This window comes from Passer montanus, unplaced genomic scaffold (genome assembly GCF_014805655.1).
Source record: "Passer montanus isolate IOZ18808 unplaced genomic scaffold, ASM1480565v1 scaffold136, whole genome shotgun sequence".
In the NCBI taxonomy this organism is placed as follows: Eukaryota; Metazoa; Chordata; class Aves; order Passeriformes; family Passeridae; genus Passer; species Passer montanus.
The window spans coordinates 61558-122505 of NW_024360497.1; the positions used below are offsets into that span (position 1 = coordinate 61558).

At 48.1% G+C, this 60948-nt stretch overlaps 1 protein-coding gene across 1 annotated transcript; it reads left to right on the plus strand.

Moving 5' to 3' along the window:
• Positions 1–6761: 6761 nt before the first annotated feature.
• Positions 6762–60506, plus strand: LOC120497717 (rho GTPase-activating protein 39-like). Its single transcript, XM_039699512.1, has 10 exons — positions 6762–6897; positions 32888–33286; positions 42016–43318; positions 45798–46344; positions 47610–47699; positions 54609–54682; positions 56057–56256; positions 57175–57266; positions 57781–57950; positions 58344–60506. Exons 1-10 carry the CDS (start codon positions 6887–6889, stop codon positions 58536–58538), a joined length of 3081 nt encoding a protein of 1026 aa, XP_039555446.1. The 5' UTR covers positions 6762–6886; the 3' UTR covers positions 58539–60506.
• The last annotated feature ends 442 nt before the right edge of the window (positions 60507–60948 follow it).

Genomic DNA, 60948 nt, shown 5'->3' on the forward strand with positions numbered 1-60948 from the left:
ATTTCTGTTTTCAGTATGTATGAGTAAGCAGGTGATGTGCAGGCAGAAGTCAAGAAAATACCTGAGAGCTAAAGGGATTGAATTTACAAAAATGAAATCTCTTTTATTTTATTGGAAGGATACAGTAAGAAATAACAACAGGCAAAAATTTCATTTGAGGACACCTATTGTAAGAGCCGTAATGAGAGATGCGGGACTCCAGGCGGCTCTTCCAAAACGCTATAAACAACAAAATGGAACAATTTTTTTGTGTTAGTTAAAAAGAACAGGAATAATGGGATGAAGCTCAGAAAACTTAGGCAAAACACCCTGGTGGGATTTCAGATAGGTGTCTGAATGGTCACCCCAGGCCAGAAAGAATTACCCCCAGAAATGCCTCTGCACTGGTCAGAAATGGTGAAAGGGATCTCACAGATCCCCATCTTTCTTTACATCTTGAGACCTGACTGTGGGACCTGCCTTCCAGGTTACTCATAGAAATGGGAATTCAATTAGTTTGGCAAGGCTTGTGAGAAAAAAAAAAAAAACCAAAAAAACATCGGAATGTAGGATTAACTTGAGGAGTTACAGATTTTGCCTGTGGCTAAACAATAAACTCAGTTCTTGCCAAATACCTAGAATATTACATTCTGTAGCAAAAATGTAAACCACAGCAAAGCCAGATGGGCCAAGCAGCACGTGCAGCCCAGTGGGAGAGTGAGCAGGGAAGTACAGGGAGCTGGCACAGCTCTGTCTCTACTGCTTGTGCTGCTGTTTGGGTGCACTAGCAGTACTAGCTCAGTCTTGTGTCATAAGCCCTGGCCACAGGTCTCTCAGCAATCGTCCTCTGTTCTGGGCAGGTGTGCCCCAGTTCAAGGTGGTGAAACAGTTTCATGTTTTCCAGACTATAACATCTCCTGTGGGGCAGAGAGCACTACAGTCCAGCTTGACCAGTAAATCCTTAGCAGAAATATATTTGAAAGCAGCAGAGTTTCCCAGAAATAGAGAAGTATGGGAGGCTGTGATACAGTAGAAGTCCTTTGGGAACCTGTAACTGATTTGGTGTCAGGAACCCTTATTTTGGGGAGTTTTCATCCCACAGGAATTTTAAAGTAAGGCAGCAAACCTCTGCTGGGTACTTTTTCCTGACCTTCACTGCTAGCAACCTCAGAGTTTGGCTCACAGAAAGTTACCTAGGAGCATGGACCTCCCTTCCTGAGTCTTGTGTAGCCTTTGGACAAGGACTACCCTGGACAGCAGAATCGATCTGGTTCACAAGGGACATCCAACCTCCACCTTCCTCCCTTGTTCTTCTGGCCCATTCTGGAGTGTGGCTGCTCTCCTCATTCTCATCCCAGTGCTTGCCAGACCATCCATCAGGCCAATACATGTTCCTAACTTTCAAAACACCTCTCACTTTTGATCTATGCCAGTTTAATGAGCTGATGGGGTTCATCCAAGCTCAGATGAACACCAGAATCAGGATGCAGAGCAACAAGAGAAGCAGGACTTGTTGGGCCCTTGGCTCAGTTCAGCCATTTCATCTACTGCACCCTTCCTTCCCATGCAAGGGCATGTTGACATTGTATCTAAAGCCCTTCCTCTTTTGGCAGCTCTCCTCTCAAAGGACACTGCTCTCCTTTGCTGCAGGGGAGATGTTACCCCCGGTTTATAATACCATGGCTTTGTCAGCAGCCAGGAAGCCACAGCAGCAGGGAAGATGGCAAAAACCTCCCCTGCATGTTTTTACTCACAATCTGTTTCAGAAAGTACGAGAGCAAACAAAGAGCATTTGCTGCTCCATCTGTTTCCGTGTCCCATGCTGGCACTGTTGGCTTACAGCCAGCTGCTGCATTGCTAAGCAGTAACGCGACAGCACTGCTGCTTACTCTGCAGGAGCAGAGCTAAAGGAGCTAAAGATGGTAAGGCAGAAAAAATTAGGACAGGACGATTTTTTAAAAGCCCCATTGCAAAACACCTGGCTAGTTATATAAATTTGCATCATGCCTGCTATGAAAAAAAACAAAACCAAACCACCAAACGACTACAACCTGCTGATTGGTGCTTAAAAACCTGTATTTTTACACATGGTTAAATATCTCCAACTATCCTTTTCCAAAGGACTGTCCTGGGCTATTTAATATCATCATCTTCACAAAAGAGACAGGATTAATGAAGAACAGGGAAGTTTTTTTCTTTTCCTCATACTTGCTAAGACCATTTGCCAGAGAGAACTCTCACAGCACACAATCCAAAGAACTTCAGCCAGCAATGCCTGCAACCAGGTCAGCATGGCTCCATACAATAAGGTCTTGGAGACACTGGATACAAGATGTCTGTGCTGAAATACCTGAGAATTCACCACATATGGTAAATTTCAGCCCAGCTCAAACCTCCAGCTCCCTGATATGGAGTTACAGACGTGTTGGTTGGGAGGGACCTTTGGTCAGCATTAGCCCAAACTCTTGCTTGAAATGAGACCAACACCAATACTAGATCAGGTAAACCATGGCTTTGCATAGCCAAACCTTGAAAATCTCCAAGGACAGAGATCTCATCACCTATCTGAATGAACTGTGCTCCCCAATCAGCCCAGCACTTTGTTGCAGCAAAGAGCTCCCCATGGTGAGCCCACATGTAAACACTTGTAGGAGTATCTGGGCAGTAGTTTGACCTATTTAAGACAGGGCTTTCACAGGATGTTTTCTGGTATTTTTGGCTCCCTCATCACAACAACACACTAAGCTGCTCCTGCTCCTGTCCCCCCTTCCAGCCATGGAGGCCTGGGGTGCTGGAGGCAGGAGAGGATGACAGATGAGCAGGAGACAAGGTGACAGCACGACAGCGCCATACACACCATGCAAGAGGAGCAGAGAGTTTGGTGTCAGTAAACAGGGCCAGCCAGGGTTGAGTGACTGCTGACCCAGTGAGTGGGCCTGGCACAAGCTTCAGTGGAGTACAGCTGAGGACCTGAGCTCAAATGCAGCACAAGTGTAGCACAGGGAGTCCCCTATGAAGCATCTCCCAACTCATCCTCCTACCATTGCTGGTGCCCTGGAAGGTGGATCCAAGGCTGCAGCTGCACAGGGGCAGTGCTGGCTGTAAGCCTAGCCACACAGACCTTGCCAAGCATTTTAGGCATCTACTCCCAGTATCACCAGTCTCTCAACAAAGGTTTGTCAGACCTGACTGGAGCTGTTACTCCCTTCCTTGCTGTACATGGAGACAGTTGGTGTGGGTCTGGTGCTGGCTCCAAGGTGTACAATCCAGTTTGTTAATAGAGGCTGAGCAAGGGCAGTGCCTGCTGGCCCAAACCTCTAGGGCAATGTGCTGGCTGTGCTCACATCTATAGTATATCTGCCCGGGGATTGCCAGAACTCTCAGCCTGGGACATACAAGCAGGACAGAAGCACTGCAATCCTAAGCTTTCCATAGCTTTAGCATCACTGGTTCTTCCACACCCCCACATGAGGAAGACCTCTCATGCCAGGACCTCTACCTGCCATTTCCTGGCATGGAGTGTATGCCCAAATATGAGCACCAGATGAGCAGTTTTATGAAAGGGTATACAACTCCAAATACAGTTACTTCCACTTGGGAGCAGTATCTGAGGAACAATTCAAGCATGATGTCAGGGAGCTGCCTCATTTTGCAGTTCTGCACTGACAGTTATACAGTATATCCTTCAGCCAAGAACAGGCAGCAATGAGATGATTTGCTCTGGAAACACTGATCTCTTACCACATCTTACAGTCGTCTGGTGTTCACAGTCTTACAATTCATGAAGGTTATTTCTTCTTTTATTAGCAAGAGAGCCAGGGCCCTTGTTCTCAGAGACACTGCATTGTTTTTTCCATGCTCCCAAGTCACTTCACATTCACCTCCTGCTGCCACTTTTGGTGTATTGATAACAGGCCTCGTGACTGGTGGGCTTGATCTCTCAAGTATGTGTCACAGTGATCCACCTGTATCTCTGGAGGAGGACTGCCTTGTTATTGCACCAGGTGCCACTAGCAGAAGTTTTCCGCAGTCCATGACTGTCTCTGAAAGTCTCTGAAAAAGTTCCCACAAAAGAAGCTTCTCCTTGACCTGCTTCATTTTCCCCGTCTGCATTACTCTCCCCCTCCCTGAGTCACTAGTGCATCATTGGCACCTACATGCAAGGCTCAGCCTCAGAGCTGTCTGTTGTGCCATATAATTGAACCTCCTATCACCCAGCTTTCCTCCTCCAGCAGTGGGGACCTCTGCTCTGAAGAGTGTCCTTGATGTCAGCAGGTGTGTGACCCTCCTCTAGTGGGGAGGTTCTGCCTTCAAGGTGGCTTCCTTGCTCTGCATTTTGATGCCCTTCTGCTATGTGACTTTGTGCAGGTCAGCACAGAGCTGCCAGCTCATGATTTGGACTGACTTGAGATGTCATGTCAGTGTGTCCTTGAGAGCCTTCAGATTGCCCATTTTGGCCTGAAGAGAGACAGGATCTCTTAGTGCAGAATAAGATCCCAAGAGTTTGAGCTGTGGCAGCCAAGTGATGATGTTTAGGTTCTTCAGCAAGGCTGCCAGAAGTGTAGGTGGAAAACAGCCTACACATTATCATCAAACGCTGAAATACGCAAAATAAAATGAGAATGTTGCAAAAAAATGAATATTTTGTCTGGTCCCTCCTGCAGCCAACTTCCCACTTACTGTGTCAGGTTACTCATTTTGGGGAGCCCCAAAGCTGGGCCTTCTGAAACCTCCCATGTCCCGAGCATCTATTTTCAGCATGTCCAAAGGACCTTGCTAGCACAAAAATGATGATCAAATGGTTAAAATTCTTACACACTAAGTCTGTGTCTACAGGAACCCTTGAACAGAGAGTGTCAGGCTGCTATAAGCATTTTCCCAGTATTACTGGTTCCCTGAGGACAGGTATAGCCTGTACTGGCAAAGGTAAGCAATATCTGCATATCCACAAGGAGGGATGCCAATTTAATCATAGTAGACCTACACCAGCAAATTTTTGTTTTCAACACAGACCCAGTTCAACTCCTCCTTTTCTTCCCTGCTAGCCTGTGCCTCAGTCCCTGAGCTTTGCAGTCCCACAGAATTCAACTTCTCCTGCCTGCTTTCCCACAGCACCTCAGGCACCTCCAGCAGCTTCACAGCCCCTGTGGGGGCCCCACTCACCACTGGCCCCCAGCTGCAGGGACACACTCTTCTTTTCTCCCCACCCCCCCACATAAGCACAGTGCAGCTATGTGACCAGCCCACAAGTGCAGCAGCCATGATCTCACTGTCTCTCTATTTGCTATTTAAAAATGCAGTGGGAATTTCATGGGAATATCTTCAGATTAAGTTACCCTCAAGTTCTCAACAGTGCCTAAATGCCATTTGAAAGTGAGTGCAGTGTTGTCTGGGTGGGACCTTGATCACTTGCACGGGGTCATTAATAATGGACTGAATGGTGTAATTTTTTACTGTAGCAGACATTTGCTCCCTGGTGTGACATGAGCCCCAAACCACTCCATTAGTGGCAAAATCCACCAAGTATCTGTCGAGTCTTGTGCCCCTAGTTACAGGATCTGTCTGAGGAATCTGAGCAGCTCAACCCCCAAGATTTGCCTCCACATGGGACTGTTTCTATTTTGGAATAACAGGACAGTAAAAGATTCCTTGGGAGCAGTGCCACACTGCAGCAATTACTGATATACAGGAGCTGTTCTGTGCCACCATGCCAAATGACATACCCCAAAGCAGTGGCTGACAGAAGATTATCTAGCAACGCTGACCTTTACAGCACGGCTTGTTTATTCAGACTACTCATGCTGCCCGAGGAGCAGGGCTCTACTTGCTCTTGAGGCCTCTGAATCTATGCTGTTTGTATGCTGCTGGTGGATCTGTGCATCTGCTGGAGACACACCCGATGTTCCTGCACAGCTTTGACCAGTCTACTATGCGCTCAGGATAGAGAAGAAACAGAAAGTCTGCAAAATCTGCCCAGACAAAGCTGCTGGGGTGAAAAAAGAGATAACATCTGGGCAAACCCAGAGAATGGCAGCCTTACAGCTCAGGCTGACCCAAATGTCCGTATCCTCCCACCTGGAAGCAGAGACAGCTCAACATGCAGCATTGGCAAAGGAACTTCCCTCTCTCAATGCTACACACTGGTTCAAGTCCCCCCTGCCACTTGGGAGGATGTCTGGGAGTACCAGAGGGCAGAGCAGAACCGATAAAGCCTCATGTGCCCAGGGCAGCGGGAGGCAGCGTCGGAAGAACACGGTTCACCGGTGCAGCTACGTTCCAGCGGTGCGCACAGGCCGCACCTGGGGCCCACAGCTACAGCGCTGCCAAAAGATCTCCGAGGCGAGAGCAGGATGTGACCTGCCTGACCACGGTTTTCCTCACAACAGAGGTCACGACCACTGACTTTTGCCATTGACCTGTAGCTCAAATAAAGCTTCAGCGGCTGCAGAACTGATGTCCCGGCTCCGCCCCCACTCTCCTTGTTTCCACGCCTCGGGCCGGAGCTCCGCGACGCCAGGGCTCGGCGGACTCGGTCGGGTTCCATAGCGGCCGCACTTGCCGCCAGGGGCTGCCCTCAACCCGCGGTTCCGCCACCGGCGCGGCGCGGCGCGGCGCGGCGCGGACCCGACCCGACCCGACCCGACCCCCCGGCCCGGCCCGGCCCGGCCCGGCCCGGCCCGACTCGACTCGACTCGACTCGACTCGACCCGCTCCTCCCCGTTCCGTTCCGTTCCGTTCCGTTCCGTTCCTTTCCGCCCCGCCCCGCCCCGCCCCGCCCCGTCCCAGCACAGCAGCCCCCGGCAGAGGGACCCGGGGAGCGGCTGGGGGTCCCGGGTCGGGCCGCACCGCCCCCGGGCGGGGCTGGGATCGGGTTTCACATCCTGCCCCGCTCGCGGGCAGAGCGGCCATGGCGGAGAGGTGAGTGCGTCTGCCACGCACCTGTTGAGTGGCGGGAGAGGGGAGAGAGGCGTTGCTGCTCCCCGGGGCAGTGGGCCTGGGCCGGGAGCAGCTCCCGGCTCGGGTGGAAGTGAGGCTGGGTGCAGCTCCCGGCTCGGGTGGACGCGGGGCCGGGCAAATCGACGCGGCAGGTGAAATGCAGCCGAGTTGAGCCTTGCCGAGCCGAGCGGTCAGACTCGCGTGGAGCGGTGGTCCCGGGCCGCCTCCCGCCGCGCTGGGCTGTCCGTGGCGGGACCTCCCTCTCGCACTGTTCTAGCTCCCGCCGCGGCCTCCGCCTGGGGCCGGGGCTGGGCTGTTTGCGGCCTCTGAGCAAGGCGGGCGGCCATGAGCTCGGCTGCGCGGAGCCGGCCCGGCCCTGACTCGGAGTCCTCCCTGGCTCCGGCGCCTGCCCGGGGGCTGCGGCCGGACTCTGTCGGGTGCCCTCGCACCTCCGAAGAAGGGCGGCTCGTCGGGAGCACACCATGGTTTTGTGCCCGATCCGGCCGGGCTCGCTAGCGATGGGCAGGGTGCCCCCGTAGCTTTCTCTTTTTCGTTTAAAAAATAAGCGCTTTTACAGAATGACAGTGAAAATACTAACGGGTGTGGCTGTTGCACTGTGGCCAGGAGAGGGTTCTGTCCTCTCCTGGAAGTGGCTAGGGAGACAGATCACCTGTTGGCAGTGAAAATGGAGTGCCAGGTAGCCAGGCCAGTTTCCCAGGCTGCATCCGGCTTCCGACAAACGCAGGCGGATTTTACGGCTCCAGTGAATAATCCTATTGAAGGAGGACTCTTCCTGATACCTCTGCGCCTGGGATTATCGGCCAGAGTGGTTAAATTAAGTTTGGTTCTGCCAGGAGGAAAGTGCAAAGCCTGGTAGAGGCACTATCCTTGCTGTTGCTGATGCCAGTTGCTGTTGTGCTGTTTTGCTGGTGATTTTTTTTTTTTAATCCTAGGTTAAATACTTGACCGATTTAAAATTCCTGCAGTGTGACTCTCCAGGGCTACCAGATTTCAGCTGGCTTCTCACGTTCTCATTGGCTGGGGGGGAGTTGCACTGGCCTTTTGCTCAGTGCCTGATTGGTGATACAAGGTGCTTGGAATAATTTTTTATTTCTCTTACATTTGAGGTTGTTTTATTTCTTTTTCCTTCTGTATCTCCTGCAGCAGACCAGGGTTTGAGTTAGTCTGTAAGGAGCATTGTGAGAAGGGATAGCAAATCCCATTGAGGGTGGCCCTAGAATACCAGAATTCAGAGAGAGCAAAATGATGAGCACAGCAGCATTCTCTCATCTTGCCAGGAGCAGCACCTCGCAGCAGCTGCTTCTGCCTCTGTGCTTGTGACAGCCAGAGGTGCTTGGAGATCGAGGCTGTAGATTCCTCATTTTGGAGTAAACTCTAAAGCCTGACAAAATTGTGTAGGTTTGAGGCTATCATTCCACTAGCTGGTGCAGATGAGTACTCCAGCAGAAGCTGGAACTTCTTGTGCTGGATTTCACTGTGTTTTACCTGTGTTATCTCTCGCTGTCTCTGTAGTACTTTTGAATTTGGCTTTTGCTGAGTTGACAACTCTTCCTATCAGTTGGATGGAGCCTATTTGGAGGGATGCTGAGATCACAGCAGATTATAGGAATGCAGATTTAAAGCCACAATTTTGTTCATATAGTTCACATGCCTTCTGTATTCACAGGTTTGCATAGCTGAAACAGATCTCTTGGCCTTAGCTGGGTGAACATAAGCTACATGAACATGAGTGAGATCTCAGTCCATAGGTCTGGTGCATTTTGTAATTGAGAGAATTTTATGGTCATCCTTGTAGTGCAAAAGTCTGCATTCAGCCTGACCCTGACTGGATTTGCAGCAGAAATCCTCACGGGAGATGTGTAATGTACCACACAGAACAGGACTTACCAAGTGCTGCCCTGCTTTAGGGACACAAAAAAAGTGCCTCCCATTCAACTGACTTACTTGATTTCTAGAAAAATGTAATGTGTGGTAAAAAGATGAAAGGAGAGCCTGGAATTCCTGTAGTGAGCTGCCTATGGGGTAAGAACGTCTTGAGGATTTCCTAGTATTGGTGTCTGAGCTTTGATGCATTTTTAAAATCCATTTTGCTATTCTATTGGGGCTGCCTTCACAGAATTGGGGTAACTGCCTGATAACAAACGGGTAAAGTTCTGTAAACCAGGGACCAAGGGATTTTTTTCCCCTGAGAGCTGTGGAGGAAGAATTAGTAGCATTGTTGCAGGACTGTGGGATGAGCTTTAAGATACATAAAATCAACTTTAATGGAATTACTTCTGCAATTAAAGGTAATAAAGCATAAACAGCTGTAGGATTCTGACTTTTTGGCCCATGAGGGTGGCTTGTTTTTTTCCACTGGCAGTGCCATTTAGTAAGTATTCATTAACCCTTTTTTGGAAGTCATACATGTCATATCTGTATTTCCTGATGGGTAAATGCTTTAGTAATGATACTACTTGGGTTGCCATTTTATTTATGGAGAAGAAAGCTTTTAAGTGTGGGCTTGCTGTTTTAGCAGCATGTTTTTGGCCATTTGAATTAAACAGCCTCAGGATGGGTGCAAAGGGATATCTTCCAGCCTACCCAGAAATACCGAGGTTGCTGAAGTCATGTTAGTTGGGTGGAAGGACTGGGAATGGTATTAAGTGTGGTTGTTCAGCAGGCAACCTGCTGTTCTGGTTGGCTGTTTCAATTTGATTTATACAAAATATAAAGGATTTATGTTTTGTTGTGATTACAATGTGGACTCTTAATTTTGTTATTGAATCTTGAGTCATTTTAGTATAGTTTGTTGTTTTTAGTTAATTCAGATTAATTCAGGCTATGAGTTTGCATGAGTACCAGTTTCCATGTTTTTTAGCAACTTTAATTTAGGAGTGAATGAAAACTCCTGACACTTCATCACCCTGCCCTGAAGCTGCTGATGGGCTCTGTGTGTCTGAACTCAGCTGTGACTTTGCAGCAGAGGGGTCTTCTAATTTTGGCAGGGCATCCAAGCCTCTCGTTGTGCTGTGCAGAGCCCTCTACATCCTCTGAACTGGGTCCATGTGCCCTCTTCTGGTTTAGCCTCTTTTTAGCTGGCTTAAATAAGGTCTTGAATAAACATCCTCTCTTTAGCTAACTTTGACCGCAAGACAAGCCTGCGCCCCTCAGCAGGTCATTCCACTCTTGTCTGCTGAATGAGCTTTTTCTTGGGTGGGCTGGATGGTGGTAGTTCACTTGGCAGTAAATAAACTGGGATAGCAAAAGTCTCTCTTAGCTCTGCAAAATCAGTGGAAATAAGTGCAGGTGGGAGAAGTTACTAGCAAACCTGACCTCTGCCATATGCTTGCTCCTGTTGTCACCACTCCTCTAAACATGCTGCTGAGCTTGTAAGCTTGCCAGGGAAGTTCTCTTGGAATGAAATGTTTTAGGGTGACTCGCCTAAAGTGAAACCAGGAGTTTGTTTTCCTCCAGTAACTCTTCTGGCAGAAGCAGAAGAGGGGCTGTAGAGGACAAAATGGTTGTCCTGTCTACCATTGCTGCCAAAACTTTTTTAAGATGCTTCCATCAGCAGGCCCAGCATGGCCCAGAGCTAGCTCCTAAGGGGCAGTCAGACCTTCCAGCGTTTGCCTATGCAGATAAATCCTGTTCTTTGGGAAACGCCTTCAGACACATCAGAGTCTTTTGATGGAAACTAATCAGAAGTTCAAGGGAAAGGAGTGTTTCCTCTTTCTTGTAGTCTCCTTTTCCAATGTTTCTGTTCCTCCTGTACTCCCCAAATGGCTTTCTCAGTGGATGATGCAATTAGGAGGAGATGCTTGCAAGCTTTCAGCAAATAGATAGGTCAGAAATTTAGGCTCCATCAGTCCTCCTCAAATGGAGTGCAATTATTTGTGTCTTGTGACGTGTATACGCTTGTGTTTCTATAAAAAGTCCCCCAGGCAGATTCAAATAGTTCAGGAAGTGCCTCTTATCTGTAATAAAAAGAAATTCCAGAACAGGCAATGGGATTTGGTTTTAGCTGGATTCATAGGAGGTTCCTGAGTTCTGCTGTCATTATTACATATTTAATGTTAATTCCTGCCTTCGCCAAGGAAGGCTATTTCCGTGTAGGAAAGACAGCTTTAATGAACAAATAATTTCTTGTGCTTTTTAGTAGCTCAGTCGTGAGTATCCATTGAAACAAGCTGTCTGTTTGACGGGTTTTATGCTTTTCATGAGGGAGAGTAATCTGCTTTGGATAGTTTCTTAAAGTCAGTTCTTGGAGTGGCAGGAAAGTATTAACTAAAGCAGCAGCCATGAGGTCCGTCTGGCTTGTGCATCTGGAAGAGACACTGTAGGTCAAGAGAAAATTCTTTTGTGCTTGGTCTTTGTCTTATGGGATAATGGAAATACCATTATTTGGCATATATTCTCTCATCCTAATTACTGTTACATGAGTTTGAGGTTACTGCTGTACGGATTAAGTGTTTTATATTTCCAGTTGAGTGTAGCCCAGTAAATTCCAGTGCAGCTGGTGTCAACTATCTTCCAGCTACTCTCCCAAGCTTTTTTCTTTGTGCGTTGTCAGCTGCCATTTTTTGGTTATGCAACTCACACAGCCAAGAGATATTTGGAAAACTTAAAATGAGACTGCTATAGATCCAGATTTTTTGCTTGCAGCAAAACATGGGAGAGGGAAAGGACTCTGTGATTCCCAGGTGAGTGTTGGCATGGCAAAGGAGGCATGGCCTCCCCCTGTTACATGCTTCAGGCAAAAAGAAGGGGCTTGAGGTGAACAATATCAGCTTTAGAAAATTCTTCCTGAAAAAAACACACTGAAAGATTAAAGTGCTGGAGATGCTGAGTGTATTTTTTTTCAGGCTCTTTTGTCTCTTTGTTCTTTAGGTCTTGTATGAAATTCCAGCAAGGGCTCTATGCTGCAGAGTGCTAGAACTTCTGAAACAAAATGCTCTTAGTAAAATTATTTGCTGACATCTTTATCATCCACCAGAGGCAAATAGAAGTCTGGTTCTCTAAGGAGGGTGTATTTTCTTACCCATCTTGTACCCTCTTGTACCCCTCTTACTTTGCTTGTGCCCAGCTCCCTGAACCAAGCTCTTGCTGTGCTTTGTCTTCCTCAGTGGCAAGTGCTTCAACATGGGTAAAGATGAAGAGGGAGCACCCTGTGCTCCCCGGATTTGCTGTGTGTTCCTGTCTCAACTTGAAGCAGAGCAGTCCTGGGCCTCTCTAAACCAACCTTTTTCTTAGCTGTAGGGTTTATGATCTACCAAAACCAAACAAGCCAAGAAGGGTTCCCCCACACAAATGTGTCCTGGGTTCACTTGTGTGTGTAACTTTGCAGCTGTGGGACACTGCCATAAGGCACTTTGCTGTGACAGATGGGGCTGTTTCCTACCTGGGCAAATAAGGTTGCTGCTTTTTGCCTGGAAACCTGTTACTGAGGCAGAAAAGACTTAGTGTAGTGGGATTTTGTGTCATCGTGGACATCATGAACTTATGGCCCAGGGCCAGGTGCGCTGTAGCAGGGATAGCCTCTTTGTTCTGTAGCTCTGGTATTTTCTGTTTGCTTTTGCTTGTGTCATTCATCTGGGAAAAAATAAACAAAGAGGCTTACTGTCTCCATCACTAGCGATACCAAGAAAATCCCTGCATAATGCTGCCTGATGAGCTGAGACTGAACTCAGCAAATCCCTTTAACCACATGGAGTTCAGCTGTCTTGGGTTTTTCTGACTCTGAGGCAGTGCAATATGTTGTGTACAAGCAGCCAGGGCTCAGGTTAGAAGGATGAATTGGTGTAAAATATTTTCAGTCACAAAGGAAAGTCAGTGAAAAACTTACAGGAGATTTTCTAGCTGAATAATTAAATACAGGCCCAGGGAATGCAGTGCATGAGCTGTGCTGTGTGGTCTTGCTTGGAAAGATTCCTCTGCACTGGCTGGAGTGGCTGACTCACATACTGTTGGAATTCCACCCTGCCTGCTGGTCCTGGCCACATCACCTGCTTGTCACCCCCACTGCTCATCTCCTGGTGCAGTTGTACCCTGCCACATTGTCTTATCTGCTCTGGGCTTGTCCCCATATGCTGTTGGTGCCATGTGAGAAATATCAAGTGCAGGGTTGTTTCCAGATGTTGAGTAAACTGCGGGTGGTCCCATTGTAATCTAGGCCCTGGGTCTTCCATATAGGTGTTTAAATAGTAACCCAAGGTTCAGCTGTTACTTTAAACATGGTCAGTTTGCTGTAGAGTGATAAATGCCATATTTGGTCATCTTCTGGTCCTGTACCCATTTTTTCGTTCTGTATATTGTAGTTCTTTGATAGTCCTTTGATATCTGCAGCTATCCAGCTGTGCATCAACCACATTGTTTAGCTCTACTTGGCTCCCTAGATCCAGTAGTTATGCTTGGGATTTTTTTTTATTAGACCTTCCAAGTATTGCTCTAAGCTAGGTTGAGAGGAGAAGCTCCAACTGTTTTATGTATTCTTGATCATCACCAATCGACATGAAGTGAAGCAAAGAGAGATGGTGAAATGGCTGTGAGCTGAGGTGCAGACCCTGTAGTGGAGCTGGCATGAGTAGTGTTTAATGTAGGCCTAAGGACAGATGCTTAGTGTGTTGTAATGTGGAGGTATATCATCTTAGCAATTTATGCCTGTGAAATACAATTAATAGTCTGGGTGAGATATGGCTGAGTTGCATTTAATCAGCCTGGTAAAAAGAGTGTGAAGGAAGTAGCATTGGGGCTTAGAGGGCAACTTTGTGCTTGAATTGGTGCAGTCCCGAGTTAGAGTACAAATGGCCTATGAATTTTGGCTTGGAAACTCCGTAGGGAGCTTGCCCCTGAAGTAATCTACCCTAATTTTCATTAAATTACTTTAAAAATCTCTGAAAACAATGAAAAGCAAATATGCTCCTTTTTTAATACAGAGGGCTTAGAAGCTGCTGAGGAAATGCCTGGTGGTGGTATGACAATCCAGCCTAAATTTACTAAAGCTGTAGTTTGAAATTAGTCTAAAACACAGGTTTAAGAGTCTGGAGACTTCCCAAGTAGAAGTCTGTTTTGGGATGGCAATAAGCAGGAAAAATAAAAAAGACAGTGGTGATCTGGAGGTGAAGCTGTGCACTGCCACCTTACTTTTTTTTTTTTTTTTCTCCTGGTTCTGAGTCCTGTTGCCAGCGTGGTTGAGTTCATTCAAGCAAGAAGAAACCACCTGCTGTTAGTTAGCAGGCTGAGTTATCCCTGTGATGGATTTGAGGAGCTCTACTGGCCTCATGTGATGAGTGCTGGGGATGGGGAAAGAGTAGGAGGGGGTCATGGACGACACATCACTGAATCATCCACTCTGATTTTAGTGTGCCATTGTGCCATGATGTTATCATCATGTTCCCTCTCCATGGTCTGTTGAGCCAGCTTTTCATGTAATACTGTTGAAGTGACTTTGGCCTTGAATTCTAAATGCTGCTGCAAGAGGAAGGCTGGCAGAGATACTGTGGGCAGAACTTTAGTGGTAACACTTCTTTGGGTTGATCTTGTTCTTGAAACAGGAAAGGCTCTATGAGTTTGGCAGTGAGGGGCATGTCAGTGATTTCAGCCTTTCTGGCTCCCCATAACTTCCCTAGGAAGGTAGCCTCTCACTGTCCAATGACGCCTCCCTGTCAGCCATCCAGTGCTCTAATAGCTGAGCACTTTTACGCTTAAACTTTATTTGGTCTTGGAGGGATGAAATCACTCACTATTTTCTCTTTAGATAAGCAAAGCTGCTGCTGAGCTGTGAGACATGGAAACAAGCTTTTGGGTACCTGGTGTTCGGTGAAGTTGTACTTGCTGTGGGGATACAGGGAAGTTTCACCTTGGGCTGCTTTGTCCATCCCACTCTCTCTGCAGCAGGAAGCAAAGACTTTAGATGGGAAAGAGGGAACAGCATGTTGATCACCAAATGATTTAGTGAAACTACTCAGAGTTCAGCTGGAAATGCAAAAATTAATATGTTCCAGTAGTTGTGCTCTGGTCTGGATGGCTCAGGTGGTGAGCTGAGCTCCAGAAGTATTGATTTTGAGCTGCTGTGGAATCTCGCTGGGGAGGAGCAAAGTTTTCTATTTTAGGGTGTCTCCTGATACAAGGTACATCTTGTACTCTGGATGAGAAATAAAATAGCCTCTGCACCTGGCCCAGACAGCTCTGTTACCTTGGTCTTGCCAAGGTACATGGCACCAACTCCAGAGTGGAGTTGGGCTGCAGGGACCTGCACGTGGTGGGCCCTTGGTGCAGGCAGAGGAGGGCATGCAGTTAATTCCTGTTGCTTTGCTCAAGCCTCTGCTGCTTGCAACGGTAGTTATTTCTTCAAGAAAGAGCATGTGGGTGGTTGGAGAACAGACAAATTTGTCATGGAACTGCCAGCAGTGCAGCTTTCTTGACCTTCAAATTCCAGCTGGACCTGGCTTAAACCCAGAGGTTTTATGGACTGCAGAGATTTGAGGAACTTTAGATGAATTAACAGTATTCCCCAGAAATTACCATTTTGGGTCTGTTTCTTATGGTAGGAATCTGTACTGCTTTGCCTATAGATCTATAGCTGTAAACCTTCCTAAATGGTGTGGGTGTTTGCCCTGGGAAAGACAAATGTGAACTGTGGTATGAAGAGCTTTAACACTGAGATGTACCTGTGCTAGAGCTTGGACTGCTCTGTTGGCTCTCTGGGTAGTGTGGCCTGTCATTAGGACAAGCAATATGTGGGCCCATGGACAGAAAGAAATATTGGGGTGGCTGACTGTGGAAACTGGGTGCTGCTGCAAGGGGCATTCAGCCAGCTTCTCCTTGGGTGCAGCTCTGTTGTAGCAGAGCTCTCTGTGTTGCTCAAGATGCAGGATAGTATTGAGCTTCATATTTCAACTTCACACTTTGCTAAGCTATGAGAGAAGATGAGAAAAGGAATGAACAGCTGAGAGATGTAATCCTCACTTTTACTGTGCTTCGGGCAATAATTGATCCATGATGCTTTTACTTTTTAGATTAAAACCTGTTGCTGACTAAACTTGTTTTGCAGTTTGTTAGCCATGGGGCCCAGCTTTTTGTCTCTTGTACATCTCCTGCCAAGGTCCAGCTGGCCTCAACCTTGGCTACAGCTCTACGCTCAGTAGTGCTGAAAATAAACAAGGGAGAAGGTCTAAGCTGTGGCAGTTCCTTGGAAGGGAGATGCTGTTGCAGGGTGCTGCTCTCCTGGAATCTTTTCTGCCCTTTGATGTCATCCTGTATTCCTCCTGGGAAGGAGAAGCCTTGACCCCTCTACCTCTCACCTGGTGGGTCCCTCATGAGGTGCTTTGTTTATGTAATGTGTTTCCAGCTGGAAAAACGTCTAGTTTTGGGCATCTGGAAACTGAATATGCAATTACCTGTGAAAACTCAGTACATATGTGCTGAATAGTCATAGTAATGCGAAGCCTGGGTTTGTCATGGGATCTTTGTGACTGGTAGCATAAAAATAAAATAAATGAGACTTGTCTGCCTCGCCCCAGAGCTGGTGTTTACTCCTGAGTCTGCTAAAAAGGGGCTGTTTGCTGTCTTGTACAAAACCTGAGATCTGTTCCTTGGATAAAGAGGAGCTGATCGCGACAGAGGTGGCATAGAAAATATTTAGCGATTATATTACCAGCTCAGAAGGAATGGGTACCTCCACCAAGAACAGATCAGACTTTTTTGTTTGACCTTTTAAAGAGAGACACAAAAAAAGGGAAATGTGCAGGGGAAAGAAGGACAGTGGAATGAGAAGCAGGCTTACCAAAAAGGGGAAGTTGTATCCAAGCAAGAAGACCAAAAAAACTATCTATTTCAGCAGATTGCATGTAAAATCAAAATAAGGTGGGCCAGATTAAGACTTTTGAGGAGTGAATTTGCCAAATATTAAACTTTCAAATGCATTGAAGCCTTTTGGAAACTGGCAGCAGAAGAGATCAAAGTGTAAGAGGCACAGAAGATAAAGCAATCACAAAAAAATCTTAACCATTTTTGGCCATCTTGACTCCTGTGGAGGAGCTTTGCAAACTTCAAGCTTGCTACAGAAGAACTGTCGGAGAAGTTATCTTGCATTGAACATCAGTAGACATAGCTTTAGAGCAAAAGAGGAACTGATAAGAAACTAAGAAACAGATAGCATTTACTCAAGAGTGCCAAAGCATCTTAAACCTGAAATTGCTGACATGCTTTCATGTGTATCCTGCTGCTAAAGTGCCCTTGGTATCACATAAATTGGCGGTGGCAAATGCAATAGCATTTATAAAGGTTGAGAGTCTTGAGGAAATTGGAGAAGTGGCTCAATATTTGTCCATGTGCAATGCTAGGGAAGGGCTGTGAAGAGTATTCAGGGTTTCATGGGCTGTTGGGTCTGATCCTTGTGCCTAAGTCTCTGCAATGAAGAGCAAGTCTGCTGAAGACGTGACCAAGCACAGCTGCTTGAGCAGTGTTAGGAAGGCTGTTGTAAAGGCAAGCCCTGCCTCTGCCTCATGGATCTGCTGGAGGTTGAGGAGCATGCTGGGCTCAGGACCACTAGGCTTCATGTGTCTGTGTTTTCAGACAGCCTTTGGCAAGTTTCTCTGCCAAAGGCTTTGAAGAAAGAGTCGCCATGGGCATGGAGGAAGGGTCTTGTTATGGACAAAGAGCTGGTGAAAGCACAGACTACAAAGGGTAGGGCTTGCTTGTCATTTTCCAGTCTGGGGAAGTCAGCGGCAAGGCCCGAGAAACTGGTGCTGTGAGTGTTTTGCACCTTACGGATAGCCTCAGGTGAGTGCAGTGACATTCCCAGGTTTGCAGAGGATCCTCAGTTTCTTCAGTGGGTTGAATAGCTCACTGAGGGTGAGGGAATCCATAAGAACCTCAGAACTGAGGAAGTGGACTGATATGTGATAGATACATTTCAGTGTAGGAAAACATGGTGAACAGGGAAAAATTACCTGTACTAGACCTGTTTGATACTCATCCTGGAACTAGTAGTTATAGCTTGAGAAGGAGCTTGGAGTCATTGACAGTTCTCTGAAATCATCAGTTCTGTCTGTTATGTTTGTCAAAGAAACCAATCAGCTTTGGTCAGCATCAGCAAGGGAGTTAATACTGAAGCAGAGGGCATCAATTTGACCCTCTTTAACAGTTTGTTCGTGTCTTGGAGACTGCATGCTGTTCTGATTTCTGCATTGTGAGAAAAACAATGGTGTCAGAGAGACTGCAGTGAAGATAATTATAATTACTAAAGGACAGAGCAGCTGCCTTATGAGGAGAGAGTGTAAAATTGGTGATTCCTTGGTTTGGAAAAGTCTTGCATAGCAGGATTAAGGTATGCAAAGTCATGGAGGTTATAGAATCAGAGAATGGTTTGGGTTAGAAGGGGTCTTAAAGATTACCTACTTTCAACTCCCTGTCATGTACAGGGGAGATCTTTCACTAGGCCAGGTTGCTCAGAGCTCTATTCAGCCTGGCCTTGAACAACTCTGGGAATGGGCATCCATGATTATTCTGGGCAAACCCATTCCAGTGCCTTACCACCCTCTTAGCAAAGAAGTATCTAGTCTAAATCTACTCTCAGTTTGAATCCATTCCTCTTTGTCCTGTCACTGCATGTGCTTGTAAAAAGTCCCTGTCCATCTTTCTTGTAAGCCCCCTTAAGAACTGGAAGGCTGCAATTATGTCACCCCTAAGCCTCCTGTTTTCCAGGCTGAACAAACACAATTCTCTCAGCCTTTGCTCCTAAGAGAGGTGCTCCATCCCGCTGATCAGCCTGGTGGCCTCCTCTGGACTGGCTCCACCAGGTTCGTGTCTGTCTGGCACTGAGGACTCCAGAGCTGGATGCAGCACTGCAGGTGGGGCCTCGCCTGAGGGGACCAGAGGGGCAGAATCCCCTCCCTTGACCTGCTGCCCACACTTCTTTTGATGCAGCCCAGGACATGGTTGGTGTCTGGGTGCCAGCACACACGTCCAGGCATGTGCAGCCTCTCATCCACCAGCACCCCCAAATCCTTCTCATGAGGGCTGCTCTCAACCTGTTCCTGCCCCAGTCTGGATCAATACTGGGACTGATACCCAGCCCAGATGCGGCACCAGCATCTGGCCTTGTTAAACCTCAGAGATTCCCATGGGCCACTTCTCAGGTTTGTCCGGGTCCCTCTGGATGGCCCTGTCCTTCAGGTGTGTCATCTGCAAACCTGTTGAGTGTACACTTGTTCCCTTCATGTACTAACAAAGTTATTAAACAACACTGGTCCCAATAGGGACCCCTGAGGGACCTCACTTGTCACTAATGTCCATTGGGACTCTGAGCCATTGAGCACTACTGTTTGGATGTGACTGTCCAACCACTTTCTTATCCATCTAACAGTCCACTCATCAAATTAATCTCTCTCCAATTTATAGAGAAGTCCATATAAATGACATCTCTGTCCCCTCCCTTGTCTACTGAACTATGCCACTGTGCGAGGCCACTGGGTTGGTCAGGGAGGACTTGCCCTTGGTAATGCCATGCTGGCTGCCCTGAATCACCTTCCTGCCCTGAGGAGAGCTTCCGGGAGGGTCTGTTTCATCATCTTCCCAGGCACAGAGGTGAGGCTGACAGGCTGGTAGTTCCCAGGGTCCTCCTTTTTACCTTTTTAAAAGTTGAGGACAGTGTTTCCCCTTTATATGGATAAGTTGACTTTTTTCTACCAAGTCTCGTGGCCCTAGAACTATGGGCACTTGGTTAAACCTAAAGGAGATTGGTTTGTAGCAGATAAGAGGAAGGCCATTTATTTTACACAATCTGTGATGAACTTCTGGTTTCAGTGTTCTTGGGGGTCACGGATGGAAAAGGCATCATCAGGTTGAAAAAGTATTTGGGTAAACTTATAGACAGTCAGTCTGAAATAGTTACTAGGAAGAACAGCCAGCCATCTGCCTTTAATATCTGTAATACATGTGTGGGTTCTTGAGCAATGAGGGAGAAGATGGAGAAAGGACATGACCAGGCTTACATATTTTGCTTAACAAACCTCTTAAGAGTGTCTCACCTGTAGGCAGAATGGAAGGGGCACTTGGTTTTACCAAAGGTGCATGTCTTACATTTCAAAGTTTCCAGAAACCAGCATTAAGTGAGAACATAAATAGGTGTGACTTATTGGGGAAGAGCCAGTATTGCTAAAAACTGAGCTACATGACTCCACTGGCTCATGGAAGGTGTTTCCAAGTATATGGCAGGCATGATCAAGTGGAGTGGTCTAGTGGACCTCACTGAAATGTTTCAGCACAGGGTATCAAGGAAAGTCCATCATGGGTGAATGAATGGTTAAAAGATCGGGTTGCAAAGATGAGGGTGGTCAGACTTTACAGAGGAGGGAAGTCCTGTGGGAGCCAGGCTGGGATCTTTGCTGCTCACAGTGTTTGTACCTAATCTAGAAATGGGCATAAAAGTAGTTGCTGGGGAAGAGAAAATGAGGGAAGAAATCCTCAGCACTGAAATTCAGGAATGAGTTGAGGGTAAGAGATGGTTCTGGAAAGTATCAGCACTCTGTGTGTGCACTGTGTTTGGCAGTGCTGCAGTAAGGGAAGAGGAGGCTGGGAACTGCAAAGAGGAAGGCAAAGGACAGAATAGCACGCACACTTGTGATCTGCTGCCATGTTGGATGTTGAATGTCAGGTCATCCCATCTTGGAAGAGGCCTTGCTTTAAGTGCCTCATCAGTTATTTGCTCTTATTTTTTTTTATCGGTAGCAAATATGATTGGTGTTTGGCAAATTAAGACTGTCTAGATGGATATAAAATAAAAAGCAAAGTTGAATGTGGTCCAGTTTCTGCCCCAATCCATCAGCCATGCCACTGCAGAAGGACAGAGAGTGGTGCCTGCTTTAATGTCTTCCTGAATTTGTCTCTTTTTTGCTATCTTTCTTGCCACTGTTGAAAGTGAAAAGCTCAGTTTTGGATTGAACACAAGGTAATGAATGTGTGGGTTTTTGTGGGAGAAAACAAAAGAAAAAAACAACATTTTTGTTTTCTTGGCTTTGGGAACCAAATGAAGAAGTGTATTGTTCTCACCCCCCTGTTCACTGTTACCATGTATAGCAATTTCTGCCATGGCAACACATTTTTTCATGAACCAGCCAAGATCTTCCAGGGCTGCAACATAACTTCTGCTACTTGCTCATTGTGATGCTATTAATAGCTGTGTTTCCCCTTATCATAGCCAGGAAGCTGCTTCTTCCTCATGGACCAAGTGCAAGGAATAAGCTCATTTAAAATCAATTGTGGGGAGAAGTGACACTGCGGATTTCCTGGGGTTTTTTTTGGTTTTTTTTTTTGTCTGGAGATCCTGTCTAGTGCTGCCAGTTCTGCAGCTACCCACTGCAGTGTCTCTTTTGTGCCATTTATAAGAAAGTCATGTCTCAATTTTCTTTTTTATTCAGTTTCTTTTTTTCCTCTTTTTCATTTCTTTCCCTTCCTTTAAACCAGGACAAACAGATGATACATATTTACTCCTCCAGCTATGCAAAGTAGCTTAAGTGTTTATCTCAGACTGACTTGGTGTAGGGGAGAACCTGGTGCAAATCAGACCTGCATGATCTTCGCCAGGCTCTGGTCTACATGATTTCTTTGCTTATCTCCTGGTTATTCAAACAAGATAAACTGAGTACTTAAAGTTGCAGCTCAACTGTTCTTGGCACTAGTTGAATTTAGTGGTGTTTAAATCCCCAGAGTGCATTAGCATGTGCCTGCATGAATCTTCTTTGAATTGGAACTGTGTCAAAAATACCATCACCAGTGTGGTTTTTGGAACCTTTTAAAGAGCTGTGGAAAAGGTGAAACCTGGGCTTTTGCTTAAGAGGGTGGTTCCACTTGATCCTGAGAATCTGTGAAGAGCTGCAACAGGTTCCAGCCAGGGTCATGAGTTGGTCCCCAGCTCTGGTTCTGGGTGTACGCAAGTCACAGTTCTCCAGTTTCATCCCTCCAGAGGAAGGAGTTATTTTGCCAGACCAGTCTCCTCTTATTCGGGGAGTTCACTTTTCTTCTGCTGAAGTGTAGATATTAGCTGTACAACCTTCCCTTCCTTTCCTCACCAATTTGAAAGTTTTTTTGACAGTCTTGAAACCTGCAGCTTTGAATGTCACTGTGTTTGATATTGCACTTTCCCTGATCTCCCTGACCTGCTGGATTGATAGCCTACTGTCATTAACTGAGAGAAAAAGATACAGTGAAAACAGGGAATTCTTTATCCTACCGACCTCCTTGGAGAGGCTGAAGAAATGAACATACACCCTGCAAAAGGTTTGTCCAAAGCAAGGAGTAATTGTGATGTCCACAGTGAGTGACTGCATCCTTCTTTTATTGCTGCTCTCCCCATTTCTTGGGAGTGTCTGTTCAAGGTAGTACCTCCAGAGGTGCTGCCAAGTGCTGAGTCTTCCTGGGGAGGCATCATATACTATGCAGGACTGCCTCCTTCTGCAGCCCAGCTGGTTTTTCCTGACCATCTCCAAGAAAATGGAGACCTTTTTGAGAGCCTTCAGTGACTGATGCAGTTATTCGCCACAAGCTGCCTTCTTGTGGACTCTTGGGAGTCATAGAATATGCTGAGTTGGGTGGGACCCGTTGGAGTCACTGAGTCTGCAACCTCCTGGCCCTGCATAGGACACCCCAATTATCCACCCTGTGCCTGAGACCATTGTCCAAATGCTTCTTGAGCTCAGACAGGCTTGGTGCTGTGACTGGTACCCTGGGGAGCCTGTTCAAGTGCTCAGCCACCTATGGGGTGAAAAACTTGCCTGATATCCAACCTAAACCTCCTCTGACTACATGCTGTTTCCTCAAATCCTGTCACTGGTCACAAGAGAGAAGAGATTAGTACCTGCCCCTCCACATCCTCTCATGAGTGTGTTGAAGACCACAATGAGGTCTCCCCTGGTTAATCCCACTTTGTTTCTATGACATGGTGAGAGCAAAGGCAAATATGGAGCTTTAACTAATTGCACTTTATTTTGTGAAGTTTACATATGTGAGATTGAAGAGATGTTCAGTTTTAAAAAAGCTGTGACTGTATTTTAAGGCAAGGTCAAACACCTCAGTCTATGATTCTCATTAAATCAAGCCAGAGCTTGTTAATGACAAAGCACTGGAACTATAGATGACTAGTATTTTGGTTTACTTGGAGTTCAAGGTATTACTGTAGTCACTGCTGGTCTTGCGAAGGCAAGTGTGTCTGTGTCTGCAGACAAAGCAGAGGCTGAAACACAGCTCACGGGATGTGACTCCTACTCACACTGTGGTGTTGTAGAGACAATCAGGAAAAGAATGTCAGTTTGGGGCAACAGTTAAGCGTGCCTTTCCTTTTGGAGGAAGCTTTTTTCATGGTTTATTACATAAGAATAAAAAACAAGATAAAATAGTTAAACATGGGCTGTGTTTTTCATCCCAAACTAAGAATTCACTTAGGGATAGGTGAGCTTTCCAGAGCTGGAGCTATGCATAGAGCAGGGACCCATATGCTTCCCTGTGGGGCAGGCATGCAGGAGGGGAGGCTCTGGGGTTGCAGGAGGAACTGATCTGTGGGTACAGTGCATTGGCTTTGCAACATCCTGACTCTGTTGTGTCTGATGCGCTTGTAGTTCAGCAATTCCTATATGCAAAACAAATGGAAGGACCTCTTTTCCATTATACTTTTTTTCTTGCTTATTGTTTTATAAAGAGCATCTGAACTTTGTGTCTGAGGTTTTCAGCTATTTACTTACTATCTCTCCTTTTTTGCCAGAGGAAATTGGTGTGCTTTGGACTGGAGAAAATCTTGACAATGAAGTGGCTTCTCTGCCCAGAATCCCGTTGGGATGAGCTTCCTGATGGCATCTCATAGGAGGATGGGAGAGAGTTGTTTGTTTGAAGACAGTTATTCCTTTGACTTGCTGCCAACGTGCTCCTATTCTTTCCTTTGACTTGCAACCAAATTCCTCTGTTAGCCTGGTATTGTAGTGGTGAACTTGAGTCACACATAACAATGTTGGACAGCTAATACTTTCAAGAGCTTCACTGCATCTGTTCTCCCATGGTTTTTTTTTCAACAGAATTGTCAGAGACAGCTGCAGCTGGAGAGATTTGCTGAAGAACAAATAACCCTAAAGAAGTTATGATGAAACACTTAAATTTGTTTTGTGCTTTTAGCCCACAGTGTTTTGTGGACTTTGCTGTCTGAGGAATGACTTGATCCCTTGCTGTCTGTGGCTATGTTGTGTATGAGTTTTCAAGAGACCCTGTTTTTCAGCTCATAAATGACTGCTAGCCCTTTAAATTAACAAAGGCAGAGGGCCATTATTTTGCTAATGTCACACTTCTAGGAACTTAGCTGTCTCAGATACCTAGCTTTGCTGAGTGGTGCTTGAAAGCATTATGCTCTGTGATGTGGCTGTTTGTAGGGCATCCTCTGTTGACACCTGGGGCGACACTGTTCAGTTGTGCATGGTCTGGCAGTGCAGGTTCTCCACCCTGTAATTGCAGTCTCAGTCTGCTGTTCCTGACCACTGCCAGCTCATGTTCTGCCTTTAGAAAAACTACGATTGTCATGTTTTTTTTGATGATCTGGTGGAATTATTTTAGATCAGAGGTGGGTGTCTTGAGAGGTCCTTAAGTCCCCAATCCTGCATGCCCTCACTATGGTGGCTGTTTGGTCCTGAGGACCTGGCTGATGGGTTTCCCTTTGCTGGTTCTGGAAGTATCTTTTCTGTTTCTGTCTTCCGCCTCTTCACCCTCTGACACTGTTCAGAAATCTGTGTAAATATTTCATTGTCCTTACTAAGTGTTCCTTTCTGCAGCAAAAAACTATCCCTGTGTGTGATGCAAATGAACCTTGAGAGCTAGCTATTTACTTTGTTCTATTCTGGCTGCTATGGGCTCTCTCTTCCCTTCAGTGAAGATGGCACAAAATGGTTGTTCTTTTGCCCTCCTGTATGGGGAAACTGTGCTGTACTGCTGTGTGTTTTATGTCTTGTGTTTTATGTCTGTGCAGTGCCTGTCGTCACGTCACTGAGCCCAGGATGATCCATGTACAGAAATGACAAAGATCAGTCACTGCTGAGTCCTGCTCAGTCCTTCCACAGTGTGCAGGTTGTGGGTTGCTCCCAAGGTACTGGAGCAATTGCTGGGTTTATGTGGTAATGTGGCTTTTCTAAAACAACTTCTGATTGGAGAGTCTCCTATTTCCAGACTGCTTTCTTTGGCGTCAACTGTCTGGGGCAGCAGCTGCTGTGCTGGGCCCCTGGCTGCAAGGGCTTTGTGGCAATGCTGGGAGGAATCCCTGAAATCAGTAGTGGTGACATAGGAGGCAGTGAAAAGTAAGTCTCAGTCCTGAAGCAACTGGACAGCAAGCTAGATAAATCAAGATCTTTGTCAGAATTATAGGATGACAGGGCAGTGACTGCTGCTGTGTCCTTGAAATAGCAAGGATATCATTGATGTGATGTTGCTTGCTTTGGCCCAGAGAGAGCATTTGGTATATGCTGTGTCTCCAGGGCTCCAGGCTCTTGCCCTATCTCATTTTGGCAGGTACAACTTCTTCACTTCATACCTGCAGCTTAAGAGCATGATGCTCTTCACCCAGGGTGCAGTTTTGTTGGCATTGGGAAATATCATCCTGCTTCAGGTCCAGTTTACTTCAGTTCAACAGCTGTCAAGAGGTATTGGGGTCTTATCGGTCTGTGAAGCCATGTTCAGCTTTCTAGCCACTGATCAGGGTTTCAATCAGCAGGTAGTGCTAAGAGGTACTGTGGCCCATTGAGAAGGCTGGAGACTCAGGGGTTCCATCTCCATCCTTTCCTTTTGTTTGTATGCATCCTCCTTAAAAAAACACAAACAGCCCAGACCTGATTTTAGAGTTTCATTCATGCAGGGAGACTCTTAGCTGCTTTGAGTACCATTGTGGGCAGATCCTGTATGACTTGGTGCCTGCATACGCTCTCAGAAGAGGATGAAGCTGGGGTTTGCTTCACCTGGCATCATGTGTCTTAGATTGGTGTGTCCCAAGAAGATGTGGAGAAAGTAGATCTATTACCTTGGGTACCTGCCTGCAGAGATTTGCACTCCTGGAAGGATGTGGCTGGTGCATCTGATGATGACCTTGCATGAGTCCTGCTGCCCCCTTTGGTGGGACCCATACAGGTGGGAAGACCATGGTGATGCTTGCAGTGTGCCTGCATGAATCCTCCCTGAAACAGGGGCATCACCATGGGAGCAATGGGAAGGCATCAGGCTGCCTCCTTGGGGCTGAGCCCAACATGCTGCCATGGGAGAGCACCAGGGGTGGAAGGTAAGCAGTATGCATCCCAGCCGTGGTCATCATTTGTTGCTGAACTGGCAGGTTGTCCTGTAAAGCCTTTACCTAAGCCACTGTAAAATATTTTCTCTCTAGGATAGTGATAAAATTAAAGTTTTCCCATTTAAATCCTGTCTGTTGGGGACAAAGTCTAGTTATGAGCATGTTGAGGTGGGATGCAGTCACTGTCAGGTGCTGTGGTGCTAGAATTGGTCTCAGTCCTGGTCCAACGACAGACCTGACCACGTCTCCTGGGATTGATGCAGCCTAAGGCTGTGCAGGTAGGAGGCCAGCACCGAGCTGTGCCATGTCTCAGCTTCCTGCCAGGGCACCTTGTGTCCCCTGGGCAGGGACCATCCTGCTGGCACTGAGCTTCCCCCCCCACAGCTGCCTGCCTTCCAGCAGTTGTGGTTTGGGTGCAGCTGTGGATGCACACAGCACATTTTGGAAGGAGAGGGGATGAAGACTGCCAGTTTGTTTGTTGTTTTTTTTTTTTTTTATGCAACTTGTTCTTAATGCTCAGACCCTTAAAAGGAAAAATAACTGTGCTGAAGCTTTAATTGAGCTTAAGAGGTGCTACTACATCTGGGGGAAACCAGAGCTTTGGGGAGGCTGTTTAAGTGCTGGAGTTTTGGGCTTGTGCTCTGACCTGCAAAATGAAAACTCCAGCCATAATAGCAGAGAAGACCCAAGGCATGCTATCACAGCAGCTCGAGAGCTGTACAGGGTATCAAGGCAGGTCCCATAACCCAAGGAAGCTAGCTAACTTCTCTGCTGTCGTGGGTCTCAAGCTCCACAAATGATTTTGCTCCTCAGCATGTGAAACCCATGGGCTGGCTGTGACAGATAGGCAGGAGAGACTGCCTGCCAGATATGTGTCCCTGGCCAGCCGGTGGCTCAGTGCAAAGAGTAGAGGGAAGCCCCTGGAAACTTCCTTGATGCTGAATGTTTTTTGAGATGTCTTTTGCCTTCTGCTGAGGTTGCAGTGGCCACAGCTGGTCTCTAGCCATAACACAGGCAAGGTGCTCACCCTCAATGACAATTTAGGGACAGAGAGAAGTGAGAAGCCCTTGTCCTCCGGGGAAGCAGCAGGTCTCTCTTTGGTGAAGACCTGTACATGGTCTGCGTCACCAAGATTTTTTTTAACAGGAATGGATTTTACTGCTCCTCCTGCCCTCACGTGCAGTTTCCTTTAGTGTTGGTCTGCTGGTCATCAGGCAGTCCCCCGGTGCCTATGTCTCTAGTACATGACCTCCTTCTGCTCAGAGTGTCCATCCAGCAAATGCTTTGTGTTTTGTCTCAAAGCCATGAAAACAAATTTTCTGTCCCTTGGTCTTCCCTCTGTTGCAGAATTGCCTATCCTGTGGTGGGGGGCTGAAGGATGGGGTGGGGATGAGCAGCAGTTCAAGCCCTTCTGTCTTCCCCTTCCCTTGGGGCACTCTGTGTGGCTCCAGGGAGTGATTTCAGGACCCAAATCAGTCCTAAACTAGTGGACAACACTTAGCACAGAGTGGGTGATGGCCAAACATGAAGTTTGGTGTGGGAGTGTCTGTGCTGCCTTCCCTCCTCCCAGCTGACATAGAGAGCTCTAAGATGCCTGTGCATCCCTCTCAACCAAGGCTCAGGTACTGGTCTTGGGCTTTTGGGCCTTATGCCTTTGAGACTGTTCTGGACTTTATTTTTAGCTGATTATCATTGTGGCACAGTTTGTCATGGTGTCTATCCTTTCTTATGCCCCCCCCCTCTCCTTTTGCAGAGACCCCAAGACATCTCACCTGTGTCCTAAAAGTCCTATTTTCTTCTTTCTCCCTGAGACAGGATCTTGGGGGAATTTGCTAGTAATTTTGGTGCTGCCCCAACCTGTTCCTGTAGACTGTCTCTCTTTGCTGTCTGTTCTGCTCTGGATTTGGGACGAATCAAGATGCTAATGGCAGCAAGATGGAACCAACAATGCTGGTACCTGGGCTGGGGGAAGGTTTGGGAAAGCCAGGAAAGAGACAAGAGCTGACAGGCTTTGAGCAATCAGCATTTGTTCTGCGTTTTCACAGTGTGGTCTGTCTTTGGCAAAGCAGAGATTGGTTTGTTTGCATAGTGCTTATTTTCAGGAGCAGGAGAGTTTTATGAGCAGCCTGACGTTATATTTACTTTTGTTCCTCTATAATTTTTGTTAGAAGGAGGAGTGGGTATTCAAAAGAAATTATAGAGAGTATGTGTGTATGTGTGTGTGTAGGAGGGAGATGTTTGTTTTGGTTTTTTGGGTTTTTTTCCTCCTAAGATGTAAATTACAGCTTTTCTGGATTCAGCTGAGGGAAGGCAGTGAATAAAGCCTGAGTTGTCTCACTCAGCTGAAGGAGGATTACCATAAGGAGCTGATGCTAGAGACCTTTTAGAGGCTCTCTGCAGCTCGAGGGTAGAGATGAGTTTTACAGCCTTGTCCTGTCTTTGATATGCAAATCTGAGTGAATCAGAGCCACCTGGAGGTTGCACTTGGTTTCTCAGCATCTGTACTAAGTGAATTTTTCTGAGGTGCGTTTGCCTGCTGTGCAGAAGGCAAAGGGGCAAGCATGATTGTCTTTAAAAAAAAATCTGTGTTGATGTTTGATTTCTTGAACACAATCTGTGCTGTTCTTCAGTCAGCCAGGAGCCTAGACCCACAGAGGAGGTGCAAAGTCAGCAGTAGTGGAGCCTCTGGGGTGGTACCCACTCCCCATTCCTGAACTGGCTTGCCATGGTCTGCTTCAGGGGCCTCCTTTTAGAGGACTTATGATGATGAACATGGCATCATTCTCTGTATGACTGCTTCTGCTCCTTTTCATTGGTCCTTTGTCCTATACTCCATTAACAGCAAATGAAAGAGGATTTGAACTCTCTGTGGGGTGGATAATTTCAGATGCCCATCCCTATCACCACAGTTGATTGCTACAGCAAGTAACCCTGCACACACTTCCCTGTCTTTGTCTGGTTTCACACCATGACGAGTCTCTGGGAATTATACTTCACTCTGTGTGTAATGGCCAAACTGCATTCCTCCTCCTCAAGGAGGATCTGTTAACAAGGCACTTAGTTTTGGCATTGGCACATCCTCAGCTAGATGATCTCTGATGATGGCAACAATTGGCATCTTTGTCTTGGGACTGGCTTTAAGTATGCTGCAGGCCTCCATTGAGGGCATTAGTCTTGAAAAATCCCACTTGGTATGGAGCCAGGTTTGGCCAGGAAGGACATAGTACTGCCCCAACTTTCTGCAGGGCTCATCCCAAAGAAGGGAAGTGGGGGAAGGAGGTGGGATTTTGGGTTGAAGCACAGAAATCCAAAAATTACAGAGCATGGAAGTGAAATGGGAGACCAAGTCATAAGACGTGTGCTTGTAGCCATGCAGAAGGGTTTGTTGGCAGCCTGGTGTGAAGTTCCCTGAGGCAGTTTATTGCCATGGCTATGCTTGGTACTCCCTTCCCCTTGGTGGATGTTTGCCTTTTCAAGCTGGTGCTGAGCAGCTTCCACAGGTGGGGCTGCAGATCACATCAAGCTGATCTTAAGCTGCCAGCTCTGGCTAAGAAAACATCTCTACTATTCTTACCTTTTTCCAGCCTTGGGAAAAAGTTGTGGTGTGCCAGGACTGCACTTGGCTGTCAGGGCTATGCTGTCACTTGGGTCATGGTGGCAGGAAAACCAGCTCTCTTGTGAGGGAGTGGCTGTTTGACTTCTTGGGGTTCCTCAGCTCTTCCTGCAACTGACTCTTCACCTGTGCCTGGTCCTTTCCATTTCTGGTCCTGCTTAGTTCTCTGTAGTTTAAAAAAAAAAAATTATTCCTTCCTAGACCTCCTACTAAGCATTTACAGTCAGGAGATGCTTGCAGATGCCCTTTCAGGATGAAACACCGTTTCTTAAAAATTGCTGCTATTATTTTTTATTCCAAGGCTTTGCCAAGCAGGAGTGGTAGGCAGGAGGAACTCAAGCTGGTTTTGAAGGAGCAAAGTTTGTACATGTCCATCCCCTGTGTCCTTGAGGCTGCAGGACAGAGTGCAGCAGCTTGGCTCTTAGCTGTACTGTCTATTATAACACTTCATAAAAAAACCAGCTGCCCATCTGTGAGGCAAAGCCTTCAGATGGGACTAAATCTGTCTGCCTACAGGAGATGTGACTATTCACAAAATGCCCTACACTTTCTTCTGCTTTTTCCATGCCTGGTACACCATCCTCTTCACAGCGTGTTGCTGCTTGGGGGCTGACCCCTGCAATAGCCTTGCCACTCCCCAAAACATCAGCATGCTTGAGGCACGAGTCATCACAGTTGGGGGGCTTTGCCTGCTGGAGTGAGCAGCTGGAGCTGTGTCCTGTTTCCCAGCTATGAAGTCTGGAAAGTATTACTCAGGACACACAGGAAGCTCCTGGACTTTGTGACAGTACAGGAGGATGCAGCTGGGGAACATGGGTTGATTTTGGAAGCGAGTGGGAGTATTGGCGAAATCCCTCTGCCTTGCAGGCTCTGGTGACTGCATTCATTCCCCGGAGCCATTGTGATGCCAGCAGGCTTGGGCAGTGGAGGGGTTTGCTCTGGCACTGCAAATAGGGCCTGCAGGCAAGTCCTGTTTTGGGGACACTGAGTGACAGGAGCTGAGATGAAGCTGAACCATTGCTGTGATCCTGCTGGTGGGAGCAGGCGCTGCAGTGCTAGTGGGCGTGGGCACCCACTCTGTCTGCTGCATTCCTCAGCATTTGGACCTGAAAGGACAGAGAAAAGTATTATTTAAACCATCCCCAGGAAACTTCTTTAACCTTGTGAAGTGGAATATGAATTAATTTTAGTTTTTGTGTGTCCAAGTTCCAGCCTTATCTCTGCAATCCTGGGCTTATCACATCTTTCTAGAGTTCCTGATGTTATGTTTGAGGCTTGTGTGGCAGCCTGGGGCTGGCCCTACTCCTGGAATGTATGTCTTGCTTTTCCTCAATTTTGAGGACTGGCCTGTTTTTTATTCTGCATGCCAGACTGCTCAGCATTGATTGCTGTCAATCAAACCTACAGTTTTTCTGTCAGGGAGGTGCAATGGGCAACTAAACCGTCACCTAGACTTGCCTGATGATAGGAGACATGCTGACCTTCCTCAGAAAGCCAGGGCTGGGCACAGGAGCCTGGGCTGCCATTTCAGGCACTGCAGTGCTGCCACCATCACTCCTGACCCTTCTGAGAACCTGCAGCCTGGCAGCTGAGGGTGTGAGAGGGATGCACTGGGATCTCCCTTCTCCTGCTTCCACTGTGGTAATGGCTTCTGCTGTCATACCCTCCCTGGAGAGCAGCTGTTGGTTGTGTCAGAATGAACCCCTGGGCAGGAGCAGGTTTCAAGAGGGGCCTTGGACCTGTCCTCTTCATATGGCTTTAATTAATAGCAAAAGTAGCTTCAGTTAACTAGGCCTTCTTTCCTGCAGCCTCCACCAACATTGGGATGGAGGCCAGCCTTTGGGGTGTGGGAGCAGGAGGGGCTCATGTTGTTTTTCAGCATGCTGAGCATACAGCTTGGTTCAGGATCATTTTAGGCAACATCTCTTCTTTGTGTAGGGAAACCTTGCTGGGTTTGCACTCCCTTCTTCCATTTACTTGGGCTATCCAAAATGGTTTGGGCTACTGCATTGGGTAGGCATTGACTCTACTGAGCTCCTGAGGCCAGCTCTTTAGGGTTGGTGTGTCAGTGATACAGTTGATATGCCATGTATTACAGCTGTGCAGCCCAACACCTCTGCATGAAAACCACTGTGCTGATCTGCCTGAAAAGCAGTCTTTCAGTACTACCTGCTTTGCTCTCACTGACTGGACCAATATGGGTGCTGATAAAGGACCCTGGGGCTCAAGGGGCTCTTTAGGGCTGCAAAGGGTTATGCAGCAGCAGCAGCACCTGCCCATTGGGTCACCTTACACCTTGCTGAAGGCTCTGTCCCATCAGCCAAGGGACATGGACATGGTCTCATCTACCAGTCATTCCCCGTATATATATTTTGGACAGGTAAGTGTGGGCTCCGAGCAGGGTCCATGGGACCCAGAGGTCCCTTCCAGCCCCACAGCATGTGGAGCCTGCAGGCAGGCACTCACGTGGAGCAGGTTGCCTGCACTGTTGGAAGCCAGGGCTTTGGTCTCCACAGGTGGAAGGTGCAACTCTCAAAAGGAGCAAATCCTGTTCTGCAGATACTCCCTGCTCCTGAAAGTCAAATCCGCTACACTCCTGCATCCTGTGCTCTGCATCTCCCAGGCGCTAGCACTCCTGTGACAGGGCCAGGCTGCCGAGTTGCTGTCCGAGTTTTTCTCCACTCCCCCGGGCGGGGGAGGAGGCTGCAGCGGCCGAGCTGTGGCACAGCATACCAGGCCTTGATGTCAGTCATCCCAGCATCAACAGACTGTGCTTGTTAGTCCTGGGCTGGTGAGTGGGAAGTGAGTGGGTCAGGCTGATGAGGCTGACCTCCCCTTCCCTGTGCCAGAGAACTGCTCTTTTGTAGCAGCTCCATCTCAAACCCTTGCCCTGGCTTTTCCTAAGATCATTAGATTGCTGAATAGCCCCAAGCAATGCTTTGATCTGCAAGCAGGCTGCCTAGCCCAGTGGCAGCAGCTCTGTAGGACTCTTCAGACAACCTGTTTGCTTTGGGGCTCTGGCCCAGACTAATGTGGCTCTTGTGTCCCTGCAGCTCAGACTGGGTGGAGATCATCGAGCCCCGCTCCCAGGAGCGGATGTATGTGAACCTCACCACCGGGGAGTGCAGCTGGGAGCCCCCTCCCAACCTGAAGGTGCGCCAGTCAGACCAGAAGCAGTGGTGGGAACTCTTTGACCAGAACAACAACCGTTTCTACTACTACAATGCCATCACGCGGCAGACAGTGTGGCACCGGCCCCAGGGCTGTGACATTGTGCCCTTGGCACAGCTCCAGGCCATGAAGGGCAGCTCCCAGCCTGACTGCTGTGGCCAGGAGCACCGAGGCAGCACTGGCAGTGATGGCAGAAGCACCCCCATCCAAATGGCTGTCTTGCAGGAGATGGAGAAGGGCAAGTGGAACAGTACAGCAGAGAAGAGGAAAGATCCTGCCAGGTATGGGGAGAGCTTCAGCCTTTCTCTGTGTATATCTGTTGGGTGAATTTAGCTGCCGGGCAGGCCCTGTTAGGCAGGTTGGGAACCGTGCTTCCCCAGGAGGGTGCAGCACTGGGGTGAAGTACTGCCAGGCCCTCAGTCACTGCCGTGTGCCCTCATCTTCTTGGGGTACAGCTGTCTGCTGTCACCACTACCTACATGTCCCCAGCTTGGGCCAGGCCATCTTTGTGTGAGACACCATAAAAATACACGTCAAAAGATAATCTTTGCTCTGGGTGCTACAGCAGAAGGAGAGAGGAAGGCAGGAGTTCATGTAGCGATGAAAACACTCTCAAAAACGTGCAGCAGGGTTTGTTGGAATGGCATAGCTCCTGTGCAGGGGGTCAGGCTGCTGTTGGGTGCCGGTGAGCGGATCTGGTCTGACTACTTCCTTTCCTCCTTGCTCAGTTGCTGATGTCTTGCAGCTTCAGCCAGTGCGGGAGGTGGGACTGCAGGGACAGAGCTCCTGAGCACAGTTATGTGGTCTCATCAAGTCTGAAATAAAAGGCCAATAACAAGATGCTATTTTGTTTGACTAAGAGATTTTTTTTTTCCACTCAAACTAGTCTGACAGCAATTGGGGATTTTTTTATTGTATTGAAACCATGATTTCAGCTTCAGTGACACCAAAGTATCCCCCAGTCTCTGTTGGGTTGGCCCCTCTGCCTGGGATGCTGAGTGGGGCTGCTCTGCCTCCCTTCTCCTCTGTCTTGGCATCATCCTGCCCTGGAGGATGTGGTACTGGCAGCTATGGAGGCCATGCAGCAAGCAAAATTGGGTCATACTGAGAACTGATCTGAGGGCTAGAGCAGCGCTTGGGTAAGCCTGACTGTCCTGCCATATATGCTGGGATGGCTTGTCCTGGTTCTGGGCAGTGCAGCAAGTGCTAGCACCTTGGTTTTTGGATCAAGGCTGCCTCTCTCTGTGCCTGGTGCAGGCAAGGATAGAAAAAAAAATGCCAAGTTAATGAAAGCCACATAGGATGGCAGTTCTGGAAAGTATATGCACCCTGAAATGACGCTTATAATGTGTCTGCTGCTCCCTGCAAAGATGCTCCTGTATTCAGTCCAGATCTTAATGGCTGCAAGACACTGGTGATTCACATAAAGTGCACTACAAGGAACCCAACACTTTACTGGTGCTTGTGATGCTCCCTGTGCCTCCTGCCCCAGAAACAGCACCTCTGAGCTTCATATCCATCCAGAGAATGATCACTGCCCTGCCAAGAGAAATCCAGTAAATGTCTCAAGCTGTACCTAAGTAGTTCCCAGTTCTCTCAGGTCACCCCCAGTGTCTTGTGGGGGTGGATCACACAGTTGAGCTACAGGCACATGGGATTTGACATGAAACAGGTGACTTTACTTCCTTGTCTGTCTACAGCCTGGCACTCCAGGGCAGCCAAGGTGGGCACCATCAAAACTACATTACATGTTTCCTGAGAAATGAGTGTAAGAACCCTGATAGGGTATAAGATATTGTGAGCTTCACAGAGTCCAAAGTATTCCTGACTGTGCTGGTTTTAACACCAACTGCAATTAAACTCCAAATATGCCACTCCTCTTCCCCTCACTGTTTCTAGTAAGGGAGAGACAAAAGCAGAGATTACGGGTTGAATCAACAATTTACTGAAAGCATAAAGCAGTGGAGTAAGACACACACACACACAATAACAGCAATGTTAATAGCAACAGTATACAAAAAGAGGTGTTTTGCCCACAAAAAATTGTTCACTATTGGGAACAAAACCAAGACGGCAGATGTTCCTTGTAAGCTGCATCTGCGTGATTTTCTGGACAAAGGCAATGTGCTGGCCATTCGTGTGCTGGCCATGTGGCCACTGGGAACAAAGGCATGATGGTGGGAGAACTTCTGTGACTTACGTTTGCTACTCCCAGCCAGAAACCACAAAAACCAGTGACGTATCCCCTGAAAGCTGGATCGTCCAAGTAGGGTCCCGCAGCTGCTCTGCTGGGCTCAGTTCCACACAGGTAACCGTGCCACCATTTCTAGTGCCCAACCACACTAGAGGTCAACCCTGCAGGTCACTGTTGCTTTTTTGTCCTCCTGCTCAGATGCGCTCCTTTTGGCTCAGTTTGGCTGGGTTTGGTGGGGCTCCTTTCTGCTCGGCTTGGTGGGCTCAGCAGGGTTGGGGTCACTCCCACTGCTGGACTGTTCCTTTCCAGCAGCCTCCTCCTTGGCAGTGCTGTTGTTTCAGCACTGCGATCAATTTGGCTTTTCACCACTGTCCCTTTGAACACTGTGTTCTGTAGTTGTGTAGGGAGAAAACAGGAGGGGAACCGGCAGAGGAGCAAAGGGACGGGTCCTGCAGGGGTTGATGCCCATAGTCCTGCCTCTGGAGAGAGAGGCAAAATGACACGCTTCAGATGGGGTGCCTGGCTTTCCTTCCTGAAACCGTGACATGGTTCAGGAGGGAAAATGTTATTCTATACCATGATGTGCCTGGTATAGAGTACCAGCAGCACTAAGCTCTGTCCTTGCCTGCAACCAGGACACTGACTCAATCTCTCAGGAGGGAACATGTCCTCTTCTGCCTTTGTATGGGAAGTTGCTGTGCTTCAAGGGAAAAGGGATGCCAGTTTTGTCTCATCCGTTCAGCTCTCTCAGTAGGGAAGACCCTTCTACAGGGTCCCCTCCTATAGAAGGAAGGGGAGTGATGCAGTGTGGCCAGGAGTTTGCTGTACCTTTCCTTGCCTGCCAGGGCAGCCTCACCATCACTGCTGATTCTCCTGCAAGGAGGAGAAGTGGGAAGGAGTTCTAGTTTGTTCCATCCCTAAATCAGGTTTATGCAGCAATCTTGGGACACCTTGAGCCTGCAATGAATGGAAGGGCAGGTGCTGAGAAAGGCATGAGTGGCAGCTTGCATGGGAGCTCACAGGCTGCTTGGATATGAAGGCTCTTTCAGATTACAAGGTTCATACCAGTAAGCTGACATCTGCAAAATGTGCTTTCTTGGAAGCAGGAGATTGGGCACTGTTTCCTTGCACAACTATCGTGTGTTCTCCACTGTGTGAGCGAGGGTTGTGTAACTGGTTATAATGCAGAGTTTGATTTCCCTAGTTGAGCCTGACACCCAAGGAGAGATTTCTTGCCTTTTGCTGGCTTGTAAAATGGGGAGCAGAGAGCTGAGACAGAAGCAAATGCTCTCAGATGGGATCTAATGCCATTGCTGGGATGTCTGGTATACTAACAGCATAAGCACACTGAACTTTTCAGCTCTGTTGTCTGTGTTATTCTCCAAAGACAGCCTCAAGCATGTCCTCCTCTGCTCAGGAGAATTGCAGCTGCATAAACAGAGGGTGAACACATTGAGTGCTGTTGGTAGTATTTGACGTCTTTTTAGTTACTTGCCCAAGACACTTTTGCTTTTGTCTCTTAATGCCCATGCAAAAAATAGTGTTTTTCTTTCCTTCGTGTTTGTCATTCTGTGATAGATGGAGAGGCCAGCAGAGACTAGTGTAGTCCCCAAGAGGTGTCTCCTGCAAGCCCATCCGACAGAGATCTGGGGGAAGGGATTTCATTCTGGTTTTAATTGTATTTTGTGGTCGAGTTTTTTTCTTTTTTAAACTGGTTTTTACTGCTTTTCCTCTCTTGTGCCTTATATCAGCACTGCTGAATTTGTTGTGCCCCCTGCCACATCTCAGTGCTGTGAAACCCTCAGCAGCCTCGAGAAGAACAAAGAAGCTCCCCAAACCTTGCTGCCTGTTCCCTCTGTTTCTATCCCCATGCCACCCCTCCCTCACTGCCCCACAGCTTGCTGCTGCTCTTCCAGCTCTTGCAGTGGCTTGGAGCAGCCTTCTCTAGACATCTGCCTTTGGCCTCCCCAGGCAGCACAGGAGGGTAGACCCCTTAAGGAAATGGCAGTTTCTTGCAGCGGGGTAAGACACTGGTGCCATTGATCATCTCTGGAGCCTCCTGTTCACTCACCTTTGTCACAGCACCAGGAAAACAGCTACTAGAAAGGGCAGAGCTAAGGTGCAGGGCCTTTTCTCCAGGCTTCTGGGAAGGAAAAAAACAAACATTGGAGATCTGGAGCCTGGGAAGAGCTACTAGATATGCTGGGCCTGTTGGAGCTGGGTGCAGGCTGGGAAAATCAGTGCCAAATTGAGGCCGTTATATTGGAGCTACTTGAAAGCATTCCTCACAGGAACAGTTCCAGGGGATTCATCAAGGTCTCTGCTGCTGTTGGCTGAAGGGCTCAACTGAGAGGCTGCATTGGGACACTTCTCCACCACTGGCTTTGCTTTTTGTCGTGGCTTTCACAAGGACAAGACTGAATCTTCATGCTGGGAAGTCAGGAAGTCCCTGTTCTCTTCTGCTTGGTCTTTCCAGCAGCCTGGGGATGTAGTTGAAGGAAGCTGTCTCCAGACATGGCCCCAAGAAATCATTCATGGCTGGGGAAATGGCCTTTTGAAGACAGCTTTGTCTTTTCTGTGATGGTGCTTCTTTCCTCTCATCTCTGGCAGCCAGGGAGGCTGGAAATGATGTGTCCATGATGAGACTGATGTGCGAGGTGGCATACTGTACACATTTAGAAGTTTCCCTTCACCATCTCATTTCTGGGTGGGGGAGCATGGTGGCACTCGGTGACGTGGGAGTGGCACAGCTTCCCAGTTTCCTCTGGCCCCTGCAGGGCATCTAGGTGCTTTGCCTCTTACCAGTGTCCATGGTAGCCTAGCTGTGGCAATCCCACATGTTTCTGCTTTTCCTCAAAAAGAAGCAGTGTCATTGGGTGGGCTCTGCCAGCTCCAGGGGTTTGCAGCGGTCCAGAGCAGGCTGGCTCCCAGTGTGCACTTTGACCTAGGCCTGAAGGTGGGAGCATGTTGAAGCATGGACTGCAGGTGCCAAAATCCTGCTGCAGGGAGGCTTGCTGTTTGTGGCAGAGCCACTTCTTCATTGACTTGCTCTGGCTGTCTGTCTAACTTGTCTTGCTGTCCTGCCATCTGGGCTCAGGGCAGGTGCAGAGAGAGTCCTGTACCAGTGCAGAGATCCTGCTGCTCTCCATCATGTCCCACCCATGTGTCCAAGTCTGTGCTAAAGACCCAGCACATCTTCCTGTCCTGGGCAGGCCCAAAGTGAGGGATGTCCCTGATGAAGGGACTCTGGGCAGTGAGGAGCTGTTGTGCTTTGGAGTGCCTTTTGCCCTCCAGCTTGCTGGGGCTCACGGGTAGGTAGCTTGCCTGTGCAGGAGGCTATGAGCACAGTATCCTCTTTTCTTTTTCAGATCAAATCCCTCATCACTTATCTGAGGACTAAAATCTGGGCTGTGCTCTTTACCACAGATGCAGGGGCAGAGGTTGTTTCCAGCTGAGGTCCCACAAGGGCCCTAAAAGTTATAATGCCATGTTGGAGCAGAAACCCATCTCTGATGGGCAGGTTGGTGGCATTCTGCAGATGCCCAGGCCCACACCTGAGCAGTGACCTACAGGGATGTCTGCAGTGTTGCTCTGTGGGTGTGAATTGGGACAGATGGGGCAGGAGGTGGTGCCAGTGCCTGCTGTGTAGACAGGGAGGGGCTCCTTCCTGTGGCTCAGAGCTGAGCAAGGAGGTGGAGAGCTTCAGGCTGAGTTCCTGGTCATTTGATTTTCTGGTGCCAGACAGTGTGTGACGAGCCTGGATGGGGGGCACAAGTCTGGCCATGCTGTGTCTGGCTGAGGCGGGTCTGCCAAGCTTTGGCTGAGTGGATGATTGAGCTGTGCACAGCTGGCTGGGCCTGCAATGCTGCACATCAGGGAGAGGAAAAACTTTAGGAGGTGGCTTGTGGAATATGGGCATCCAGCACCTTTCCACAAAGCACAGGGTTATTTTCCAGCCCTGCCATAACTGGCAGTCTTGTAAGGCAGTGGGACACATCTGCAGCTCTGGGCTATCCCTCTGCAATCCAGCAACTGGGTAATGCTGGTCCAGATGCAATGATGGTTGCTGTAGGGTTGAGCTAAAATATGTCCCAGTCACACACTTGTGGCCTGCCTGCTGAGTAAGGAGCCTGTGGATTGCTCTGTCCTTTGTCACTCTCTCTTCTGTGCCATGAAACGAGAGACTGGCAAAGTCTCTCTCACTGATGCCGCCATGGAGGTGTCAGAAATCCTCTTTTAAAAGCCTACCAAGTGTTGCTGTTCTGGTTCTTCCTGTTAATCCAGGCACTCTTTGAGGAAGAGCCTGGTCTTCAGCAAAGATTGAGACTGGAGCGTGGCTGTGCACAGGGAGGATGCACTGGTGCAAGGAGCAGACCGTATCCCCCAGGGAGGGATATCTGGTGGGTTGTGGAGCTGGGTGTCCTCATGAATGGCGCCCTCATCCTGCTGTGACTGCTGGTGGTTCCGTGTGTGCATCCTCGCTTGGCACCACTGGCACTCAATCCCTGCATCAGGCATCATGCCCCACGATGTGGAGGACAAGCCACTGAGGGCTAAACAGGAATGGGAGAGCAGGGGCTGTGTTGGATGATGACTTGGGCAGATGGAGAGAGGCCAATCTCAAATTTGTCAATGTTACCCAAGCTGCTCTTGGCATAGGGCTTAGGTCAGCACTGGGCTGCAGTGCTGTGAAGAGAATGAAGGTGGAGGCTGGGAGACAGGCCTTCCTCATGGCAGTTGTATCACCATCTTGAAGTAGTGTCAGGAGCTCCCTTAAAATAAAATCCTTGGTGCCTCAGTGGGAGATACTTAAGAGGTCCCAGAGCAAGAGCGGGCCCCAGGGTTCAAAGCAGAGGAAGACAGCCCTTTCTCAACCTTCTCTGGCCACACCTGGGTAGTTGCACAAGAGAGCTGCATGGACTCTGTCCTGGGAAAGGAGCCAGCCCTGCAAAGACAGGTGCAGCAACTGTGATCTGAGTGTCGTGAGGCCTTTGGACCCTGGCCAGGGGTCAAGCACTGCACCCATGGCAGGGCAGTGCCAGTCAGCCTCGTCTGTGCCACTCATGGTGCCGTTGGGTCAAGATGGGATTCACAACAACACATTGCTAACAGAGCATGTTTTGCCAAAAATATGGTAAGCAGTGGATGGGGAAGGAGCACACCACCCCTTTAGGAGGGCAGTGATTGGGAGCCAGTGTGAGACTTTAGGTGTGGGATAGAGGATGTGGGGAAGGTGACTGGAGTGCACCAGGTGGAATAGGACACCCACAGTGATGTGGGGCAGGTGTGGGGAGTGCAGGGGGTGTGCAAATGCATTGGCAGGATAACCATGGGGAAAGGACAGGCAGAATACTCCAGGGAAGCTGTGCTGAAGGAGGAGGCTGGCACCTGGCCAGGTGAAAGGGCTCTGGAGAGTAGGAGCAGAGCAAGAGGGCTGGGGTGTCCAGATACCTTGGGGTTTGACAGGGAAGGCACAAGAGAGCCAAACATTGGCGGGGGACACCTCTGGACATGCAGCACAAGTGGGTGTGTGTTGTATTGCACTAAATAGTTATTTAGTTGTTTGCACTGGGTGTTTGGTAATTTGCACTGTTCACATGATTTCTATCCTGTCACCACATGGTCTTCCCCTTTCCACCCCCTCAAGTGTCACTGGTGGTGATCTCTCCCCTGGTCAGTACCTCCCCCCGCCCCTCCTCACTGGTATCCCATTGGCTGTGGTCCTCTTCCTCTGCCCCCCCCATTCCCCTGGGTATGAAAGTCCCCCCATGAGAAGGGGACGTTCTCTTTTCCACCTGGGTCTCTTTTGCACCTGTGTCTCTTTTCCATCTGGTGGTCTCCTGGAAATAAACTGAGGACATTTTGTCCCCATGTGGAGAAGAGCGCTTCTCATCTTTTGCCTTTGTCCATGTAAGATCGTGTGGCCTGGGGTCCATAGCTAGCCGGATTGGACCCAAACAGCCCGTCCAGTCACGGATTCTTACGGGTGTGTCTGCCAGCACAGAGGCCATAAAGGACAGGTCAGCAATATGGAGTGGGGAGCAAGGTCAAGGTACAAACAGCAAAATATCTATGAAGGTGTTAGGGGAACATCTCCTCTTTCAAATGGAACACATGCAGTACACCCTCAGGTGATGGCTGGTAGCACGTACATGGAGGTAGGGCACAATTCAAGTGGAGCTGGGTCAGATTCAAGTGGACCTTCCTGGGGACTGTGGTGCCTTGGAAAATCTGGAAGCTCAGCTGATTTAATCCTTTCCATTCCCTTTTCCTCGGAGCTCACAAACACAGACTGGCTGTGGTCACAGCCTGACAGCAGGTTGTTGTTGCTACACTGTAGACTATATCCTGGGAACTGGGGGGTTGCAGTGGGCACGTTGCTTTGTGGTGGATCCCAAGTACTGCCATGGATCAGAGGTGATACTCCCTGCAGAGGAGGGTTTCAGCCATGAGAGCTGAGCAGGACCAGTTGGTGTGGCCAGGGGTACCAGATCCGAGTGCATCTGGACAAAATTGGGTGGAGGTGTGGCAGGTTGTGTGGGAATGTAAGCTGTGAGTGGAGAATGGCCACCCCCATCTGCATCCCATAGACCTCATAGGTTTCTCTACAAAATAAATGCATATGTAGAAACTTAAATTAAAAAATGGCATGATCTGGAAGGACTGTCATCATAGTTGGATAATCTGAAGGCCAGTACTTCAGGGGAATATTCAGGCACTTTGAGACTAACAATTTGGTATTTAGGCAGATGTAGAAGGTACTTCAGTACATACAGTTCTTAATAATTGTGTGTATTTGTATATTTCTTTTTTTAGGGAGACTCCTACCCACTGGCAGCCTCTGCCAGGCACGAAAGCATCCATGTTGGTCAAAGTGAACAGTTTGAGGCAGATGCAGAACTTTTCAAACAGTTCTCTTCAGCTGCAGGGTACTCCGAAGCCCAACAGCCCAAAATCTCTTCCTAAACCTGCTATATATGCTCAGCCTCAATCCAAATCCCAGAGCTCTGGAGCCACAAAGCAAATGCCTGCTGGAGAAACAAAGCAGTCTATGCAGATCAAAAAGACGGAGAGTGGTGGGTTTTGCCTGGTGATGATGAATGGTCCTACTTCTCAAACGCCTCCAGGAAGCCGGACAGGAACCCCCCAGCCTGCATCCCCCACATATGCCTCTCCTGCACCTATATATGATGAGCCATCTTTAGAGTTGCCAATTTACGATGAGCCTCCGGTAGATATGGACACCGAAAGTATTTGTGTGAGTGGGATGTCTCCACCAAGGTCACCAAGCAATAGCTTAAAAAAGCAGCTGCAACCAGCCAAATTATTGCAGCATCCCAGTATGCAACAACAGCAAGCTGCAAAGAAGCATGCAAGAAATCCCTCTTCCACTGAGTACAGCCCAGCTGGCAGAGAATACATAAAACATATGGTAAACGTTGACCAACCTGTCAAACTCTCCCACTCTTCTGCTGCAACAACGGATACCTCCACTAAACTGCCTGGTCACCTTGCTTCAAAGGACAGCTTCAAGGAGTCTTGGAGAATCTTGGAAGCCAATGTCCTCAAGAATATGGAACTCCACCACAGTCGGCAAAACAGCCTGCAGACTCAAGAGTACCCAACTGGCCATCAGGATTCTGGTTATTCAACTGGCCCTTCTCCAAGCTTGAGAAAAAGGAAAGGAAGAAGGCAAGGAACAGGTCAAGCAAGACCTGGCTCTGTGGGCAGCAGCAGTGAGCTCACAGCTCTGAATGATAAAGTGATCGCTGAGATGCGTGCTGTGGTGGGCAGGTCAGCAGCTTGCAGGGGAAGCAAAGCCAGCCTGGATGCTGGGAGTCTGGAGACCGGTGTTCCAGCAGAGAGCAGCAAGGTCAGGTTTCAGTCTGACCACTTGAAAAAATGCATCAACCAAAGCTCCAGGGATGATGTCACAGCCAGCAACAAGTCTCTGTACAGACAGGAGCTGGAGGTTAGGGAATTCTTTCCCAGCAGTGTGGCTGCTCCACAGGATACAATGAGGCAGAAGAGAACTTTTGAGAAAATAGATTCTTTAGAAAAGAATGTCACCAGCCAGACAAGCTTGGCTTCATCAGGTGCCACACGCCATTCCTCACAGGTACCTCCCCCATCTGTGCATTGTTAAATTTTTTTCTTTGCTATACTTGCTAGACTCATCATACATACCCTGGTTCTGAGGGGGTTTAATTCCAGGGGCATGCTGCAGGCAAGACACGTCTGTTCCTGCAGAATAGCAAACAGGTCATAAAGCTTCACAGCTTTGCTTGTGGAAACCCTGTTTGAGCCCAGTGGCTTGAGAGGAAGGAGAATTGTGGGATAGGGCTCATGTCCAGCAAGGCCTCAGTACTGTGGGTAGCTCTGCTCTGTTATTTGGGTAAATGTGCTTGCTTGATCATGTTACTGTCACTCATGTCTTCTCTCATACCTACTTTCTTCACTGGAATTGAAGTCTGAGTTGGTGGGTATGGCATCAAGATTTGCGTAGCCACATGACAGCAATTCCTCTTTTTCTCTCTCTCTTTTTTCAAATGGCTCCTCATATGCATTTCTCCCTCCCAATTCCTGAACATGGAATAGCAGTATTTAGAAAATCAGTGTCAGTGGCTCTAGCATCTTGTTGGAAATAGCTATTTTAAAGCCCCATTAGTGTGCCTACATAAGGGGAGTAGTTTTTTCTCTCTAACCCACCACTTCTGCAGGATTATTTTGCCATCTTTTTTCCTACTTGGATTCAAAGGAATGTCCTGCTTCCTGGTTTTAGTTCAGATTTAGGTTATTTGTAGATAGCTTTATATCACCTGAAGCTTTTGCCCTGTTTTTTCTTAGCTCACTCTTCCAGTCATTTTGCTCCCATTTTGAACAACCAGGGTCTTTGCATCAGTTTCATAAGGCAGAGCTGATAATCATCCTCCATGCTGAAAAGTGGCTTCTTAATTTTTTTCTGGTTTTTCTCCTGTTTGCTATTACAAAATCTTTCATGAAGAAACTTGGAAAAGCTCCTTGACTATTCCAGATTCCTTCAGCAGACCTGTGAGGTGTAACTTTTCTTAGAAAGCCAGGCTGACACCTCTCCGCTCTATTAGATTTATCTGTATGTGTTCTCTTTATTGCCATTTTGGATCAATAAGTGCCTTGCTTTCATCTGAAACTTTTTGGAAAACTGATATCATGTTTCCACATTTCCCACTTTTCAGGCAGAGACACATCAAGTTTACATGACTTACATGTTACTGTTAATAGTTCAGCAATTTTATTTCATAGCCTCTTTAGACTTGGTAGGAAACTGCTCTCCAGGCTGTGTTACACCCTGTTACATTGACAGGGAGAGCTGTAAATTGATTATGCACAAGAGATGGTGTGTTGGGGATAGGCTGTGAATGTCCTTGAAAGTGAAGAAAAATAATGCATATGTGGTAATATGGAGAAGCAGAAAATGAAAGGAGACAGATGTTGTGGTAGAGGCAAATAGAGTCAATTAAAAAAAATATTCACAGAAATACTCAAGAATCCAAGTAAGGAGGGGAGGAACTTGCAGAAAATATAGCAGCAAAATCACTGCCTCACCTGAAAATAACATCAAGTGTCTTGAGTGAGCAGTGATGTCTTGTGCTGGGCTTGCATGATAGAGAGGAAAATCAGGAGATAAGAAAACTCATTATCAGAGGAGGGTGGGTAGAAGTTCTGGGACAGGCTAAACAGAGATGGCTGTGGACAAGACATGAGAGAGAAGCCTCAGAGAGAGCAGAGGAGAGAACTCAGAGCCTCCTGAACCTCAAGATAGTATGAGGAGGTGACTCCTCAGAACGAACATGCTGAAGGAGCATGTAGGGTGATAGAAGGAAAACCAACTCCAGGCAAGTAAGTTGCTTTGAAGGAGACTGAGGATGTTGAGATGGCAGTCAATGTGTTGAGTGAATTCAGAGAGGGTGAGGAGATAGAGGAGTAACTCAAGGGATAAAAAAACCAAAGTAAAAAGCTAGGAAAGATTATTGTGCCCCGGGTTTGCAGTGAGGGGTGGAATGTGATGTGTGCTAATCCTATCATCTGCATGCAGAGTCATGTGGGGTGTGAGATGGGAAAGGGCTGGACTGCAGAAGCCTCTGTCTTGAATTCAGGAGTTCCTCTATACTAAGAAGGAAATACTAACTTGCTCTAAACTTCTAAGAACTAATGTGTGTTTTGGGGTTAACCGTAGACCAGTGTCCCACCCTCCTTTTGGGCTCCTGGAGCTCCATTGGAACTGAGGAGTGAGGAGTGCAGAGATACTTGGTTCCTTGGTCTGCTACTCTGGAAATCAGCTCACCTCCTGCCTGTCCCTGTAAACTTGGCGACAGCTGGGACACTCAACCCTGTTGCTCTGTGTCCTTCCCTTAGGGACAGCATTAGTGTGTGGCTGTGCCAGCCATGCTCTTTCAGAACTACAGGTGTTATTTACCAATTCTACATGTACCAAGTCATGTTTGTACAGATTCACCACTGTGCAGTTGCTGGCAGCTTCATGTCTTGCTGTGGATAATTTCCCTAGCCGGGTAAGGAGTCACCTAAGCTGCTTTTAACATGTCTGTTCTTCTTTGCAGCCTGAGACCATAGAGCTGGAGCCCAAGCAGGAGGGCAGTAGCCAGCATGGTGGCTGTGTGGGGTGCCATTTCCCTTACAACACCCTACGGAAGCCCATCTCTCAGAGCAGCATGGCGGATTGGGCTTCCAAAAACCTGAACATGCACACGCAAGGCATCTTCCGACGAAGGATCTCCATCTCCAACATGCTGTCCTGGAATGGCGGCTCCATTAAAAAGCCAATGCTCATCACTAGCAACCGGACCATCAAAAAAGAGGCATGTGAGATGTTCAAACTGGTGCAGAACTACATGGGAGATCGTCAGACTCGCATGGACCGCAATCACGTGGCATTGGTCACAGTCACCAAGTGCTGGAGCATGCAAGGCTTACGGGATGAGCTCTACATACAGCTGATCCGGCAGACAACAGATAACATGTGCTACCGAAGCCTGGCATGGGGCTGGGAATTGATGGCCATCAGTCTGGCCTTTTTTTCCCCATCACCCAAATTTCAGTCTTACCTGGAAGGTTACATTTACCGCCACCTTGACAGTGATGAAAAGAGTAAGTGCTTCATGCACCTCCTCTGTATGCAGCAGCATCTTGGTGGGTTGTGCCACATAGTCAAGGTTGTCTGGGTTTTAAAAGTACAGGTAGTTCCCAGCTAGTGCTGTGGGCTCTGTCAGTGAGAGCACAGTGTGTTATCTGAGTTCACCTTTCATTGGTGGGATGAAGCTGCCCCAAGCTTGTTTCTGGAAAAGAAATGCGAGCACCACACTGTGCTCACCTCACCCATCAGCTCTGAAATGAGCTGATGTAAACCCTCCAAAGGCAGAGCTTTTCTGGGTTCTCTGATGACATAATTTACTTTTAAATTCCTTGAAGCTGGCAAAAAAAAGGATTGTTAGTATCTAAGTTTCTAAGGGAGCCATTGCAGACACTGAGAACAGACCTTGGCTGTCTGGGGATCCTGAAGAACACAGGCTTTTAGTGTGAAGAGATGCAATTTATCTATCTTTCAGAAGTTTGGGGACCAGCCCAGCTTATATTCTGTTATTACCCCAATTTTAAATTGCTATAGCATCTGGCTGGGAGGGGGGAGGCATGAAGAAAAGAAAAAAAGCTAAGTGCCAGCCTGGAGAGTATTAACTGGTATTTATTGGCTTATTTCCCACTATTTCAGCTGCACTCACTGTGTCTTGTCCAGTCTCAGGCTAGAAACAGACACCTGTTTTCCCCTTGATCTCTGGGAACATGCTGTGTTTGAAGCCCCCCCAGGGCTCCAGGATGGCTGCAGGAATTCTGCCTCAGCACCCCTCTGCCCCTGCTTATGAGCATGGTGGCAGGGATTGGACCAAGGGGCAAGTGGTACACTGGCAGTATTTGCCTTCTTTTTTTTATGATTATAGCCTTAATGTGGGATTTCTTCACCGAACTGCCAGGTGTGCAGCACTAGTTTGGGTTTTATAAATATTTTCAGCCATTGTCACTTCTGTTCAAAACCATTCTATCCAGCTGTGCTTTGCCCAGAATGCAGGCAACGAGGAGGAGTACTCTGAGATATTGAGAAGATGGTTCTTTTGCTGGTGTTTAGGCAGGAGGTTTATTTAGGTATGAACTTTTCAACTGTTTGGCCATTTGGAGAAGCTGAATGATGTTCTGAGCCCCTCATTCAGGTTCATTGGAAGCTGGCTCAGGTGCAGGACCTTGCCCCTGATGGAGCTTCTTATGCTGGAGTCAGGCTGTCTGCCATATCTAAGAGCAATTCTGTATTTTGGTATTTTAGTATATACCACATTATTAATCCAGACCCTCTTCTGAATTTTCAGTTGCCCAGCACATCAAGGAGCTTGTGGATCTGAAAAACAAGAAGATCACAAAATCCAGGAAAAAGAGGAAACAAAACACAGAGGATGAAGGTAGGGAGAGGCACAGGGAGCTGAGAGAGAGGTTTACACTGACTTTGGGCAGGTGGCAATGCTGAGCTCTGCTGAAAATCAGACAATTTCTTTAAATACAGAGACTTGGATTTGGGAGAATTTATCTGGTGGTAGGCTGGTGTTCAAGGTTAGACCAGAGCATGGATCAGCAGTGTGCGTGGCAGCTGGGCTGCATTTGGGACAGGTGGGGGCCCTTTCAGTCACAATTGTGCAAGTTGTGTCAGGGATTTTCAGTTGTATGCAGACCTGGAGCTGTAATTCTCTGATCTGTGCATGCCACGTTTCCTGGAGCGTATTCTGGTGCTAGAAGCCATATGAGCCAGTGTGTTGAAAAGAACCTGTCTCAGTTGTTTTAATGGATAAATTAAATCCAGTAAATCACTGCCTAACCTGAGGCTCTTCCTAGAGGGTGCTGGTACCTGGTGAAGGACACTGCCTTTTTCTCTCCAGAACTGGCTGACACACTTTCTGAGCTCTGCAGCTCAGGGCTTGCCCTGACATCTGGGTGGAATGAACAAGAGCTCGTACATTCCGCCGGACTTAGTTTAATTGCTGGCTGCAGGATAATGCTTTTTCTGGCTAAAGCCTTACTAGACGAAGTCCATTCAATACTTTTTATATGGCTTTTGGGAAACTTCAGTTAGCCCTGTGAACTCCTCTCAGACAGCAGTATATATCAAGTAGCTTCAGTGTTTTAAGTCTGTGAGAGCTGGAGTCCAGCTTCCTGCATTCCTCAGCCCTCCCTGACACCAGCAGACAGCTGCTGCCTATCATGGCTTTGCTGTGTCATTGCTGTGTCACCCTGTTTCATGAGGCAGCTGCAAGTCAAGGGTAGGGCTGAGGACAGCCCTGGGTTGAAGCTCCTGCACTAACAGTGTTCATTGTTTCTCTCTCTGTGGTGGGATTCAGAGCAGGGACCTGCAATTGCATGGAAGGATTATATTTCTGGTAGGGATTTGTGGTTTTTCTTTCCTGTTCAGGCCCAGGAGAGTTCAGACCATTCTGAGCCTTTGAAAATTCATTTTGCCTGTGCTTCGAGGGACTAAGACATCTGTATGAGACAGCTCCATGGAGATTGTTCTGTTCAGCAGGGTGTGCTGCCTGTGGGCTGAGCAGGCTGTTCTGTGCAATTACGTGTCTAAATTGTGTGTGCTGGAGATGTGCTTAGGAAAACAGATGTGGTTTTTACCTAAAAACAAACGTTAAATTTAAAGTTTTAAAAAAATACAAACAAAACCAAACATCAGCAGTAAGACTTTTTGTAGGCCCCTTCCAACTCAGGATTTTCTATGGTGCCTCTGATACATATTTATATATATATATGAAATGTTATGAAAAAGGCATGCCAGGATAACTTTATAAAGTTTCCAGAAGGAAGCACTTGAAAGTCAGCTGTGCCTGTGTGGACTTAGTTGGGGCTCTGGTGACAGGTCACACACATAGAATCACGGAATCACTAAGGCTGGAAAAATTCTCTAAAGTAATTGAGTCCAGCTGTTCCCACAACACTCTCAAGGCCACCACCAAGTTATGTCCCCAGGTGCCATATCCATACATTTTCTTAAGACTTCCAAGAATGGAGGTTCCACCACTGCCCTGAGCAGCCTGTGTTCCAATGCCTAATTACCATTGCAATGAAGAAATTTTCTCTTCTATCCAATCTAAATGTGCCCTGGCTCAGCTTGAGGCTGTGTACTCCTGTCTTTCTGGCCCAGGAGGTTGCTCTGGCAGGGACCAGGCTGTGAGTTGTTCTGCAGGGATTCAACAGCGGAGGCAGCAGGACTGGCAGCTCACTCAAAACAGCTTGTTCGCAGTGACTGAAACTCTGAGGACTTTTCCTAGAGACTGACCTCAGAATTGCACCTGAAGTAAGGGGGAATCTTGCAGAAACATACCATGTTCTCTCTGCTGCTGGCTGGAAAGGTCAGGTTTTTCCTTGGAACACCTACTTCTGTTTGACCAGCCCTGCTTTCCAGATGTATGAGGGGTGGGTAGGATGCATCTGAAGCTGCAAGGCTGTTGTGAGAAGTTTCTTAGTGGCTCTGAAATACTAAGATGCTTATGGATGTTGTAGCATCAGTTTAGCAGAGAAATCCACAAGGAAATAAAATGTACTGACTTCAGTCAGAATTGAATAGAAGATAAGTAGGCATCCATGTAAGTCTTTCAGTGAAAAGTTGAGTTGAAGCACTGATTCCCCACACATGCACACATACTCCTTTCAGTCCAGAAGCTCATAGGTGAGTAAACATTTACCACCTGACATATACCCAGAGAAAGAATTCTGAAGTTTCCCACACTTAACCTCTGCAGTATTCATCTTCTAGCTTAATTCTCTGTGAGTAAATGAAATACAAATGTGATGCAAGGTCTTTTCATGCATGAATAACCTGTTGGCAGGCAGAAGAATAATGGGTAGGAATAAATGCTGTGTTTTCAGAAGGAGGATTGTCTGCTGATCCCACAGGAATGTAAGCTAGTCTGTGGGTTTATACAAGGAGACAAATCATGAGCTGACAGCTCAGTGTTGATAGAAAATTGTTAACAGCTATAAAAATGAAGGGTGCAGAGGGATCTGGTGAGGGTGACAAACAGAGCTATCAAGCAACAGAGAACATTGTGTCACCAAAAGCAATGTTTTTTACATGGGGGAGAGGTCCCTGACTGCACATGCAGGGGGAGGCCCTAGTTGAGCCTTTTTGAGGAGGGAAAGATGTTTTCCAGCTTCTATATGACTTGCCAGAAACACATACACATTGCTGGGAAGTGTTCAGAAATCAAAAGAGGAGTCAGGAGCTTGCAGGGAAGGACAGAGAGCAAAGCAGCACTTGGCTGTAGTTGTGCTGTGCCCACTCTGTATGTCCTGTCCAGGGTCTCTCCAAGGCAGATGAGTGAGGCAGGGAAGGTGACGTGAGCTGGATGTGGAGGGGGGAAGAGGGGCTATGGTCAGTGGGATGAAAGAAAATTAAGATTACCTAGGGAAAGCAAGAAGAAAATTTCTCACTGTGTGCCATAGCAGAGCTGAAAGCTGCCTGGTTTTTGTGTTGGGGTAGCAGGCTCAGGAATGGTCTGTCCTGAAGCACAGCATGAAATCCTAAAGGGCCAGCACATTGTTCACATGGCTGAGATCTTCCCGAAGAAGCATCTTGAAAAAGACATCTCGGGGGCACAGGCATGTCTGTGCTCGCACCAGGTGCTTTCAGCTCTTCTGTGATCCAGGCGACACAGAAGGACAGTTGGGATCTTCATGTGGGTTCCAAGGAGAGCCTTTATTGAGCTTCTTCCTCAAAGGGATCAAGGGATGAAGAGCCACTCAGGCAAGGATAGCAGGGTTTTATATAGGGATCTTGAGGGGTGGGGCAGAACACCAGGGCCAATGGGATGAGGGTGCAGGGGTGGAGCAAGTGGGAAAAGCCAATGAGATACATTTAATCTGCATGTCACAGCAAGGCATGCTGGGAGAAGCTTCTTTCCTCCCCTATAAAAAGGGTGTTTATGGCTTGAGGGATTTTCTGTCCAGGGGAGTATTGTGGGTTCTTTCCCTGTTGGCCCACCAGCCTCCACAGTTCAGAGTGTAAAGAGGTTTAGAAACAAATGGGACAAATGCAAAGAAAGGAGGTCTGTCTCTTGGTGGTTAATGGTCCAGGTACAACACTGCCTTAGGGTATTGCCCACCTGCTGTTAGCTAGGATTTTTTTGAAGAGAGATGCTAATTTTTAAGACATCCTGTATCTGTTGCTTATCTTGGTGACAGGTGCAGGCTGCTTGCTTGTCTGGCCAATGAACATGGCATTTCCCATACAGGGAATGGTGATTGAGAGGCATTGTTGGGATGTAGAAGGAAGCACTGGTGGTGTGAGAAAGAAGAGCTAAAGCAGTGCTGTAAAATGGGGATCCCTGGGCAGATCTAAGCCAGGAGAGCAACACTGCTGGTGCCAAGCCCAGCTTACCTGCTCAGGAGCACATACGCCTGTGCTATAGAGTACAGTGAGGTGGGATTCTGGTCTGAGAACCTGCTCTGGCTGTGCCAGGCTGAGATCCAAAAGGCTGTGGTAGATCGGAAGAACATCCAGACAACAGCTTCTCTAGTGCTGAAATACATATTCTGTGGCCAGGTCCTAAATCCACACTGTTTGGTGCATTTTTAGGACTTTTTTTTGCAGGAAAGCATTTAAGCCTGTTCCAGAAGGTATGTTCCTGCACGTGTCTGGTCTGGATTTTAACTCTCCTAAAAGGAGATGTTCTTTAAGCTGCTGTCCACATGTGTTTCTAGGCTGGCATACGAAGAAATATTTTCCTTTGAGAACTATTTTTTACTGTGTGGGCTGTTAGTAGTCGTTCCTGAGTTCCTAAGGCTACTGTGATACTATAGGGAATAACAGATCATCTTATATTTCTTAGATTCATTATCTGCTACAGAAATGGAATTGCCTTCAGGATTAGCCCTTTACAGGTAGTGCAGATGAAGCTGCCCAGCCCTGCAGCAAGAGGCGGGAGCTGGGCTGTGGAGGGTGTACCTGGTCCACATGTTTGGAAATGTCAGCGTGCATGATGAGCTCCGTGCTGGGAGTCAGTCTCCAGCTGAGTGTTCTGAAAGCAGCAGATGGTTGGGACAGGTTGCTGGTTTGGAAAAGCTGAGGCTAAAGCTAAATTCTACTCCTCTTCCTCATGTTCCTTCCTGCAGCCCAGCGTGTGCCTCCTGGCCTCTCCAGCTCTCTCTCTCTCCATTGTTGCCCATCCCACTTTGCACATGCCCTGGAGCCAGGAACACTTGTGTTGGGGCAGGGAGGCTGCATGGGAGCCATTGCTCTGTTCCCTCTGGGATGAGTGCTGCTCACACTGTTCCTCAGGGCGCCTGCCTCTTTTTTGGCCATTCAGGTCTGTGGACAGTAACTCCTCCATCCTCTTGTGCATGCAGCAAGTTTATTTTTCAGTTACTTAAATTTGGTCAGCTTCACGTGTGACCCTAACAGGCCCCATTGGGTCAGAGGCTGCAGCATAGTTGTCATGGGAGCAGGAGGCCTCGCTGCAGAAAGTGCTGGATGTAGATTTGAGACGTTTTCTGGGACCGGGGAACTTCCTGGGAAAGCACAAAATAGGCTTCAAGCAAATGTATCTGACTGCTGTCCATGCATCAGCCACGCAGAATCTGCAGGACCCCAGTTTCTTTTGCAAACATTGTTAAGCTTTTAGGGTGATTATGTGTTTCATGGTCTAAATACAGTGTGAAAAAATATTTCTTGTTATTAGTTTTGAGTGTGCTGTCTCCTGCAAAATTGCTGGGATGCAGAGACACAGTCCAGCTTCCTCCCCTTCCCCTCTGAGAAGGGTGACACCTCGCTTTGGGGTGTGTCTCACATTGGACAGCAGAAGCTGTAACCTGGGATAGTGAAGCATCGCAGGGCATCTCATTTGATTTGTTTCCTTTTAATCCTTAGATATTCCCAGTGTAAGTCATGCCTAGGATTAGCAGGATTTTTGCTTACGGTGAATATTTTGCTTTTGATATTCCCTAGAGACAAATTCCCGAAACTGGCTTTCCTTCCCATTGCCTGTGGGAGATGGGAATGCTGTTGTACCTCCTCTGGTATGGCTCCAGTGGTGTGGGGAAGCTCTGCTCCATCTGTGAGGCAGATTGATGGAGGCAGGAAGTGCTTATTTCATCAAGAGGAGCCAAGGACTGTGGTTTATGTGCTGGCTGAGAGGACAACACATCTCCCACCTCTGTGAATTGTTCTGCTTGGGAAGAGTTTGTCCTCCCTCTGCATTAAGAGGATTTGAAGATCTCCAAGCTCCCAGTCAGCATACCTAAGCCATAGAGGGTGTGAAAAGCTGATGTGAAATGCACAGCGTCTGACTAGAATGTAGACTTTGACAGCCACAAGTATTTGAACTGTGATGCAAGCTTTGGGCGTGGCAGGGAATCAAATAGGGCAGATCTATTCACTGCTTTCAGTGAGCAGTTTTGGGTTTTACTTGAACAAGAGTAGAAGGCCAGTGGTTTTGGAAAAACTCTCAGCAATCAGTGCTCTGTCATTGCAAACACTTCTTTTGGTGTCATGGGGGGATTATCTCTGTCAACCATGGCTTGCACTTGCCTTCAGAGTACACTGAACCAAGAATAAACAGAGCAGATGTTCTTGTGGAGGGCAGCAGCTTTTGAGGTGCAGTTCCCAAGCTTTGGTGTGTCCCATTTTCCTTGTCTCACAGAGCATGCCTGAGCTGCATGGTACAAACTTGGAGAAGGTTGCAGGCAGGAACACGAGGAAGTCTTCTGCAGGTCTCTGGGAAGATAAGATCCCATTGGCTCCCCACGCCTCTTCCTGTGTCCTGAGGTCACTGTTGGTGCTGCCACTCTGTCCCCACACGTCTTTCTCTACTGCTCCTCTCTCACTAGCAAAGGAATTGAAGTTCTTGAATAACAAACAACCTTGGCTATGCACACCAGGCTAGGCCCAGGCATGTGTGTGTGCCCAGGCTGCGAATGCTGAATGGGTGCCATGTGTAGAGTCAGGGCAGGGCACTCCGGGTGCGAGAGGCAGAGATCTGCAGGAGCAGGGATGGGAGGTGCAGAGCTATGAGCCTTCACTCAGGAGATGAATCTTTCTAAGCCCAAGCACTGGAGGGAAAGATTCTTTTTCCCAGCTTTCCTAAAATTCTCTAATCCCATAGATTCCCACAGCATGCACTGACACTGCCTGCCGTGGGACTGGGAGACCTTCAGGGGGCTCAATGCAAGTTTTGGCAGTCCCGCCCTGCTGCAGTGGGCTGTGCATTGAGGGGACTGCTTGTGCCAGAATGAGCTGCTGTGCTGGAGCTCTCTGAAGGGCTTCAGTGTGGGGCTGCATGGTGCTGTGGGCTGACCACTCATTTCCTCTTTCCCACCAGGTCTGCCCATTAGCACCTACGCCAAGTACTGCTACCGGAAGCTCCATAAAGTAGCTGTCACTGGAGGCAAAAAGGTGAGCAGTTGCCCTGGCTGCAGGGCCTGGAGACTGTTATGGGGACTCTGGTGGTCACCACTGATTCAGTGATGGGAAATGGAGATAGAGTGAGCAGGGGAGGTTTGCTCAGAGTACATTTCCCCATGAATGTGTGGGAGAGGGCTGCTCTGCATCCTTGTGGCACACAGCAGTGCCTCCTGTGCTGGCAGCTGCATGGCTGCCTGCTTCCTGACCTCAGGAACAAAGACAAACCCAACACATACCTGTTTCCAGGGTAAAAGGAGCTGTCTCTGCAGGGTATACTCATCATTTTGTTTCTTCAGGTGAGGGAAGAGTCTCCCTTTGCACTGAGAGCTTATATGGGCTGTGTCTTGCAGCTGGTTTACTGTGGAGTTGTTCATTCCCAGTCATACAGCAGAGATGGCTGGTGCAGAGGGGAGTCTGTGCTCTGTGTTATCTGAAAATCTTCCTTTCTTCCCTCTGCATAGTGCTGCCTGTGGCCATGAAAAGTGGTAGATGGCCTTGGCCTGTCAGTTCATGGTCACTAAGCCGGATCTGGTCATCAGGGGGGTTTTTATTGGACATTGCTTTGGGGCCTCCCTGACATCTGAACTTTGCATAGTGAACAAATTAGCTGAAATACCTTGAGAGGGGTGAAAGCTTCTGGCATCCTGTCAGTGGCAGGACAGTAAGCCTCCAAACACACAACTGCATCCCTGGCCAGTGACCCTCAGAGGACTCAGTGGGAGCTTCCCCCTGTCATGTTCCCCACTTGGCTGCAGGATCCCTGCTGAAGGTCACTGGGCTGGGCAGCCTGTTCCCCCTGTGACGACTCTGTGCTTTTCCGAACTGCTGCCACAGGACATTCAAAACCCCTTTTAAGTGTTGGTATTTGTCAGAAGCAACAGGTACCAATGCTCACTTCTCAGGTTTTAGCACCTCTGAGAGCAAAGCTTTCCCTGGAGTTGGAAATACCTGGAATTCCAATCTCCAAAAGACTGTTTTACACCTGTCCATAGCTAAGCACTCATCTGATGCTGCATTAGGTTATAGATGCCCTCTGCTAACCTTACCACAGCTGGGGCTGGGCTGGGCTCCACTCCATACTGCCTCCTCCAGCAGGTAGAGCTCCAGCCAGAGCAGTCCCCTTGCTGTGCAAAACACAGCAACAGAATCTCTGCAAAACCAGCCCAAATTCTCCAAAATGGTCTCATCTGCTCCTCCTGGGCCTGATGAATAGAACCACCCCTGATTTTAGGCAGCAGAACAAGAACCGTGCTGCCAGGAGGCTGATGAGTTGCCCACATGGAGGGTCAGCCTTCTCTGTCCTGGTCACTCTTTCTCTGTGGGCTGGCTGTGCCATGGCTGCACTAAGCTTTTCTCTGTCCTCAGGGCCTCCGTAAACCAACAGTGGAAGAGATAACACATGCCAGGAATGCCATCCTGACACCGTCACTCTTCGGCAGCTCCCTGGAGGAAATCATGCTGCGGCAGCAGGACATGTACCCAGGGAACAAGCTGCCCTGGGTGCAGACACAGCTATCACAGCAGGTCCTGGCCCTGGGAGGGGAGCAGACTGAGGGGATTTTCAGGTGAGCTTTTGAACTGCTGTGCTACTTTCAAGCAATCCATATGTCAGTCTACATCGTCAAGGAGTCAAGATTCACCTCCACATGCTTCCTCTTCCCTAAGAATAGCACTTCACTGTGGACTGGACAAAATCTGGCTTTCCTCAGGTTCAGGAATCACCTCTTGTAGTATCATTAGCCAGTTGGCATGTGTTAGCACAGAGGGAACTGGTGCAGGTGTGACTTAATATGTGGTCAGCTCATCCCCAGGCAGGGCGATGAGCTTTCATCAGATTTGGCAATGGTGGTTAGCCAGTGTAGGGGCGGGAGGAGCTCTGGCGTCCTGACAGAGCCCCTCATCTAATGTGGCACATCAGCCATAGCGCTGCACAAGACACAAGGAGTCAAGAGAGACACAGAATCTGTGTGGTGAACACAGGGGATTCTGCTTTGGGTTTTCTTTGTTGTTTTTCTTTGTGTGTGTGGTTTTGTTTTGCACTTAAGATTTGAATTAGTTTTTCAGTAGCTAAACTTAAGATAGTTATTAAAAGGCTCCACTTTACTTGTATGGGTAAATTTTTAGATAGATAGATGATTGATAGGTGTCTATATATATATATATATATATATAACTATATTTAGCCAGAGATGCTGCTCATCTTTGGTCTGAACATGCTGCAAAGAAGCCTAGTTACAGAAAATAATCACTCCTGAGAACAGCGATAGTTGATATTTGAGCTAGTTGGAGCCCCCACTTCAAGATGGTGTATAAAAATAAGCACCCCCTTCTCTCTGAGCAACTGCTGCTGTAGCTGCCACTGGTGCCTGAGGCCTTCTCCCTGAGGCCCCAGAAGCAACTTTGGAGCCATGCTTTCCTGGCCAGCTTTCTCACCAAGCACATTGCCTGGCTCACTCAAAAGGACCTTTTCTGTGCCTCTGCAGGATACCTGGTGACATAGATGAAGTCAATGCATTGAAATTGCAGGTGGATCAGTGGAGAATCCCAAACAATCTCAGTGACCCCAACATACCAGGTACAGGACTGTTGCAGATGTGTTGCTGTGGCCTCAGCCATGGTGCAGTGCAGAGGGGGAGAGGCAGGTGCAGGAGCAGCTCAGTGAGTGTGCTGCTGCTTGGGAATGTGTACACAGGCTGTCTGCACTGACTGGGATTTTGTTCTGTGTCTTTTCACTGCCTTTCCAAACATTGCCCATAGAGGAAACACTGGGAGTGGGGAGGAATCTCTCTGTCTCTGATGCAGTAAGGCTGTGCAAGCTGGGCAGAGTGGTGGCAGTCTTTCCGGTCTCCTTGTCCGCTTCTTTAGGTAGCCCCAGAGCTGCTTTCTGGAAGAGCAGGTAGGTAGCAGCCAGTATTTCCCACTAACTGATCTGTTTGGGTGCCTGAGCATTTCAGAGCCAAGACTGAATTAAAGTGAAGCAGCACAAGCACAGAAATCCCTTCTCTGCCATCTCTCTCACTGCCAAGTTTGTCCCTGAAGGGGGTGGGGAGGTGACCAGAGCTATTCTCATGCTCCTGCTTTCTGCCCAGCCTCTCTCCTCAAGCTCTGGTATCGGGAGCTGGAGGAGCCTGTGATCCCCCAGCAGTTCTACAAAGAGTGTATCAGCAACTATGAGAACCCTGACGCTGCTGTGGCTGTGGTGCAGCTTTTGCCGGAGCTCAACAGACTGGTGCTGTGTTACCTCATACACTTCCTGCAGGTAGGTAGCCCCCACAGCCCTGCAGTGGGGCCAGGAGCATGTGAGGCACAGTTAGTGGGACAGCTGTGGTGGGACCATCAGAATGGTTTTAAGACCTCTTATCTGTACTTAAGGTGGGATTGATGGAGGGGTGTTTGCTGGCCTTGTTTGTAATGGGAGCAGTAAACCTGATCCTGATCTTGTAGAGCTGGGGTTGGTTTCCTGTCTGCCAAGGCTGCTGCTCTGTTGGTTGTATCAGAGCACAGTGCTCTTCTCTATGGATGTGTGGCACTTGGGGCACTGTCCTTAAGGCAGGCTTTATGTCTGCTCTCCTTGCACCTTTTTTGGGCCATGTGTTTGGACTTCCTTGCCCTTTTCCACTGCTCCATCTGAATGTGTTCTTGCTATCTGCAGATCTTTGCTCAGCCATCAAATGTGGGCAGAACAAAGATGGATGTGAATAACCTGGCCATGGTGATGGCCCCCAACTGCTTGCGCTGCCAGTCCGACGACCCCCGCGTTATCTTTGAGAACACACGCAAAGAAATGTCTTTTCTCCGCATGCTGATAGTACACTTGGACACAAGTTTCATCAAAGGGCTGGTTTGAGCCACTGGCCCCGTAGTGCAAAATATTGCTCTGAGGAGTTGCTGGATTAAGTCTTCTCCTCTCCACATAGGTTTCTTCTATTGTCCTTCCTGTTGTCATACCCTGGGTTAGCCCTTCAGCATCTCCCAATATATGATCATAAGGACTGGACATCTCTGGAAGGCTTGGTTCTGTCAGCACCAGGAAATCCTTGGGCATGCCAGGTCAGATTTAGCAGTTCCTGGCCTTTTAGTGTGTTTCAGAGAGGTGCAGTCCTCTTCCTGAGAGCCACAAGATGGGGTGCTCAGTGAAAGGGCTGTGACATGTGTGAGGAACTGCTACATGGGGCAGTGAGACTCTCCATTTCTCTTCTGGAGGCAGACTTGGCTTGAGGTAGGAGAACATCACTCCTGTGCTGTGGCATGATCTGGTCCGAGGGAAGGTGCTGCCTCATCAGGAATAATCCTACTACTATGGGGACAGCCTTGTTCACCTCTGCAGACTGTTGGCTGGAGGTGTCAGGGTTGTTCTGACATCCCACAATGCTGTTGGTAGAGGGCTGTGAAGGTGCGGAGGTTCAAGAACTGTAGAGCTGTGCAGCAGCATGTGAGCCCAGCCCTGTGCTAAGTACCCACCCACACCATGGCACAGCAGGAAGGCCACACACCTGACAACAAACAGTTAAATAATCACTTTGGCATCCTCTTAATGAGGGCCGTATCTTCTGGAGCAGTGACCCCAGTGGCCTTGCAGCTCCTTACAGACAGCATGAGCTGACACCAGCTTTGCTGAGGAGCACCTGCTCAGAGAAGCCTTCACAGCTCCAGCTTCTTGCACCCCCCTTCCTAATACCACATCCTTCCCAGACCACTCTGCTAGAAACTAAATACCAGTTTGACCCACTCTTCTGGTTCAGTCCAGGTCTAAAGAAAGCCCCCAAGAGTCAGAAGTGCTCCTGTGCTCAAGGACACCCTTCCAGGCAAAGCAGCAGAAGTGCTATGTGCTTGAGAAATGCTGGTACTGCCTGTAGTCAACTGTGGTATCTGTGCTCTTTCTTTGAGGTGTTTTCCTTGCTGGAGGCAGGTCTGCTGCAAAAAAGTGTGTTTTGGGATTACTGATGCAGTGCTAAGTCTGCCAGTATCATGCAAAGTTGCATCTGTCTTTCTGTATACCCCTCCCATTCCAGTAGGGACCTGGGATCATTCTCTCCAGACTGCGGTGGGGAGCTGAGCTCTGCTGACAGTGAGGTTTAGAGCTGATGCCTGAATCAGTACCAGCGTGGGTGTGAGGTGCCATGTGCAGTCTTTCTGAGAGGGTTCCCAGAGCCTATGTTCAGATGAATTTGAATGAACTCCATAGCAGGAATTCAATTTGTGCCCACCTGAATAAAGGTTCCTCGTACCAGATGATTCTGTGGTCCTGTGGCCAGGAAATCTTTCTCCCTTGTCAAGATTAGCTTTGCCAAGCGTGCCCACAAAATGTGCCAGCATCTGTTCAATGTACACACCCATCTTCATGCTTTGATGCCACTCAGCTTGCTCTGTCCTTCTGTAGTGCTGAACAACTTGTTCTTCAGATGTGGAGCTACTGCCCCAGAAGTGTAGAGACAGGCAGAGGTTACCAGCTCTGACATACTGTCTTGAGATTTGAATCGCTGAACAAGCTCAGGCTGTCCTGTTTCCTGCCAAGGGCTGGAGCAGCCATGTGGGACCTGCCCTCCTCTTCGGGCTGCAAGTGCCTGTGTCTGTGTCAGGCTTTGCCTGCAGCCACTGCAGTGGTGATCCATGTTACTTCTTGCACTCAACCAGTGGCAGTCAATCAAACCTTAGGCATTTGCTGCTAATAAAAGTGAATTATTCTGGCAAGGGTTGTAAAACATGCTCGTAAAAGACACTGGATATTGTCTTTGCCAACAGATTTGTAAATACCAATCAGTAAAGTAGCTTTTCCTCTGTTCTAATAGTAATAAATACAATCTTCATGGCTGTATCTTTTGCGAATTGTCTTTCTTGTGAATTTCTGCAGCATGATTACATCTGCATGGGGCTGCACATTTCAACCTTAATGTCAGTGCTCTCTAGTAAGATTTGAGAATCAGCACGAAGTAAGCACTTGGAAAGCATGCTTTGGGCTGGTTCTGTTGTTCTTAATTCTCAGGCAGCTACCAAAGGACACTTAATGAATCTTGGAAGAGAATGGGTTGAAACAGGTAAAAGACAATACTGCTTTACACATATCTTCTGGAGTCTTTCAGGGTCATAAAGGTATGAGAGAAGCTTATGGGCAGTTGGAGGGTAAGGGGTATTCTGCTTGCATCCCCCCTCCAGCAGCTGTGAGTGCTTTAGGTGGACTGCAGGAGGTGGCCACACAGGCATCCTCTGCATGGCCCCCTGCAGGGTCTCTGCTGATGGAGATGTGATTAATTGGGCTA

Coding starts and splice junctions, on each gene's coding strand:
- LOC120497717 (XM_039699512.1), top strand. Junction 47,700..54,608: donor ACAAAACACAGAGGATGAAG/GTAGGGAGAGGC, acceptor CTTTCCCACCAG/GTCTGCCCATTAGCACCTAC. Junction 57,951..58,343: donor ACCTCATACACTTCCTGCAG/GTAGGTAGCCCC, acceptor TGCTATCTGCAG/ATCTTTGCTCAGCCATCAAA.